This window comes from Opisthorchis viverrini (assembly GCF_000715545.1).
Source record: "Opisthorchis viverrini unplaced genomic scaffold opera_v5_13, whole genome shotgun sequence".
Classification (NCBI taxonomy): Eukaryota; Metazoa; Platyhelminthes; class Trematoda; order Opisthorchiida; family Opisthorchiidae; genus Opisthorchis; species Opisthorchis viverrini.
In genome coordinates, this window is record NW_008751669.1 from 1,527,250 (window position 1) to 1,599,338 (window position 72,089).

At 41.0% G+C, this 72,089-nt stretch overlaps 2 protein-coding genes across 2 annotated transcripts; both read right to left on the bottom strand.

Annotated features, from left to right (window-relative positions):
• Positions 1-9,421: 9,421 nt before the first annotated feature.
• On the bottom strand, positions 9,422-19,584 carry T265_01233 (hypothetical protein; the record flags this gene model as incomplete). Its single annotated transcript, XM_009165218.1, has 4 exons — positions 9,422-9,508; positions 11,009-11,182; positions 17,694-17,980; positions 19,497-19,584. 4 exons carry the CDS (start codon positions 19,582-19,584, stop codon positions 9,422-9,424), a joined length of 636 nt encoding a protein of 211 aa, XP_009163482.1.
• A 4,027-nt stretch (positions 19,585-23,611) lies between these two features.
• Positions 23,612-48,908, bottom strand: T265_01234 (hypothetical protein; the record flags this gene model as incomplete). Its single annotated transcript, XM_009165219.1, has 4 exons — positions 23,612-23,781; positions 26,998-27,130; positions 47,078-47,524; positions 48,477-48,908. 4 exons carry the CDS (start codon positions 48,906-48,908, stop codon positions 23,612-23,614), a joined length of 1,182 nt encoding a protein of 393 aa, XP_009163483.1.
• Positions 48,909-72,089: the final 23,181 nt, after the last annotated feature.

The following is a 72,089-nucleotide window of genomic DNA, read 5'->3' on the forward strand; positions in this document are numbered from 1 at the left end:
CTTATTTAATACATCTCGATAGACTTCCTAGAAGAATAGATGTTTTTCCCAGAGGACTTACCAAGATCTTTTCCGTCATCAATGGTTTGGCATGAAATTTCCTCCATGCAGGAGTTACTGCGCGAAGGATGCTGACGGGCCTCTCTCTCAGTTATTTTTTCTTCAAGGATATTACCAAAGCAATTAAATTCAGACTAACCGTACCTTATTTTCCTTCTAAGTTTGAAGTGGTTATGGTAGGCTGTGTGAAGTTTTAGTCAAAATTGGATCCTCCGTGAAATTACTCACATTTATACAAGGTGGTTTTTCAGGTGGAATATGGACAGTTCTGGGAACATTTAAGAAAACTGGACGGGTAATTTTTACTTAAGCTTGCATTCTCTTTTGTTCGACAACTGATACCGGTTCTTTTTCGAATAATTCCCCGTTTTCTCATACAGTAGCCGTCCAAGTGACTATTTTTATTCAAAGAATTACAGAAGTGTGTAAGCTCCCTCATCAGGATGTAAAGTGAGGAAAATTGACAGAATCTTGCTGGATAAAATAAAGCTTAGGTGTCATAGAGTTCATCTATCGTATACAATAGAAACAAACTGGGTTGTTATCCATTTGTTTTGCCAATATCTGTACTAAAGATGGATGGCTACTTTGAACGCATACGTCACTTAACCACAACCCACTTAACAATACCTTATTCCAGCCGGAATCCTTTAGCGCCACAGCCCAGATAGAGGAAACAACACGCATGTTTGCTGTTGGACAGCTTTTGAAAACCTGACTGTATTGATCATCGTTATTTTGACATCATTACTCCAACGCCGTCGGCAGTTCGTCACCTGTCAAAAGATAAGTCGACAGACACTTACAGAGCTTATTGAGTTTTCGTTGTGGAAAAATTGTAGGGTTACAAAATGGTCACCTTGAATTTGAAGCACGCACCACAAGCTTATGAACTCCTTTAGTCAGTGAACCAATTTCGTATACCAAGCGCTGAAATACTTTCTTCATACTTCAGGATAATTTCAAACCCAATGGCCAATAGTGTTCTACTGGATGTGCAACGAAGTTTTACAAGATGTAACGAAGAAGCAATCTAAGGTGAAAGCACTACTAAGTACACCAGCTTCTGTTCATTCTATGTACGTTTTATCGGACTTCTTATTCAGAAACCCGTCTACTAACTGCTAAATCGTCTTTTAGCCTCAACTTCGGGGTGAAGAGAACATGTAGATTATACACTAGAAAGCATCAGAATCAAAGAGTAACTTACAGACATTTGTGTAATTAAGGATTCTCAAACAGGGTAAAATTAAATATCAGTGGTCTCTTCTGGGGAAGGACAGAGTAAGCTTCCAGTAATCACTAGATTTATGTCCAATTTATCACAATGATAAAAATCACATGCATTTTTGATGTGACAGTTTTCAATTTCCAGTTGATACCTACCCCGGAGTTTACTAACGGCTTGGAGAATAATACGAGATCTATTTTGAAGCGCTTTTTTGTGGCACAATAACAAGTTGCAATGGTGTTACAGCAGTCAAGGGGGATTTTGAACCGGCTGTTCTTGTAGAGCGTGGTCAGTCTAAATTGTAACCACGAAAACCACTGGTGCAAAATTTACTTGTTTTCAGGTGTTTGTGAAATTTAGGATTTCACTCAGAAAAGTGTTTGAGGTCGGCGCACAAACCCAGCTATGAATCCTGTGCAGTCGGCTGAAAGTGTGTGCAACTTCAGGTGATTCTGTTTTTCTTGACTGAATTTACCAGGTTTATCTTTTGTCTGGACCAGTATTTCTCAAACTTTGTACTATCAGCAGGTTTCATGGCATAAACCAGGACTATAACCCGGTTCCGGTTTGCATGAAAATTTCGCTGTCGCTAATGATTGTGTGTGCTGATTGATGCGTAAAATCAACAAGAGGCAGTCTCACAAAGGAAAGAAAACTAATTTGAACACGTTTTTGTGTTTCTCACGTTCTCGAGTGTGGATAGTACACAGATTGCGAGCACTAAGACAGACCAATGAGCATTACAGTTCGAATGAAGCTTACCTCGATATTACCAACGAGCTGGTAAAAATGAAGTTACGTAGAAAATTGGAAGTTTTTCACCTGCTGTACATTTCTGAGAAAGTATAGTACCTTATATTGTACATCGTTATACCCCCAGGAAGACTTTCTGACAGTTTCACGGTGCATCAACCAAAACGCATTACATTTTGTACAACGCCCACGCTGCTTCGTACTAAACCAGAAATTCAGTGGCGATCAAAGTGAGAACAATGATAGATAGTAGTCCTTCCTCTTCTCATCAGTCAAGGCATAAATCTATCGCTTCCCAAGGCGAATGGGTTTCAAACCTAAATTGTTTTTTGTAGTCTTAAGTAAGTGCTTGCAAGGCCCACGATGTTTTGAGATTCGTTTTCGCATGGGAAGTCCCCTTATTTTTGGACAGTAGCCATCAATCATCTACCCAAACACGGTGAGGTTTATTTTATGATGGTTGAAGAGCAGATATCAGTGGTGTATTATTTGAAATTTAAACTGCAGTATCCCAATGTGGATGCGGTAATAGAGATTGACAGTGTTTTAATGTTTAGTAACATATTTCAAGTCGAGTTCCTCCTGTGTTTTGAATAATCTCCGACCATGATATTTGCTTGGGCCCATTTGAAATACAGAAATATGACAACATTCAGCAGGCACATGGGTGATTTTGATTTTGACTTGTTTTCACAAGCTGTTATCAGTAAAAGGATGTGGACTTCAATGTCAGGTCGACTAATGGGGTATATATGATGCAAGTGGGGGTGAACTTCCGACAGGCCTACGAGAAACTCTGTCGACATGCTGCCCCGAAATCGTTCAAAATCATTTAGTCCTAGATCACTTCGCTGTGGCCAACCAACGTTAAGCCATTTTGTTCTCTGAAGTTGTGGTGAATTTTTCAGCATTTTCACTATAAGGCGACTACTACCTCCCCAAGGTCTTGTGTAAGGAAATCATGACTTGACGCAATGGAATTTGAAAATTTCGTATCCTTTTTTCTATAATCACACAGTTGCAAACCTTAACCAGCAATCTTTGTACTCCACAAAATTCTTGTGAATCAATTGTCACTTTGACCTGTGAATTCTTGCTAGCCTTGCTTCTTACACAATCTGGTCGTTAGACAAAGACTTCGGTTAGCAAGTAGGCTGTAATTAAATGAATTCAAAAGATTGGAAAACATTTGATCTACCTTATTTCTCCAAAATTTGTTGTTCACTTTTGAAGGGAATGATTTTGCGCATTAGTCAATGCGCTTATTTAACAGTTTACATCAGCAAGGCTTCAGATATGAATTTCATCAGATAAAAACGATCTTTCACATACTAAAGCAGTTTGTCTGTGCCTACAGCATCATTCCTGTTAAATCTAATGGGTAGGCAAACTTACAAAAATGTTATTTTACCAAGCGGATGTGGTTGCAATTTGCCTTCTGTAAAAACTGTACCACATTTATCTCGATCATTTCGTATCATGGGCAACACACAATCACTGTTGGGTTGGTAGAATTAAAACATCGTAGCAAAGTTCATAGCCAATAGGTCCTGAATGTATTTGATTGGATGAAGTTCACCACATCAAAGGCTACCCATAAACAGGAGAATTCCTTCAGAGGTTTTTCACATAGTTCTTCCTAGCGTATAACGCTCTGACGTTTTGCGATAACGTAGATGATAGGAAATGACGCATTACAGTTACGCATCAAACTACTGCAGTGGCAAGTGTCTCACTAATGGATATGCACGACTAATGAGAATGTGGGATATCATATTCTGCCAGTAATGATGGAGTTCACTGCGCCCGGACGAGTTCTACTAAACAATTGGCGTACGCCTGAATATTAGTTTAAGAAGTACATAGGAACTGGCACAATGTTCACAGCTTCCCCATTGCAATGGTGGGACTTGTCTGATCATGGACTATTCTCTGTTATGTTTGTAATAAACTATTACAAAAACTTTCATAAAGATTGAAAACATAGTGGGTGCAACCGCAAAATTTTCAGAATAACAGGTTTTATCACATTGGCACCCAGGCTACTACAGAAATACAGATGTTCCAATTTCCGGAAACCTGTTATCACCCAAAATGAACACAAATTTCCAGACTTTACTCTCATGAACGCATTGACCTTTGCACGAACGAAGTACGCACGATGTACCTTCTTGTAAAGATCAGTATATCAACAGTTGTTGAAATTCATACTGGGCGGAACTATTTCTGCCTATGTTATCATACGTTGCAAAATGCTCCTTTTTATACACTTATTTGCATACCAAAATGGTTTTCACGGGAAACCAACCTGAAATGCAGCTAGTTTGAAATTTCCTAATTTGAATGTTATGAAGAATACCGCTACATGCAGCAGTTGGTGCGGCATTCGATATATCGCGGAACTTTTCGATGCTGGAATTTACCTACGTGGTTGCCGAAAAACCGATGGCAGCCCACAACCGATTTCGCACTGTTTGATGTGCAAATAAGTGATTTTGTCAAATTTCACGCAAATCGGGCTCCAGTAAAACATGAGGTTGACGAAAACTAGAATATCTAACCTCTAGAAGGGCAAAACCGAACGTGGGCTGTCGAGGAGTTTTGAAGAAATTTGTGGATAGTTTACTTCATGCTTTATCCTGTAGTTTGTTAGAGAAGAAGACAACTACCTAAGGCCTTCAATAATTCTACGAAGTATGAAGTTCGAATGGTCCTCGTCCTCGTCTGACTTGGTCATCCTATTGAGTCCACACCGAAATAGAAGAACACTGGACTTCATTGGACTTCATCATAGGCACATATCCTTGCCCGCGCTAGGGTTCGAACTTCAAAAATCTGACTGGCTGGGTTACCGTGTTGCTACTACTCCATCAGCAAACACACTGGTTGCACCAAAATTATCAAATCTGGAAGGAAGTGTTTTAGAAAATCTGAAACCGTCGCGTCTGATTTCATCAGATGAATATAGGCGGCAAAGTGGTAACCACTTTTAAGCGGTACCAGGGTTATTGGAAGCAAAAACAAAATATTAGTTTATAGACTAGTTACAAGCAGGGTAGATACTTATTCGCGGCCTGAATGGAATCACATAACTAGGCTTGCACGCTGGGGCCCCGTCTTTTCAGCTGCGGGTTGGTTCTTCAAATGCACGACAAGGTAGGGTAACGCTTTACTTTCTACAATGCTGCGCTAATTTAGCAGCACTCAAGAAAATCTTGAGCACTTTGGATGTCCCTGTTTCCTACAGGTTAACTGCTGTCCGAATTCACTCTGTCAGTTCTTGGTATGGGGCCCATACACTTTCTAGCTGTCGTGTAATGAACAACACAATATGTCCGCTTCCTGGAAATCTTTTCCACCTCAATTGGCGCTTTCATTCTGCCGGTAAACAACATTTCTATCCTGCTAAACGCTGATGGATCTCATCTTGGGACGGATAAGTGAGCATCTTCGGGCGGCACCCGTGTATTTTACTTGTGATAAACCGTCGTTTTTTTGTTTTTGTTCATCAGTTCAATAATTAATAATCATAATAATTAATAATATTATTTTAACTAGTTTTCTGTGCGTATTGCAGCCCGGGAATGTCATTGAGTCCAAGGTGATGCGGAGATCTAGGATGACACGATATTATTAAGGCTGTGTGACAATGTGGCACTGGTTTCACCGGGCGCACCATCTACGTAGCACCAGATGCACTCTCCATGACCACTCAAATCCGACAAACGCTTCCAGTTAAACTTTCTTCATATGAATATTTGCCAAAACCAGGCGAGTAATTCCCTGTTTAGTCCTTATTATTTCGAATAACTAAATAACTTAAGAATGGTGTTACGTCTGTCAGTAGCAGCTACCTTGTTAATAGTTGATAAATACCCCCTAATAACTTATTGACCCGACATGGAGAATTTTTCCCAGAGCAAAAGTTTGCCAAGTCACCTTCAAAACAAGTAACCTTCTCAAACATGTCGGATTACTTCACTAAAAATACGACAGCAACACTGAGAACAAACTGAAAACCGACGAAGTCCATAAAATTCCTGTCTTCATGTGATTACCTCCAAGCGAGAATAGGGAACATGTACGTAAACATGGTATAGTATACAAAAACTTGTCAATGAAGGTTGTCTTACCTTGCTATTTTTGACCGTCTTGCCGTGAATCAGTTCCACAAACGTATTCACTATCACTGTATGGCGATCGTAGTCTCTTTGATTTCACTAGCCTATGCATGTTTGTACACAAAAACTTGGGATGTTTTGTTCCAAAGGTGGATACAGTTTAAAGCATAGGTTTGAAACGAAGTTGAAGTACAAGGGGTGTTTGTTTTACTTACGTCAGTCGTTTCGATACACTTTTCGGAACCTACCATCAGCAGAAATAATTTTCCTGGGATTGTGGTGGAAGATATCGCCTCATGGGAGAGTCCCGAAATTTCACCAGACTCCGGCCTGTCTAGGAACTGGAAGCATGCAAAGGTGTTAGCCATTCCTCAAGTGTTCATTTAACATCAATTCTTTCTCACTGGATGGACATTACTTTGTCAGTAAGCGTACTTGATATTTTTAATGGCCTTGTGAAATAGGTTTTTGGGCGAAATTCTTCGTCTATTTAGAACGACTAGAATGTTTTTAATGAGACTTTACTAGAAACGTGTTTTCCTTTGCTGAAATGTAAAATATCCTTTTTAACTTGGACATCCGACGGAGTATTATGTCGACAGACGGGAATTTGAGCAAAAGAAGAAACAAGATAATGACGTTCAATGTTTGCTGTCATTTCGAAGCATTCCGTTGTTTTCTTATCAGTTGTGTTTTGTTGATCAAAGTAAAATAGTTACTCAATGGGACAATATTATTTAATAATCAACTATCATAAACCACACTGCAGTCTATCGTTTTCACGCCACTCTACCCAGTGCAAGCCCGTGGGGGGTTACCAGTGTGTGAACTCCACAATAAAATAGCTACACAAAAATAAATTTGTGCTTTGTATAATTAACGCCTACAGTAGAACTGTCTTTAGCTAATTTGAACTTCCTCCCCCCAAAATACACTACTGAGGCTGTTCAGACTACAACGTTCAACGATCCAAACTCCGTTAACACCACAGCTCCGCAGTGTTTTGTTCATTCTTTTCATGAATAAACTTTCGATAAAAATAACCACACTTAATTTTGGTAATTTTTTAAATTTGCTATTGTTTAGTAATTTTATATATTTTTTATTCTTCCCACGTGCTTTTTCCTCACTCTCACAGTGACTACAGTAGCATTACAAGACCAATATGGTTATCCTCCTATCGAATAAATACCTCCGGGTGTGGGATACGAAGATAACGCTGTAAATGTAGGCATTCTCTCATGGAAATAATCACTAATGAAATAAAACGCATTGCTTTTGTTTTAGTGTGACTAGAGTTCCGGTTTTGTTGAATATGTTTCAGCAAATATTTGTCAAACTATTCTAAATATGCGAGTTGCCTTTATGTAATGATTTACTGGAGCTTGAGTTGAATAGTATTACACTTAGAGTAATTCTAAGCCACTCGCGGCCATTACAGAAAGGCAGCCTGGGGTATGCGATATTATTTGTCTGGAAAAGGATTTATCGTCCAGAAGAGAGGAGATATTTCCAAGGTAGAAACTATCAGTAGGAACAGTAAATATTGACACACTATCTTGGTAACCCACAAATTTGTGTCACATGTAAATGAGTGTCATCAAAAAGAGTCTTAGCGCTAGAGAATTTAAACAGAATTTCGACGGTACTCATTCTTATGTCAGTATAAACTCCAAAACGTTCAATCTTGTCTTCGTCACACTGATCTGGCCAGTTATGTGCGTTTGACAGCAGAATGCAACAAACTGGGTAGTATAGTCGGTGGGCGAGTGTCTCACCAAGTATACTGATGTTTAAACTGACGTTTTATCATAGGCGTCTAGTGGTGTAAGTTTTCGTCTTGGCTCTTCGTGTTGTGTCCCGTTCCACCGTATAACCTGTAACCAACGACTGCGTGATCACGTTCTTAGTTCAGTCAGTTTTTAATGAACTGGCAACTTGAAGGTCATACAAAGCCACATTTAGAATCCTCACAAACCGTTTTACCGTCATCAAGCAGCCGTAATTTGCTGCGTGGATTAGTGCTGAAGTCAGAAGTTTTCTGGTAGTTAGAAAAAATGATATTTCCTCCATCGTTCTATAACAATTTCAGTGCTACCTACGTAATTGGGTCTTTACCAGGTAAGCCTGTCTTTTAGTGAGTTCTTTTTTCTAAACAGGAGTAGTGTGTGTCCTGAGCAGGAATTGTTGTTTTCTTGAGTTTAGGCCCCACAGAACCAAAACCCCATTCATACGAATGAGGCAATATTCACTAGTTAGGACATACCAATTTATATTCTAGGTATTTTGTACCAAAACTGAATGAAATTCATTGACGACTCATGGCATTTGCTGGTCGCTCGTGCGTGTTTCCTGTTTATTAATAAGCTCATAATGTGAAAACTCAAAGTGATGTAGGTTGCGTAGTTTTATTCAGATACCACTGGGTCTGGAATATGCGTTACCAGTAACGAGAAGAATCGTTTGGAGAAAGATTTAATAGTAACTTCGGAATGGAGGGGTTGCGTTGGATTCAACTCGGAAATTTTGTTGACACCGAAGAAATGAAATTGTTATGGGTGAATCTGAGTGTTGGTCCCAACGGTCGTCATTTCGCGATCTTTTCTGAGTAGTTTTTTGGAAATGGCATTTTTGAATGTACCTGTCATAATTCCGTAAACCAACGGATTTACGCAGCTTGCTGCAAAGGATAGAGTTTGTGAAACCAGTTTGGCCACTTTCATAGAAGGAGTGAAAGGAAAGCTGGCTTCATCAAAATAAAACCACGAATTGATTATGTGCGTTGGAAGCCAGCAGGAACACCACAGTGTTGTTACCAACACCACCAGTTTTGTTGCTTTACTTCGACGTCTGCGTTGTTTCTCTTCCTTTAGCATTCGAACCGATTCAATTGGCGATAAGGTGGATTGATGTGGATCCTGTCCAGTGGAGTTTTTGGCATTTAGCGCGCAAGAAGCTTCATCCTGCGAGTAGCTAACGGAACAGGCCATATTGTTTCTCCGGTTCAACGGAATGATTTCTCCTCCCCTTGAACACGAACTAGACGAGGATTTTGTGTTCGGATAACCGGCTTCTTTTCGCTGGACCCACTGATGTCGTTCCATAATGTTCTGAAACGGTGATGAAAGAATAGGTGCGCATTAGCACTCCAAAAAATAGGTTTAACGAAACTGAGTATGTTTCACTTCGGAAATCAGAAGCACAAGAATTCAAGTTAGCACGCTTATTAAGGCCATTTTATGACAAGCTGTTTTGCTTAGTGATCCATGAAAACTGAGGAGTGCCGAAGAAAGTCAAACGGTGAGGAGCCGAACATACTGGGCATTTCGATAAAATGCATATCCTAGAAGAAATGGGATTACTGAAGAACACCGTCCAAACTGACGACATGTGAAAAACAGATACCCAGACTCGAGAAGCACTTGAACGCATAATTACATTAGACGCTAAATCACATGAGCTGTCATAGTGTTTTGTGCTTTTGAATGTCGGCTTTAACATCGTGCAGTACCCTGGGAACGTGCCGTGTAGTATAGCGCTTCACGGTGCTTGGTTTCACTCATTCGCTATACAATGGTAATCTATTGTAAACTAAAAAACTGCAAGTTATATCTAATCATTCGCACATCATTGTCCTTCTTTTTACGGATATATTGTTGGCCCATTGGTGGAAAAGTTTTAAATGGCGGGTTGGCATTTTCCATGCTGAATTAGCAAGTATGCATTTTAATCATTCCACATCACAATCTAAAGAAGCGTTTTAGTTCATAACTTCACATCGCAGGGGTTTCTAATGTGATCTGCAGCAACAAATAGACACAGATGATTATGAATAACTGATTAACAGACAAGATTTCATGCATGACCGATAAGACGCATACAGAAATAAAAGGTGAGCTTCCGGATAATCATAGCCAGACTCTGAAATTGCTGTTACGATTAATATGATTTTCATAAAATCTCAGCCAGTAACATGCTCATCCAGAGTAAAAAGTGAACTATGACATGACTATTCGATTACCCCGTCAAGCTGATTGTATACCTGATTTGCTGCTCGGCATTCTTCTCAGCGAACTGAGACTAAGACTTGAGAGCTAGTCACTTTATGAATGCAAATTACTAGCTAGTCCCATGGAGAATAAAATAGGATGTCAGAAATCTGGAAAGTGAAACAAATACTGAATAAAAAATTTGGATATGCAAGATCCTTGCTCTTCCATCCTCCCATCCAAACTGAAATGTGCCAAACGGATCCAAAGAAGTGGAAGATAAAATTTTGATTGACGGTCAAAACTGTTGGATCCACAACCAGCCTATCTGCAGTTTTTATCTGCTTCGCAGAACAGATATAATCTCTCAATGTGGCACGCTCCCCGAATGATTACTCCCTTATCCTCTAATTAGAAGGTGTTTGTGGAAGGATCTCAGTTTGTTTCAAAGATGCTAAAGGCGCTTCAGCCACACTAGCGGAAAAATTCAACTCCGTGAGTCACTATGTAACTGACGGATGGCGAGCTCCCTGTGTGTTTCAATGGCATCCTGAAAAATGTTCTATTTTTGGTACTGAAACTTGTTTATGGAAAATTGTCAATCAGGTGCAAAATGGAACGAAAAACAACAGGACATTTCGAGAGATCGAAGGCAGTTTCAGATGTCCGCTGCATGGTAACTCTGATTGCCTGACAGTTTTATTCTCACGATTTTCGAAATGACGAGGACGTTTGAATTTCCCACACTTTATCCTATCTACAATGACAACTGAAACTTTATAGTTTGTCTCATTGGCTAGTATTTTTTTCAGACTGTTGATCCGACTAACCGGGCAAACACATCTACCCCTCACTGATGTGCTCAAACAGTAAGTTTCAAAATAATGTGCAGATTTTGGTTTGCTTGCAATTTCACTTATTGTTGTAAACTTGGACGGAGACTTCAAGAAATTAGGTTTAAAAAACTTGTCATATTCTGATGATCCAATCCAGTGATTCATTACCGTTAATATTCTGATTGTCCTTCCCTAAAATAATAACAGCATGATGAGTTTTTGCCTGAATCCATACCCACCAGTTTTCCGCACATAGGTGACTCACAATGTATAGTTGGAATGGAGTTTTCTCCGAAAAACGACTGCTTAAAATGAACTCGAGCTTTTAAAGAAACGAATGAGACCCTGCTTTGAAGGACGTCATCTATCATAACTTGCCTCAATTTAACCTGATGCTATCTGGAGCAAGGTAATTTGTGCATGTCAGACAAATCTAAAGCACTTCAGAAATGGTTGAAGTGTTTGTAGGCAAACGAACTGAACCGTCATTTGTTCACATTTAAGTGCGAATACGTTGACATGTCAGATTTTAAGGGCGTACTGAAGGTCTAAGTGACACAGCTGGTGAAAAGAGTGGAAATCTACCGGCCGCGTTTTGCCTCTGATTTTCTCTGCAGTGTTCACTTTTGTTAAACACTGAATCGTGCGCTCTGCAGCAGCACATCCACACTGTAACGTCAAGTCTACTGATATGAAATGATGGTGCGCGACGCCTACGCCTGCAAAAAATTTCGCCCCATTCTGTATTTAAAATTCTTCATAATGAGCTATGTAAACTATGTTTCCCGAAAAATGATAAGAGTATTTTCGACAAATACACTCGTCCGAAAATCATTCTGGTTTTCAGGAGACTCAAGTATGCCTCTCGTTCATGGTGTTCTTCAACTGAATGTGCTGCGCCAATGCCACCTCATGTTTCACTTGGTACAATATCTGAGATATCGCAGTGCATTTTCATAAAGAAAACTACTCGCAATATGGATCAAAACTCTTTGACGGCCCACGACCGGTTTGACATTTCTTGGGACTCTTCAGCAACTCTTTGACGGCCCACGACCGGTTTGACCTTTCTTGGGACTCTTTAGCTGGGTGCAGTTCCCGAGTTTCCGTCAACCTTACGTTTTGCCTGAACCCAAATTAAAATGATTTCAAAAATACGCTCATTTGCCGGCCAATTTGGTTTTCACGAGAGAGAAGCGAATCTTTTGTTTGTGATGTTTTTCAACTGAATGTACTGCACAAACGCCACCTCATCTTTCAGTGAGGACGACGTTTGAGTCATCTCAATGTAATTTCATAAGGGAAACTACTCACAAGGTTGCTGAAAATCAAGGAACTGCGCCTACCTGAACAGCAAAACCCGCCGTGGGCTTTCGAAGACTCTTCAGCAACCTAGTGAGCAGTTTACTTTACGATAAGATTGTTCTTCAAGGGACAACCTGGCATGCTTTTAACAGGACCTGCTAATAAATTTGAAAATAATGTCTCGGATTTTAAAAGTCGTGCAACGAAGTGACGTCCACTAGGCGTAGTGGGTTTTTGTTGATAAAAATCACATTCAGTTCCAAAATTACTGTTTTTAATGATAAACAAAACGCTTGAGATGAAGTCAGTCTGTTTTTTAATGACTATTTCATAATTCCCTAGACAGAAGATTCAGACTGAGTTTGACAAATAGTTTGGTGATGTTTACTTACCAAATAAATTTAGAAGTAAAAGGTTTACACTACAAAAATTATCTGCTATGGTGGATTCCGCTTCGTAACTTCGGCTTTGCTATTCACAGAAAGCAAAAGGGAAAGGGCGTTTTTTTCAAATTTGGGCACTTTCAATGTGAGTATATTTTACACTTTCATTTCGTAAGTGTTATCCCAATGCCATCCTGCTTGGTTCTATCGAAGAATATCCTATTGGTATTTACCGTGTTATTTGAAACAGCCTCAGAATAAATGTACAAAATAAAACAAACGAAGAATGACGAATTGCTTGAACCGATCGAGTTGTGTGTGAAACCTTGGAAGTACAAGATTAGTTTGGTGCCAGACTGGAAAATTATGGGTTGACCTATTCGACGTTTAGCTGGATGAGCGAAAAATTTAGCCTGTGGGGTTTACTGCCAAATAAACGTTACTGTACTCTGATTTAAACTTGACATCAAGGTCTGTAGCATTATTGAACCTAAGCTGAGTTTAAAACGGAAAAAAAGACGTACCCTCGGAAAATGATACGCGTCAAACATTTTTGTGAGGCGACACTTTTGTCTAGGAGAATCGACAGAATACAATAGGCTGAGAATCACCGGAGTGTTCCTTTGGTACCGCCTGTGTGATGCATCTTCGACGGCTGATTCATGCAAGGGCTACTCAAGCATAATGGTAGACCTGTAAGATGCATCTTTGGGTCCTTCTTCGTTATATTTGGGAGGACCAACTGTTTGCACCGTGGCAGCTGTCTGGTTTGACATGCTTCCAAATGGAACGAAAAACATCCTGTTTACGCTATTTGGAACGGTCTGACAAGTTTGACTCTATCGTTTTACACCCATCAACACTTGTCTTATTTTGAAATTTAAGTTTGTTGCTTCTTGGCTTCACGATATCTACAATACTCCATTGGGTTTACCATCTTCTACACAAGTTTGACCCATCTTCTATTGGGATAACCCAAATTGATCGTGGAAATTCGGGCGGATTTAGAAAAACCTTTTTGACCTAGGCAGGTCTTACAGATAAACGGGACATGATTTTAGTGGAACACCCTGTAACTGACTAGTGTTGCAAACATCTCTGGAAATGGAAGAGCTAGTCTACACTGGTGTATGGTGAGAAAACTAATGCGCTTGGCGCAAGCCTCCTTTGATTACCTGAAGAATTATCAATCTGTATAGTGTCTAGTTTGAAATGATAAAGAGCAAACAACCTTCCGAAACGTGAAGTCTACTTATTGTATTCGCATTACTGAGAAATATTCAGGCGTTGTATGGTAATTGTGGGTTTCGAACCGCCATCTTGCTGTCTCAGTGCGGTCCAATAGTGGGATTACGCTATTTGGTCAGCACCGATGACAGAGTGCACTAGACCAGAGTTTTTCGAACTAGAGTACATTGGCACGGTTGGCCGCACTTTGGTTTTGCCAGTGGAAGTCTAGGGAATCCGTTGGCACTAATCACCCAACTTATAATGAAATGCATAGACTGACAGGCCTGAAGAAGCAAGTTTGTTCACGGTTTTCTAATGTTTGTAGCTTTGTACAGCCGAGAACGACATACAAGTAACTACCCTTGTATCGCTCACCGTTGATTTGCTGGTTGAAACCTCATGATGCGGTAAGAATGAAATAGAGTCAGGCTGAAATACTGACAGCCCAGTGCTTAGTGTGACCCTTGTTCATTGCTTCGGTTACCTTAACACTGCAACTTAGAAACATTTTTCTAGAAATTGGAATTTTTAATAAATTCGAGAAAGACTACTCTAAATGCTGGCATTTTGGAGTTCTGTCTCCCTCTTAAAAACGACTATTTTTTGTGATAAAGATTAAAGTCACCAATGCTGTTGGATAGAGAAAGTGCTCTCAAAATGGCTTTCAAACACGACAATCCAGACTGCACACGTATACATATCGAATCAGTTAATTGCTTCAAAATCTAAACTGAAGACAGTGCAGATTAATCAAACTTTGGATTTGACGAAAACATTGTTGAACACTGTTGCCTGTTAAACAATAGGTGTATTAGATGGATGTATGAATGTGGATATGTTCGGTGTAACGAAATCACAAAGCATATTGAATAATGCAACCATAAATTGGACGATCAACTGACTAACATACCCTTCCACATGTGACCGAATGAAACGTCAAAAAGTTAGTAAAACCTCAATTGTAGAACATCAATTTGTAAAACCTCGTCACTATAATAAATAAAGCTGTCAGTGAGCTTTTACACACGATTATCTTTAATGCTTTTCGTATGTTTAAATCAAAAACAGTATTTTAATGTAAGACGGCACATCGGTTCGGCAGAACACAAAATCTCTCGCTGACACAGTATGGTCAAGTGTTCAAAACCGTAGTGATTTTCAAGTGTCTACCACTACATTTTCTAGACACTTTATTAAACACACACGTATATTGGAGTGCCGGTGCCAGGAGCTCGTGGAGAAATTTGGAAGCCTCAGCAAGGGAACCATAGAATCCTGAGCTACGTGAGTTTGGCTGAAGTTGGTTGAAACGGCTTGTATGAATCGTAAGCGTTTTGTGATGTCGTTTGCACGTAGGTGAACTAATTGAGCTCGCACCAATATAGGATCTGGAATATTTTCGGGTTAATTCCGGACAGCTGTGCTGCTGCGTGTTGCTGGTACCCTTGCGGTTTTCAGAAGAAAAGCGTCTTCTTATTTAATAAGGCATAAGAATATGTATACTAACGCAGTCAAATATGTCAAGCAAATTTTGTTTTATAACGTTTGTACATTTTAAAACACGCAGGTTGTAACTCTTGATATAAAATCTGCTTTTGCTGACAAATTCCAAAGCTGTACACACAGCATTTAAAATTTTAACTCTTAAATTTGAGATCAAATCTACGGATACCTGTCACTTTTGTTTGCTGTCATGTTTGCCTTACTGCGAGCAGCGAATTGTCAGTTGGTTGCAACCCATAATACTCCTACTTTTTATAAAGTAGCATTTTTCCCTGTGTGTAGGTAGAACAGTAAGCCAAAACTGCGCTATAATTTTCACGATGTCAGCATTTTATCACTGAACCTGTTTTCAGCAGCTTCTCTCTAAATTTCTTATCGCTAATACTGTTATCTTGATGAAAAAAGCTACACATTGTGGCAGCTCAGATGCAACCAAGAATTTAGAAAAATGTGCATCTGTCGTTCTTCGTACTGTAAGTTCAGCGTTGCACGCGTGCCAGTAATTCAACTGACCCAGTGCTGTGCCTGTTTGATTTATTCTTGTGATTCAATTTATGTTATTCAGTTTGCATTTGTCAAACAGAATGCACTGTACGTTTGTGACTTTGCACGTACAACGGCTATTTTCCCCACTGGAATCCAGATCCACATTACTTTTTGCCACTTGACCAAATAGTTCGATACTTTCTGTTGTATTTGGCACATGACAGCTAAAATTGTTGAGACTACCATGTACAAAGCAAGTGTTTTTTCACTTAATGTTGACGTAATACATTCTTAAATGTTTTGAATTTGTCAAACTATTTATTGGTCCTGAAACAGTTGGTAGGCAGTCGTGTAATAATTTTGAAGGCTATTCATACTGGCACGCGGTGACAATGTTGGAGGATATCTGAGATTCCGTCCATTGTTCCTTGTTTGTTCCCTGTTTTGTGATTTCTGTTCCATAGTAGTAAAATCAGATAGAAATGCGTCCGCTTTTGTGCACTTAAGGTGCGGCTTGATTCCATCGGTTTAAATGGACTCGCAGGTTCCGATGTCATATCGACTGCGTCTCGCTTGGCCATTAGAACGTGCGCGTTTTCATGAAGCGTTGTTAGAGTAGGCATACAGTTGTTTGTTTAAATACCCAACGTTATAGTTAAAAGCCTGATGCAAAGTGGGTGAAGCAAACCAAGTTCCACACATAAAGGCTTTTGCTAGGTACATCGCCCTTATCATTGAATATTGGGGTACACCTTAGTTGATGCGAGATTTCTTTGTAGACAAAAACTCTGCTCTATCCATTCCTTGGCTATGGGTGACCGGGGATTTTAACCAAGGGGATTATAACCAAGGCTCCGTTAATAAAACACCCAGTCGAACTTTTGGTGCAACCATTACGCTCTCAGGATCCAAAGTTCCCTTCCAGGTTCACATGTAACTTCTGATCCGGTTTGTGGACTGAACCGCAATATCTCGATGTATTTCATGGGCAATTGCATTCCCAAGTGGATCTAACAACTGCAAAAGCTTAAGTACTAAAATTCAGTCAGATACAAAATACTGAGTTGACGTAGTGGCATCTCGTGAAGTTGGTGTCAATTTCAGGTATGATTACCCTCACATTACAAAAGCTGTTACAAAACTAAATACAGCTAGTCACTAGTTTTAAGAGGAGTGACATCTGACCTACACTGATAAACTCTCCTAAAGCTGGATAGTCTGATCACTTGCGTCTCGAAAACACCCATTTTATGGTGCATCCTGTCTCTCAAATCGCCCGTTTTGGAAAAGAACAACATTCACAAACACTTAACCAGAGGTGGAAAAATGTTCCGACAACGCCGTCATTTGTGCATTTTTACCACTCGGTTACATATTTACCTTTCAGGTTGATATTACCAATGAATATTAATGATGGGTTTGGTGCGGCACTTTTTTAACGGCATCAGTCATTGAGCTTGAAAGAGTACGACTCCTTAGAATGAGGAGCATGTAGCAGATTTGCTAGTAGTAAAAAAAGCATATGATAGTGAAGAGTACATTATATAATTGGGAGTCATTATTATATAAACCAATCTGTTCACGCTTAGTCGGTGCTGGGCGGTATAGTTCTTCTGTATAATACCTCATATGACTTTTATTGAGTTGTTTTGTCTGTTCGACAAGTAGGCACTTTCCTCAGGATCAAAAACCATGACTTGGCGGACTTGCTATTTGAGGACACCTGCTAGTGGAGACGACAAAAGATTAATAGATGTCATAAACGCAGGTCTATTTGTGGACTTTGTTAGACTTACCCTCTGCTGCAGCTTGTAAACTATCATAGAATTCATGATTATGATCGCGACAAAAGGCAGCACGTAGGTTGACAGAAGAACAAACAATTGATAGCCCATTCGGCTTGCCTGGCTGGGAAATTGCTCACGACAGAATTGCTTGGGAGATGCTGTGGTTTCTCCTGACCCCCCATACGAGCTAGTAGTCTGGTTACTTGATAAACTGCTCGTGGAATTGGTGACGGTGGGCAGTTGTTCAGTCACAAGAACGTGCACAACAATGACGGGAAGCGCGAACAAAATGCCAACTGTAGAATGAGAACAATGCGAACAGATTCTAGTAAGTCACATTTGAATTAGCAGTGCTGCTACACATGTAGTTATTCCATAATCACACAAAGATTACCTAAATGAGTCATCTGTTTCCGTGTATTCTCAAATGGGATGTTGCCACGCGAGTGGTCGCTAACTGCAACTTTTTCTACGAGATTTTGCAGTAGATGCTTGATTGTCTTTTGAATTTTGAAATGTACTGTAAATAAAGGCAGTAAATCTTATTTTCTGCCTTTTTTTCGGACGTTTTTGTAATACGCCACGTACAAACGATTATCAACAGGTGTTCAGCCAATAGGGTCAGTTTCGACTGATGGTTCCGTATGCCGAGCCTCCGTGGTCTTTGTGCAACTGGAAGAGAGAATTCCTCGATGAGCTAGTTATTTAATGTACAGTCCTTGTGTCCTTGAATCTTGCTTTTGAGGGTGAACATACCCGAGTGGGTACGAAGACCTTTAGCTTATACTACTCGCCTCCGAGTGCGACGCGTGAAGAACGCTAAATTGATCGACGTATATGGTTAGGACTATTGCTGAAGACGGATACTCGGCAACCGCCGATGAAGTTCCCTGAAATTACACGTCTTTCATATTTGCCGATTACAAGTTTTGCCTTTTTTGGTGTTCACCAGCTTCCGTCAGCGTAATGTTCTCTCTTATTACACACATGTACGAAGATGGCGAAATGGACTTATTTTAAATAAACCTGATATCCATGTGGGGTTAAGTGGTCTCCCAGCTGAATCCCACGACTATGATGTTAGCCAGTTGCGTTCGAGTTGATGTACTGAGAAAATATAAGGTTGACGAAAACTCGGGGACTGCATATTCTTGCTAAGCCCTCCAGTGAACCGTTGCAGACTTTAGGCCAGCCTAATGAGTAGTATGTTCTTTCACACTAACACACTGCAATATCTTGAATATCGTGGCACACCCAAACGTTTAGTTGAAAATAATATAGCAAAATGTCGAAGCTGAAAACTTTCTGGGTCACTCAGCGAACCTAGCTTAGTTAGCTGGTGAACGCCGATTGCATTACAAACCCCTAGATCTTGTGTTTTTATGGCGGTGATGCGAGCCAGGTCATAGGTAGCTGAAAGTAGCAAACGAAATAATATGTTCAAACGTTGCCTATCATTGCATGCATCTAGTGAACGACGGAGTCGCGCGGTTACCAGTTTCAATGACAGCCAATTCTTTTCGGGGCGAGTCACGAGCACCGTTAAACGCAGGTCTAATCTGATCATGCTGTGAGCACATGCAGTGTCAATCGATTACACTCGGCGGTATAGAGCATTATCTATTTGCTCCCAGTCACTTCAATTCACCTCCACCAGTAACTATGCTTATGCAACATTACAGTGGATTTCAAACAATGGGCAGCATCCCGACCACCAAAAAACCCTTCCGCAATGGTTTGGTGATTACCTAATCTCTGCCGGTAATTATCGTAATGGGTACAACACCCAAAATTATAACAAACAAGACGTACGATGTTTGTAAATACACATTACAACAATGTAACCCAATGTGACGTCAACCTTGTAGGTTACATCTAATTTCTCCATTTCAAGCCTCATTTCATAGAAAGTATTTTTCAAGGAGTTTTTCCATGGTATTATGAGTACGTCTGTTACTGAAATCTTTGGTTAGCTGTTTGATATTTCGACGCCAATGAAAACGTTATATTACATGTTGGATCAGGATGTGGATGGCTGACATTTCAGGAGTGCTTAGATTACTTTCTTGACCAAATGATGGAGAAGAAAAGCGTTTGGAATATGAGCGCGCCTCCCATGGTGTCAGTCATTCTTGTGTTAATGTAAATAGTATTTGTTTGTACTGGTTGGTTCACGATAAGCTCTTTTTCGGCAATTTTTGCATCTACAGGAAGTGCATCAAGTTCTGCACAATGATCGATAAAAGCGTGAGGCATCACTCTTCAAAAATGGGTGGTTATGTAAACACATTTTTAAACATAGTCACAAGTTTTTATCAAATATATTATTTGCCCCATTCGGTACTTTGGTAGATGTTAAGATGACTGTGGATGGAGCTAGTTAAATGATGTTCTAGCTGGTGTCCTTTAAAACAACGAAAAAGCCTGCCGCGTAGCGAAGCCCTGTAAGTTTATCTAGTAGCAAGTTTATGTAGTGGGTAGATTTTAATGTGTTGTAAATTCCTGCAGTTGGGCGGCTCCTATACGCACCGACAACATCTCACTTTTGGTGGCGGATTTTGAAGGCTAGTTGCCACCATCTGAGTGCGGATTAACAGGCACCTCATTAACAACCAGGAAACGCATCCTAGCTACCAGTATTTCGACATATTACCAAACAAATGAGTAAACCACCGATGTTTGTCCGGTGCGAATGACAGACCATGGATCATCGAAAAAGGGGTGATCAGACTGTCCATTTAAGTAGAGACACTGAGTTTTTGTTGTGGGAGTTGAAATAGCACAAAATTATACAAAACACAAATTACACTGTAATATTAGGGGAGAAATGGTCAGGTGTGGATAATTCACGGCTACGATCTTTGAGAGGAAACTGCAAGGGACTGTTGAGTCTGAGTAGGTACAGTCAAGTTCAATTTTGACACAGTATCCTTCCTAGTTCAGGTTAATTTGCAGGTATCATTTTAAAATGGGTTCACGATATTTGCTGTTATAAATCCTGTTTCGGAATGCAATTGAATAGCATAAAAACGTTCGTTACTTGGATTCTTCAGCGGCTTGACTGTTTGTTCTTTTCAGTTGAAAAATACTATTCTGTGGAATGTTTGTGATAGGGCAAAATCATGCGCATCTCCTAAATTTTTATTCGGTCTGCATTATAAAAACCCTACGCTTGTGTCTGAATTCATACATCCAGTTCTGAATATCGACAAACGATTATCGTACATACAACTTCTTGGAACCTTAACTGATTTTCTCTGACGCCACCTTTCTGGGCGAAGAACGACTCACTCACAATCGTAGATGGCTTGATAAAAACAGAGCGTAGGAGGAAGTTAGGACATTCAATCGATTAAGCAAGGTTGGCGATTTCCCAGTTTCTTGCTAGTCGGGTTATTTTCGTATGCGGCTTATTATTATTTGGCCAACTTGCCCGTTTGGGCAAGGTCTCTGAACGTCTCGTCCTCCACAATGAAGTTCGAGTTCATATTGGTCTAACAACTCATCACACGTCTGAAAAATGCTCCAGCTGGTGTATGAAGGTGACCACATGATTGTATCTTGCTGTCTGTCTGCCACCAGCATCCAGCCATGTGCGCAAATGTTTAGCGCGTGTATCAGATAAACCCCGGAAACCCAGATTTCGTAAATCCAGCGGTGTAGCCGAAAGAAACATGGACGCGAGACCATCATACTCCAATCACAAGCCTAACTCATCATAATTTGGAACTCGAAATCACTTTCAAAAATCAACGCCAGTGAGACAGGCTAAATCAAAACCATCCTAACTAATTAAACCAAGCTTGCTGAGATAATTACATTTGCGCTGTCTTCACTGCCGGTCAGCAGCTTGGTCACTTGAATTTAGATGCGGTTGGATGTCCAGTGTTTACCTTCAATAATCCAGACCACCTCCACACCGGTTAGGACAATAGTTTCATCCTAAAATTCTTCAAAATTCTATAGCCTGAGGTTTCTCAATAGTCAAGGAGCGAACTTACTGGCGCAAACGTTCGTGGTTCAAACTCAACCTGTTCATTTCAAGTGCTGCTGTATAAGCTAAGGAAACCTCAGAACAGCTCAGCTCTCCTGTTTCCTTCAGGTAACATGGCAGCCAAGCGCCAAAAGTGTGTTACAGCCGATCAGGCATTACGGATTTTCGACCTTCTAGTGTCATCACCTATACAAGAACCCAGCTTGGTTAATAATATCATACCGCTCGGTAAGGAACCAGATTTCACATCTTTTATCCTTTGGGTGTCTGATGATCCTGATGCAATGGCTGGTAGTATCTGGCTTGTGAGAGTTGTACTTAGCCCCATGACTGAGTGCGTTTTACTGGGCTCCAGTAAACAGCCCGTTTTGCTATGTTACTTTGACGGGATTAATCAAAATCAGTGCATGTCAATGTGTTAGTTGGTGCTAGATTTATTATATCATCACACGCCGCATCAGAGTACAATCTTAGTGCTGAGAAAAACAGCCTCTTTGGAAATTTTCCACTTAGGTCAGTAAGACGCTATGACGTTATGATTCCTGAAAGTGATATGAATGCTAGGGTTTTCCCACAAATTCCCGGTAAACCTCATGTTGGTGGCTGATTCGGAGTTGACGCTCAAGGAAAAGTCATCGGGGAAAGACTCCTCCAGGTATATGCTGCACATCATTGTCGCCAGCACAGGCATTCAACACAAGCACGTACACCCTGTGACTTGGAGGCCACCCAATAAAAACCAGCAGTGAACTTAATCGGACCCGTGGATGGCCTTGGTACAAGATTGCCGTTCATTCCGGAGTACAGCCCTGGACTCTGTTTGTGTCATTGTACGAGCAAGCTTTCGGCCAGAAGTACGGCAAGTGATGCAAAGCCGTCTGTTTTATCAGTTGAAAATCGACTGTCGCAAATCGACAGTAAAGTAAAAAGCTCCTAGGACTCGACAGGAAAAATAGTGTTTTCGATGCCGATTCGGTAATGTGAAAGACGTAAGAATCACAGCTTTTGAAGTCATCTGCACAGCTCAGTGAATCGTGATGTCGTTTCAATCAGCAGCTCTGCTTAAAACTAGAAAATTTATACCGGCTAAAGACAACTGTTTTGACGCGCGCAAATACCTCAGACGCCAAATACTTAAGAGCCTAAGATCGGACAGAGAGCACCGACTGATCACGAAAGTCCGGGAATTCGCGAAAACTTTTGCAAAGGGAAACAATCGCATCCCTTCCACGTTTATTTTGTTATCTGTTTCGAGGACGTGGAATGTTGGTGGAACCATCTCCAAAAAGACAGCACCTCACTTTATTTATAGGAACGTCATCTTGAAAGATAGAGTGAACCCTCTGAAGAACAGGTTAGCTAGGTTTCAGCAACTCAGCCTCTGAAAAGAGTAGCTTGTACTCGAGTGGGAAGTCAACATCAGTCCGCAGAATTCCAGCGCAAATTTTCAATGCCTAAGCATAATAAAAGAATGAAGTGCATCAGCGGTTATCCCCACATTTAAAGCAACTGCAAGGATATCGTACGAATGGTACTGGAACATCAGCCAATTGGATAGAGCTCCCGGGATTATCCCACGCAAGTTGATCCTCCAACAGGAGAGTCAGGTTTGGCCGGGATTTCGTCGATCATATCTTTCTATTCCGGTAATTACTGGAACTTCAGTATTCATTCCGACGACCAACAGTGGCCACATTTCTCAATCTAAAGTCTATTTTGCCCGCGTTTGACGTCAGAAACATTATAAATGTCTGGCGATAAAAGGGCGTCTCTCTAATTTCTTGCCTCCTTTTAAAACTCCGTATGCACCTCCTGAGAACGCGTACGTGTCTATGGTAAATTATCTCCTGGGTTCGCTAAATTCACTGGCCGCAGACAAGGATGTTCTCTGTCGACCTTTCACTTCATCTTTACAACCTTCTTTATCTTTGTCTTATTTGCGTGCCACCAACATCCTGATGGTCAAAGCACCCACGAGACGATCGCTCACAGACTTTGTGTAGACCGACGACATTGCTTTTCTTCCATCAGACTTTTGAGACATGCAAACTATTTCAAATAACCCAAACAATTCTGCTACATGGTTCGGGGCGCGCTTCGCGGCTGTAAAGTCTAGCGTGCTGCTGCAGTTGAACTGACCAAAGTATCAGACAAGTTAATTTACCTGGAGAGCTGCTTAACTTCCCATGGTCTGGAGAAAGAGGAGCCACTTTCGGAAATGAGAGATTAGCGCATCGTTTGCTAAACTCCGATGTTTGTGTTGCCGAGGTGACGTCAGCTTGACGGTCGAGTGTAAAGTGTACAATGCTGCAATCCCCCACATGTTGTGGACCTTCAACTACTGTGTTTGACCTCAAGTCTCTCTGAAGCATTGGGGAAGTCTGGTGGGAACATCAGGTCAGTAATACCTAAGTATACCAGATGGGTCTGTGGGTGTTCAGTCTCCCTCGATAGATCAGCTGATTACACTCCATAAGTTACTTTGGTTGAGCGATGTACTTTGTATGCCAGAGGACCGCTCGTCCCGTGGAGATCGCTTCTCTCGGTCTTGTGTCGCGTGCTGACGACTCAGGACATGCAATGCAGCATGTAAGTCCTTATCTGCCAACTGAGCTGTTTTGGTAGACGTCGTCTTTCAGGATTGGGATCTCAGGACAAAACAAATTAATGGTTTGCGGCACTGGCAAACATCCCTGTGTCATGCGGCCAATCGTGGTCTTGAATTAAAGCTATCGTCTTTACTGCGTGGCCGCCAATTTCTCCCATAGCGAATGAACAGAACAATTCGATGCCAGTAAACTGACTAGGATATCATGTCATTATTCTTCTTATCCTCGGTGAACGAAGCTTTAGCATTGCATTTTGATGCACAGTTTGTGAGCTGAGAAAGTGAAATGAACTACTTGATGGATTGTATGAACACGACCGTATACAATATATGTATATATATATATATATGTATATATCACTCCTGTTCTACACCCCCAGTCACACACCAACTGGCTATGATAGAGTTTTCCTTTATCCAGGATCTTGGCCGTAACCTTGGATAATTCGCTGACGATAGTGAGCCAACGGACGTCTCTTTTAGCAACGCTAAAACATAACTTTCCACTTTATTATCACTAAACAAACACATGCAAAAATTCAACGGCCATTTTTTTTCAAGGGGCAACAATTCGAATACTGTTCTCAAAACCTCCATATCTGTTCTGCTGAACGATTTCAAATCATTCCGTTACACAATGAATTTTTAGAAAGTAGATTCTGCTCTGTTTGCCAACTGGGAATTCTCGACATCTTTCACTGTGCTATGTGCCTCATTAAGTCATCCATCGTCGCCTTAATCGGCAACCGTCCTGAGCTTGACATGATCCCCTACAAACGTCTGTTTCAAAATTTTAAACGCATTGATAGCTCCGACACATACACCTGTTGAGCCCAAGGCCGTAATCAAATAGCTAGATTGAACGAAAGCCTCAAGAATCTCCAGCATGCAACATGATTGCAAGGCAGTAGAACACTAGTTTTCTCTGCTACTCTGTCCTCGAATGATGATCATGACGGGGATGGTGACGAATGTGTTCCAAAGTAGCTAGTTTCGCGTCACCACTTTCGAGCATCCTATATGGAAAGACTGCCTTCTCGACCTCCAATCTTAATTTCTACTCATCACTAGGTGTAAAAAAGATCGTGCCGGTCTGTAGGTTACTTCCCAAAAGATTACAACTGCCCAGTTGATCACCACCGTGATTGTTCCAACTTCAAAAAGTCAAAATATCTTTTGACCATCTTTACCAACCATGTCTAAAAGTTCTCAGACCCATCTGTTACACTGATTCTCTAGCACGAGACAGGCACCATTACACCGTTGCGAATCCTAAGTGAAACCGTTACTGCTTCGAATCCACTCTTTAAATGAGGCCTTCAGATTATCACCCCACCAGATGCAACCCCGTGACATATCACGACACTGAGAGAGGTAACCACCATAAACCATCATGAACAACACACCCATCAATTCCGTGCATGTTCCTTAGTTCTTGTGTCGAAACGCAATGAAGGAAAATACACAATAATGTGTGTTTCGTATAACCTTTCCAATACCCTATTCGCTACCATAATGCCGCTTCAATAGCCAAGCCCTTCGGTTAGCTTTGCCTAACCATTTTAAGTATGCAGCCCAAAACAATAAGTGTCCCTCAGTCAAACATTTTACCGTACCAGGTTCTTTTTGCACTTTTAAAATCTGTATTGACAAAGAATCTTTACATGGGGAGTTATACAGTTGTTATTATCTTGTTTTTTAAACATGATGTGTTTTAGTTTTAGCTCACCGGTATTCCGTTTATCTAACAAGTAATATATTGGAAATCGATCTTTGGTAGTCCATTACCTAGGGCAGTTGGCAACAACCATCATTCGGATAGGTTCTGTGCCGGCATATTGTCAGAACAGTAACTTTCAGAGACGAAATGAAATTGTGAGTTACTTGTGCGAAACCCATTCTCTAAGACAAATCGGGGAAGTGGACTCGCAGATCATAGAGATATTTTTTATTTATCCACCGTACATGAACTCACTTTCTAATTTCTAACACGGTCAAAATGTCAGTTTCCGTAGGACCGTGTCTTAATACACTTTGGCTTAAGCAATGCTATTTCATTGGTTATGTCATCGTATCCTACAAAAGGGAATGTGTTTTGAACTACTGTCCTACCATAGTACAGACATGGTAAATTAATGAGTCACCATGTGCTTCAAACTTCGCTTTTAGCTGTCATTAGTCAAACAGAACCTTCTGATGTGGAAATTGTCTTCAGAATACTTAACTAGCAGATGTTCTCGCACATGTTATGCTCGCCAGAAAAACAAAAATCGGACTCATTCAGGCGTGATTTCAGCTCGTTAGTCAAAGTGGATGGAACTTCTCGCCCTGCTTTGAGTTGTTTACAATATCCTAAAAATTGACCCTCTCACGAATTTGTTTGAATGAATAGAATGGATGCGTCCCACTCGTTTGGCTCGCCAGAGGGCACCGTTTGACACTAGTGGTTCTCAAAACCCTGTACGTATATTACAGCTAACGAAATAGCTTTAGACTCAACTACTACAAGGCCACCAGATCTACGGTGAGGCCAGTCCTGGACGCACTGAGCAAAAATATACCACAGACACTGCATGCTCACATTTGATTTGGCAGAAGTCCCTATCGGACTTTATACTGTCAGTGTTTGAAAGTCCTTTTTTCACCCATTTTCAAGCTCAGATTTGATTTCCATGTTAAAGTAGAATGTCATAACAGCGAAAGCAGCTTACCACACCAAGCAGCAAGGCAAGCCAAACGAGCTTGCAGTTCGGTCATTTTCAGATTTTGCCATGGCAGCACAACGGAAAGAAATCGGCTAGTCGTCAGCCCCAGTAACATGAATGCGGTGGAGAACACAGTGACCTGAAAAAAAGGGAGACAAACAGAGGAGTTTACTTACCCTTTGAAATACGCTCCGTTTCATGAAACTGCTGCACAATCTGGTGTAAGGTAATCCCAACATGTAATATAAATAAAGGTGCGAACTGAGTGTAAAGCGTCAACAGAAAAACAAGGACCAATTATTAATATTTGATGGCAACGTGTGATTACCTGGCAAATTTTTAAACGAAACGAACCAGGAATTTATGTAAGAGCCACTTTGGGCCACTTGATGAAACCTAGCCATAACGTAGGAAAAATGCGAGTTTCTCTAACGAGGCGTTTGATCCCATTGTTTGATAGAATGCAAACCTTCCACAGTGATCTAAATGTACTTTTCGGCTTTAGAGGATGACAGAAAAGTTGCCACTTGCGGTAAGCACTAATTTCCTATTCTACCGTTATCACAATCATGACTGAACTCCTAATAATAGTCCTCGTTACCGTCTTCACAATCACTCAAAACGCACTACCCTCATATTAAAACCATGATAAACATCGTCCCCCGTCTTTCTAACGCTTTCATCACAGGCACCATTGGTATTGTTTCTACTGTTGTTATTACTATCCTTAACATGAACACTATCACTGTCTTCATTCTCAGTTGTATCCTCATTCGCATTATCCGCTACTGGCAATCTATATCACCCTCACCGCCAATGTCGTTAAAATGCGTGGTGACATATTCAAAGACAACAAGTCATTTATCATCTGAGCCTGTTTGCACAAACATGGACCACACAAAAGTAAAACATAACGTTTGCGGAGAGTCACGAAAACTTCCTAGGACACAGAGTATCTCTCCAGAGTGATGTTAGTGAACAATCTAAGCAAGTCATATTCTGTACCCCGCGCCCAACTACTTCAGTTTAAGGTAAAAGTCAAAATTTGAACTACAGAAGCAGTTTTTACTCTGACACAGACTGCGGAAAGTAAGCTGTCTAAAGCAGGTGGTTGGTCAGTGTGATGGTTGTTGGTGGCTACCAAATTCTTATGAATACTGGGTATGTAGGACTAGGTTTCTGCATAAGAACAAGAGTGGAATATTCTTACATTACCATTATACACTCGCTTATAATCTTATCCACCCAACTGTTAATGAGCTATCGCTTCTAAGTGTCACTCAGTCGATTCTTTTATGATGACGTCATAACCACCCCATTCTTTGTGCCAGGAATATGCCCATCATACTTGGACGCACGAAGTACGTTGGAATCAAATCAAATTTAGGCTAATACTGTAAGCGAAATAAACGCAGGAACTCCTGTAATGGCAAAATCTACAGAAAAATTTGAATGGATGGCGAAAACAGTCTCTCAACTGTTTTCTGCCGAAGGATCACTTCTTCAAACTGGCTGAAATGATATTGAATTAAAGAAGCTGATATGACGGGTGATTGTCCAACGCCTTGTCCAAAAACCGATTTATGAGACTGTCGAAACTTGGCGATCCTTAGATTGGAACTTCTAATCCCCAAGAATACTGAACCGCCACCTAACACTGATTTGATTTTCGCCAAAATGGATTTCGATGACGGTTTCTCAATTTGCAGAAGCTCTTGTCTAGGAGAACAAGGTTTCGCAGAAATGAATCCAAAGTTTGTTGACCAAGTTGTTTCAAATGATAGCTCATAGGTCCAAACCTTGCCCCACTAATAATGGAATTTTACATTTTTTGCAATCGCTTTTCGATGGCATCATAACGATATGGCAGTTGATGGAAACAAAATAACCGTTCTAGGGAAGTCTGGAAAACAAACTGTGGCGTAAACGCCTAGGATACACCTGCCGCACCCTGTGCGGCCGTATGTGTATCATCTTTTCGAATGACTGAACAGTATCTCGTGGGAAAAACCGTTAAACCGACAAATGTTCACCAACGCTAATATCTATGGCGCTCAAGCTTTGATCACAACTGCCGAAGATAGAATGACCAGTGCAAGTGGTTTAGGTAATTTCATCAGTTGACAATCAGGTTAGTTTTAAGCATTCGGGCAGAATAAGTTGATCGTGACATTGAAGATTTCTTGGAGCTCATAATATGGTAGGTGTTCATCACATTCACTGTAGTTTGAAGTCTTCACGTGCAATGATAATAGTAGCGTAATTGAAGAATGGATTACGACTTGGAGGCGATGACTGCTTAGGTTGGTTGAATGTCAATCTTCGTGTTTTTCTAACCTGGCTGCAACCAATGTACACATCCTTAGCTTGGACGTGGTCAGCCCTTAAGAAAGGTCAACAAGATTACGCTGAAAACAAACCCCAAGATTTTTGGTGCCACTCCATACGATGCTTTGACCGAACAGTTGGGGGAGATGTGACTGCAAGTGAATCAAATAAACCCCATTGCTGTCCAACAAGCAGATCACTTTCGTGTTTGGTTTTCCGATTTCTACTGCAGGCTTGGGATTACTGCGTCCGATAGCAAAGCTATTGACAGTCGTCCAGAGGGCAGATAATCCAGTAAGGTGGCTTCACCCAGCAAATACCCACATTTTTATGGCCGTTTCTCTGAACGTACGTTGGAAAAATACCTAGAACACCATAGTCCGTAAGGAACTGCTTTAAGAACTAATGAAAGTGGAGCGTCAAAGAGCAAACATTTCAAGAAATCAGCCACACCATTTTCATTAGTTTTACAAGACTAGGGAGACTCACAACGTTGTGTGAAAAAAAACTATGGTCATTGCTACAAAGTTTGGATTTAGATGGTTTTAGACATTAAACGGATGTTGTCCACGCTAAACAAATGGAAGCGTGCCTGAGAATCTACAAAGCGAGCGTATTCATTATCGACGTCTACAGTGCAATCCGTATTCAGATACAGAGAGGGTCAAAATTTGGTGATAGAGATTGCAGAACCATTACAGTGATATTATTGATTGATGATGAAAACGCAGCATACAACTTTTATTTTCCTGATAGGACGCTAGAAGGAGAACATAGGGCAGCCAGTGAGAATAAAATATCTAGAAAACAAGTTGCTTTGTTACTCTGTGGATGTATAGAGGACGAAAAAATGACCCGTAATTTATAGACAAACACAAATCTTCAAGCTATTTAGCTGATGGTGACGCAACATATCTTCTTGTTCACAAGTGTTCCCTGTGATTCAAAAGTTCATAATGTGCTTAGATGTCAAATTTCTTGTCCTGAAGTTGGTTAACAGAAAGATAGCTACTCATAAATGACAGGTACTCATATTCGTTGACAATGCTGCCTCGCAGTTGGTGAAGGATGAATTTTCCGAAGTCCGGGTAATATAGTTGCCCACAAAGTACACGTCGTTCATGCAACCCACAAATCAGAGTGTAATTTGGTTCTGCAACTATTACTTTCGACAAGTTATTGTCGCCTTTGTAATGATTTACACATAAAACAGGTCTACTGCTATGAACAATATGGTTAATTCGACAAAATTGAACTGCAGTTCATCTGGACGCACGCCATCCACGTCCTCAGAAAATTAGGATTTATGTCACACGGGAACAGGCCGGAAAGATCCTCTAGAAATAGAAGGTTCACAACATATTGGAATTGGCGATATCTTACTTTATCAGGAGATGCAAAGGATGGGATTCGACCCAAATGAAGTGCATCCGAGCTGAGTACGTGAATTATTGTCTGTATCTCAGAATTTGGCGGCAAAGCAAATAACACTATTTAATACGGAAGAACAAGTATCTCCCTCGATGCAAAGACGAGGAGTAATGGCGCAAACAAAATCCTGGGAGGTTTTTCATTTCAGCACGGTTTGGTATTTTTTACTGAACTTCATTTTGCTATCAGGGCCTACGCTGACTAGTTAAAAGGGAACAAGACCGCTGGAAATCTGTGACTATTCCGGCAAATAAATGGCTGTCCACAATGAATACTCCGTTACATGTTCCCTTAAAATGGCTGGCTGTTCCACTGCATCTGCCATATTTACCGAGAATAGGAAGGGCATGCTTTCACACTGAATTCGTTTATTTGTCAATAATCCGCCTTTCAGCTTGAAAGTCTCTGCTAGACACGCACAGCATTAACGATCATAGTCTTGACATTGAATGGGCTACTGAGCTAGCCCTCAACATAACCTATAACGGTCAGTTATATCGTTGTTTCTTCTTACTCAGTCAACCGGTACTGAGCTTACAAACCCAGACGTTCGACAAAAGCATTTGCTTTTCACCAGATGTATTGAATTTCGAGAGGTGTGGCTGGCAGAAACAAAGGTTTTTTTTTACTATTTCCCATAGATAATAGCAGCGCTTATTATACTCTTGATTGGGCTTTCCTACTCAGAAACCTCTGGTGACTGAAATGCACATACTAAATAGGCCACAGCTACAAAATCACCTCAATGCGCGCTAACTTTATGTGTGGATTAACGAAAACTCAACAATAACTGCAAAGGGAATGGTATACCGTAAACCACCGACCTGTCGAATTTTTTGCGGCTTTGTACATGGAATCCACCACTAAAACGTCGCTGTAGAAAGGGCAAATTATACTGATCTTGGAAGAGCCTTCGCTGAAGTTTTGTATCCCGGACCTTTTTAACAGGATATTTATGCCAATTTTTCGTGGTCGAAGGGCATTTTTCTCACTCTGAATCCAATCGAATTTTTCGGGACTGTGTTTGCCAGTAGGCTTGGCAAACCCCAAGAGGGTTTACAACACCTACACTCTCCAACACCCATCATAGTTGCCCATTGGCGCAAGCGGAGCCAAGATGAATTTTACTCCAAACTGGAATGCTCACGTAATAGACTGATTTTTAAAAACCAGCGGCGGACCACTTTATCAAACGGTTGACCGCTGTACGTGATTTCCCCTAACGATATATCCCATTTAGTCGATGCCTTTGCTCTTTCCATCCATTCTACACTTTGGAGAAAACTAAGTAACAGTGTTCCTCCTTACCTGTAATTCCCCGTTTTATCCCTCTCTGACTTTGTCCTCAATAACTTACTCCTGATGTCTCTGTCCTCTTCCGTGATTTGTCCTGTTCTTGGATAACCGCTTGCTTTTTCACCATCCCGGCAATTGAATTCTTTTCTACCCTAAACAGATACCACAACGATCTGTGTGCTCTATTTTGTAAATTTTGCGCACGAAAAATGTATTGGGCAAAGATGGGTCAGGTGGTGAACGTTCTCTCAGTTACTTTTTTAGTGCCCAGCTTTTGGGGGATTAAAATAAGTGTAACATAGCTCTAGTAGGATGACACTGTTTGTTTAGGTATTTTAGTCTATTGATGATATGTAAACCAATAAAGATCCCTACATTTGAGTGCATTTCACCATTTTGTTATTTCTTTAGCTCACTAATGTTGTAAACGCTTGCATTGTCCGCACATGAGGAGGTACACTACCTGAAAGCTGTATGCTATCGCGGCTGAGATTAATCTAAACTGTGTTTTAAGTGAGTTTGTTATATTTCTTTGTTTACATAAGAAACAGCGCTAAAGTTGCATTTTCCAAAAGAAGAATTCGTGCTTTTCCTCGATAACTAAGCTGAGAACCTGATCGCTTGAAGTTTGTATTAGTTTATTTCACTTTTTGAGCTGTACTCCAGGTCCGTTGGTCACAGCTGCTACAGGATCGATCGCATGAAAATTGAGGAGCGTAACAGAGAGCCATCGCTGAAGACGATGTCATGGTAAATTAGTTCGGGAAACTGGTGGGCGACGGACTGAAGGCGTTAGCCTTGATTCACGAGCGCAAATGACCGCGCGACTGAACCATTTGTGCCAATGTCATTAACCATTGGTGTGTTGAGTCCCTGGGTTCGCATCCAGGGAGGCGGTAGTTGTCGACCCGACCAAGTTTACTGGCTAATATTTACATAGTTCGTTGCCAGAACATACACCTTTCGGTCTGTTTTACTCACTGCAGGACTGGGTAAAGTAAACGGTCTTCCGGAACGCGTAACCTATGGAGCATGAGCAATTCATCATTTGTTGAGGGTTCCTTTTTCCCAGGACCATCAAAATTACTGATCCGATTTTTCAGCAGATCTGACCAATGCTTTGTAGACACCGATGGCCAATCAATGACACCTCTCTTACGTCACCTGCGCGCAGAAGCCATGTCTCTGATTCATAAGGCAGTATATATTGCGCCACCCCAATGTGAGTTCTGCCCGTCACATACGAACTGACGTCACGTCGGCCTCATAGTGTCGAATGTTGGCAAAAGCTACCCTGGCATTCCCCATTCCTGAAGTAATCCCATTTCCAGCCAGTCCACCGGAACTTCTACAATTAACCAGGTGAATAAATTTATGTACCATGTCGATTGGCTCGTCTGCATGCATGAGGTTTGAGTTTGATACAACCCAGTAATTTAGCAGCACTTACACTTTGTAGGTTCGAACTACACGCCAAACCATGCGGCAAAAAATGGCCCGCATCTTTGGGGGATGCGGAATAGGAACAGCAGTAATGTTCGCGTACTTAGTGTCCGTGAACAAACACCCTGTAAATATTTTGACTCCCGACGTTCCACAGGCAAGCAGAGAAAGGTCAAGCATCTCATCAATAAGACAATTGGGGAGGAATGGTGAGAGGACAGTTCTCTCTTTTAACAGTGATCATGATAACTTCAAGTGTTCAGCTCATCAGACGACAATCTCGCAGATAATTTGCCGTTCCTGCTTGTTCGCAGATTGTTTCACTTACACTTGCCTTCTTTTGCCTGGATGGTCTGATCAGCTAAAATACAATGCAGCTGTCACCCGCATTGAAATCTCCCTCCATCACCTGGGCCTTCACAGTCTGCCAGCGTTTTCTATCATTCTTTAGGGTCATGCTTGAGGAATCTGTGTGCTCCATCATAGTCATTAGTTGCTGTTACGGCCTTTCTGGCATCAGTCAAACCTTATCTCGAGATACTGATTGTCCATTTGTCGAGTTGAATGTCTTGGGCGGACAGTTTTGAAATCTATGAGTGAAGCTTCTTTAGCTCGATGCAGTCAAACCACCGATCAATTTCACTTATTCGTGTAGCTGTGATTCCAATCAGTCTCCCTACCGGATCGACTAGATACTGCTTAGCTGCTGAAACTCGGTGCATTGCTGACGGAAATTGATTTGATAACTCTATACTTAGAGTGGCATGAAGGGAGAACGAACGGAAATCCTTAACTAAATTCTCCATCACTTACTGGCATTCATATGATCCAGCTATGCACATGACTGGCTTGCGGTCGGTAACCAAAGCTGTCGCGGCAGCTATCGGTTGAACCCGCCCTTCCCAGATTTAGAACTGTACTCTGTCGGAGCGTATGATGATACGACAGATAAACATAATCTACTATACTGATCTATATTTTCATTAATTAGACGAGACGGTCGTACAACGCGACGACGATTGTCTACTTGAATCCAGTCCGGTAGAGTCCTTCCAGACTCAGGGCTGAATGCAACCCTCACACCGTTGTTATCACCACCTGTTGCGTCAAAATCACCAGATGATCCAAGAATGGAACGTTGAACATTGGAGCACATCCCAAGTGGCTTTAGAGTGCACAACAAAAGTGTGGTTTTGTATGCATCTTTCAGGGGAAGCATGGATCCCCAGAGAGTAGAAGCCTGGTTCCAGGAAAGTATATGTATTGCCTAATTTGACAGAGTATGGGCATTTAGGTGCGAAACATGTACCAAATCTTAAGAGATTAATAAGAGATTAATTTGTTTTAATTTACTAGACAATAGTTTAAACAAGGCACATGAGTTGTGGGACTACCAGATGCCCTGATTGCAGTGAATTGTGCGATTAATGGTACCCGTTGAACAAAGTGCAACAACGGCAAATGATACTTAGCGGTCGCCCAGACCAAGACAGGGTGTTAAGTTTAGGTACCCCAGGTTTAGCCTGTGACTCAAAAGTCTGACCCAAAAGGATGCGAGCTAATTCAAGGTTTTGTTGATGGACTCGACACCCGGTCTCTTATTCAGATCGAGGCAGCAGAAAATAGGGTTCTCCTTGAGGATCCTATTCCGGGCCGAGAGTCTATCCATCCTGCTGGGCTGTGGGATCCTGCCTGACCCGAGCGCACAGAGGGCCTAAGTCAACTGTGCATAGCTAGTATCTTCTGAGGGGCACCGGACCCGCAGATTTTGAGTCCATTTCGACCGTGATAATATTGCACCGGTAGTCACGTTTAACTTCTGGGCGATCCTAGTGAGCACCTCCTACGCCCCACACTTTCTAACCCGTCATTTAACACATAGTTGCTTCCATAAATATGCTATCGTGATCACCTGTAGGGAACAATTAACTCCCTTCACACTCACGTCACAGAGCGAGGGCCGCCTAACAACAAGGGCTATCGCTAGTCTTCGTTTGGTTGCCCCCCGTTAGCATTTCTGGCATCGTTGAGCCTCGAGGAACCGAGTTTGAGCCAGTGTGGCCACAAGATCATCACAGCACTGAGGATCGACCACCTTGCTTCCTTAGGTCAGGAAGCACGTCTAAAGCGTCAACAAAATTTTTGGACGAAAGTTTTATGCAGTGACAAACTCCACTCCACGATTAGGCACCAAGATAACTGTCGTGTTTTTTCACTCGGTGGCTCCCATTCAGGACACATTACGAGCTTTACTAATGGTGTTCGCTAATCTACGGGTAACAACTCAGGGTCATTTACTCAATAGAACATTTCAGCGCCCAAATTCCTCATCACTATTTTAACGCCGGCCAATCGCTACTACCAAAGTTCCTATTCAACGTCATTCTTTACTGAAAAAGCAGCACCCATCTTAGGGTTTTCTTAAGTAGACCTTTGCAAGAAGATTTATAAGAGTATTAGGTGAGCTAACTTATCTCAGTTACACCCAAAATGTGAAATACGAATTCATTTTTGTTCTCATGGTGTCTGATAAATGGTTATTTTTTCCACGGTAAACTAAATAATGGTCCATTAGTGGTAATAAATGATGAATTCGTTACTGGAATCCGAAACTGCCTTCCGTGCACACCGGTAGCTTATAGAGAAGTAATAAAACAGTTTCATATCCTGTTAGGTTTGATTTATGTTTAGCAAAATGGATACTAAAAAGAAGCTGACTTTGTATAAGAGGGGTTGTGCTTTTCTCTCTCTCTCTCTGAGGGAAAAGGTGCGTGCCAAAATCTGTACGCAAAGCTCCGCATGAGATCTTTTTGAGTGTGTATGAATTAGTGAATGATTCTTCGATTGAATACGCTATCAAGTGATCCTTGTGTTTCATGTTCCGTGTAAAGTTGGCTTCCGGTTCCAGGATATTTTATTATTTTTATCATAGACGGGATGGTAAATCAGGCGATCGGTGGCATGGCTACAAGTGGGCCGTCGCCCACAATCTTGACCGGTGTGTTCAGATCATTCTCGTCTGGACGTTAGCGCCCCTGTCTTCGCCATGTTTATATGGTTACGTACCATGGGTCAGAAACAACGAACCCGAGTACACTATAAAAGTTTTCATCCATAGATTCGGACCCTAGGTCTCTAATATGCAAGGAGAGCATTTCCCTCTTAGTCAACCAGTGCAAATTGGCCAAGCTGAAAAAACATCACAGGAACAAGGATAGCGAAACGCAAAGCGCAAACTTATTTAAGTGTCCATACATAAAGTCGCCCATCCAAATAGCTCCGTTCATTTTGTAAGCAGACACTTTGGCCTCAGTGACGCTTTGCTTTTGGAGTATTTGACTGACGAGCCATGCTGTTTATAGCTCCGTCATTTTTCACAATCTTTTTGCTATGTTCTCTTCCGAATGTTTTATAGGTCGTTCACATGGCGTATGTTCAAAAGGTCAGACGACCAAATTGGGGGTTGCAGACTTGCAATGAATACGGCTGGGCGATTCAACTGGAAATCTTATTTACCTCGTCTAAATACATGCTGCTGTAAAGTGACAAAATCAGTGGTCCAATTGTTTATCCACGTAAACAATTTCCCAGGTGGTTGACGGGAATCTCCCTAAAGAAACGGTTAATCCATCCTCGATAGGTGTCGTCCTTCCGGACATTCGTCAACGCATGCTGTACTTGAACAAGAGCTTGTATGCAAGTGACAGTATACGCCTGTTTGCAGATTTACTTGGTGTTATCGACAGAAGACTGTATCTCTTATCAATGAAGTCATTTAGTTGAGCAAGTTGTAAAAGCCTACCTCATGTTTCCCTTGGGGAAGAAATACACCATCAAACTTGAATATAGTGCCACCTGAAACATGGTAGGGCTTTTGCCCCACAATTTCAGTTGAAGGATATCATAGGGGGATAAAGTTGGGACGTTTGCTAACACAATGTAATTTTCAGATGAGTCTCTTTCATCACTTTCTTAAGGTGTGGTGCTCAATTAAGGCCCAAAGATTTTGGAGACTTTACTTCATCTATATGATGCGCTCCGAAAAGAAGAGACGAGTGGTGGGTTGCAAAATAGATTTTTACAGTCATATAAGAGACGCTTCACATCAGGGTTACCAGTGGTGACTTCTCTAAGACAAATGATTGCATTCGTGGTGTTTACTGCACGGACAATCGGTCACGCTTATTCTTGGTTCCACTCAAATGTAATCTGCGAAAGCATTACTGCTAGTAAACATTGCGTTATTTTTTCATCTTTCCGGGATACTAGCTGAAAGTTCATCGTATTTTCCACTCCCGTTTAATTTCCAACAGATCGCCATTCACGCAATCCCTTTTGTAGATTCATAAACCTTTGGTTCGCAAAGACTGTTCCCAAAAGGAATTGGGCGTATTGGAACCGTGGGTGTATTTCAACTGAAATTATTAAGTCACTGACAACCACAGCAAGGGAATTAACCTTATTCCGCAGCCAGTGGTTACTCCAATTTAAAGTTGAATATTCAAACACATGGTTACAACACAGCAAAAAGCCTCAATAAATCCAGTCATTCTTCATTGATATTTTCCAGAACCATAGCCACCTAATGTAGTGAAATATTATTTGCCTGAATTATTTCCCATGACATCTCAGCTAATAAAAGTTTTACCCCGTTATGCGTAGCGGAAAACGAGCGTTCCACGGAAACGTATGTGATAATCATTTCTAACAGCAAGTCATCTATGACTGCCAAGTAAGTAGATCGGTAGTCTCTCTGGTAGTTAGACGACATCTCTCTCCTCACCAAGTTGGATATCAACATTATGTAAGTTTCAATGGGAATACTAGCCTAAAGTTGCTCACATGTTTGTTTAGCAAATGTACGTTTAAATTTAAATCTCACAATCGGTGTCCGTTTACCAAAACTTTGACATACCACAAAACTTCGGTGAATCTCGGCCCCAACCACGAATTGGTTAAAATCATATATATTTTGAGTTTTTCAATAAAACAACAACCCACTTTTCGGAAACGGCGTCCAGGCATACTGGCAGATTGATCTTGATCGATTTAATTAAAATTTATTGCCACGACCAGCCATGACCATTGGGTTAAATCAAGACAAATTTACCCTGTAATGATAATTTACGTTAGTTTGCTGCCAGCCATGAGGGAAAATGGAAACACTAAACCTGAGAAAATGATTTCGATTAAAATGAAACCACAGACTGTGTTTGTAAACCGCGGCAAACAAAGGCAATTGCTGCTAAATTGGCACCATAAAACCAACGGAGAAAATTTTTGACCGACTATAATGAGGACCAGCTGAGCTGCTCTCACCTACCTGCAATAAGCTCCGCCAAGAAAGCCAAACAGTTGGATCGTGCTCGGGAACGTTGGTAATAAAATGTATTTGGATTTATTTTCCTGAATTCCTGAATTACCCCGGAAGAGACTCGTAGTAGCAAAACTCATGTCACCTGAAATCATTGGTAGAAATGGATCAACTATCTTATTGCAACCTGGTCGAAGAAGAGAAGAGTCGGGAGAGCGAAACATATAACCCTGCAGAAGGTTCTAAACTCACAATTTTTGATACGTACTTCATTAGCATCCTTCTGCTGAGGCATGTAACGGCCATGAGATCGCCATTGACAATGTTGGAAAAGTTCCTTTGATAAAGAGCTTCTTCAGGCTAAGTGACAAGATTACGGGGCTGGTCGATGTTGAAGGCGAAAGAAGAGCCAGTCAGCTAAATCACGCCAAATCGGTGTCAGGTATCAGCTAGAATGTTTTGTCTGTTAGGGTGCGTCAACAACTGTTAGAAACGATGGAGAGTCTACATGGATCTGAGTGCAGTTTATGGTCTAGTTCTTCCTGTTCGCTTCACAAGAATATCCTTTCTGAAGGTCTTTCACATTTTTTGTCAATTTGTTTGGTGGAGCTAGTTCTACGACAGTTGTGCAAAGGATGGGGATTCTGGGTTTGGTTTTTCACCCATTTTTTGCTAGCGAATTTAAGTATATTGACAAACATAGTCCCCCAATCGGTTCATCTAAGGCCGCTCTCTACACGCCCACTGGCTCAACTCTCTGATTTCTATTCGCACTGTGGGCTTGGAAAATTCAACTGCCTTAGTCATTAGCCACTCTCTTGTAAACGACAACCTCCGTCTTAAAAGTGCAACATATTCCATATGGGTTTCATGTCCTGTGTTTAGCGACCTTCCCTCCTCCATCGAGTATTTGGCTAGCGCTTCGTATTCGTCTGCATTTCTTGATGGCTTGTTGCTCCCTCTCTTACGCAGGCCAAATCTGGTGATTTTAAATGGTCATTTTTCCTACACAAACTTTAGTGCAATCATCGCACGTGATTTTGTGCATGCGGTCTCTATTCCTTCAACTGAAAAGAGATCCATCGACTTAAATCAAAAATGAACGTAACCACTTGCTTTTCTGGCATGTCGTTATAATATTGGATCTGATCGGTACACTTCCAGTAACCGCAGATGTTTTCGGATTTATATGTGGTAACTTCTGAGCCAAATCACTCCTTACTAGGTCTAGATAGCGGTGGTAATATCCTTAAATTTTTCTTGTTTAAAATGGCTGTGTATCCAATTCCTTCAGTTCCGTTGGAGTTGTCCGTCTGGTTTCTGTTCGACGACCCCTCTGAATCCAATAAACTTTAGTGAGACGATACTAAAGTACATGGATTTTGCATGAGTTCATATGTAGTTTAAAAGGGTCTTCGTGCCCGTTGCCTTCTGGCAGACGGTAGTTTCAATTTTATCTCCCTTGTACCTGCCATGAAATCCGGGACGGGTAGTGTGGTCGAAGTGGAATCTAGCTCCTTGCTAAACTTAATATGAGGATCTAAACTGTTTAGGCACTCGCCGAAGATGTCGGTATCGTCATTCTGCCCACAATATGGCTATCGTCAACCTGCCGTCAGCGGCAATGATACCTAGCCAAAGCCATTGTTTGAAATTTTTCCATTGATATTGAATAGAACTTAAATCGCATAATATAGATGGATGAAACCACAAACTGTACACTTGGAAATATGACTTTGACGTTATTCGGTGAGTTCTTAACCGGTCGGATGACAGGATGGTGATGTGGTGTCTTAGATAATGCGCTTTTCAGGTACGTGCAGTGATTGATAGTTTTGAAATGCCTGAGAAACGGGTCTGTGGACAATCCGAGACACTTTAGTCAGGTCAGGTGCCGGGTTCACCAAACGTAAGCAACCCAAAACGTACATCTTGATGTTTGATCGGCTGGTTGTTGATCTGCTCCAAAAACAACAACAGCTAATTGGTCAGCTAACAATAAGTACAGCCAAGCTGCCAATACCAGTTACATTTTAAAAGATGAATTCTTGGAATGTGTTATCGACCTTGCTGATTGCAGTTTCCTCTAATAGCTCCTTTATTATTGGCGTTTTCTCAGGTTAACATCATCTACTAACGTGAGATGTAGCACCGTACTATCGAAGCATACAGTCCAGAGCGGAATCTTACAATCACGCTGGGTTGTTCAACGTGTTAACAGTTAAACGCACAGTACCATACCACATCACAGTTAAAAGTACAGTATAACCCACTGCAGTTGTTTGATCAGGGCAGAAGGTTGCACTCTGTTGTGCTTCCCACATAGGTGTTATATGTAAATTTGGTTTTCGTTTCAACTTTATTTTTTTCAAAATAATCTCAGTGTGGCTCACAGTCAGAAAAAATCATCTGGGTTTGTATGCTCAAACTGGGAGCCTGAATTAACCTAAAATAGCCCCAGCAAGTCATAACAAAGCAGTGTCGTCAGCTTAGCCGCAGTAGTCAGCGCAGCAATATGGACAACGATGAAGGTTGCGCCATGAAAAATCACGTGGACTCAAGTTTATATTTTCATGCACTTCAAGACAATTTAACAAATTGTGATTAGCATCGGGTATACAAATCAAATGTTCAGAAGCAATTCATTCCAAGTATTCGGTGATTTTAGTAGATTTGATGATGTGATAGTCATTAAACGATTGCTCTCATCAAGTAAAGTGCGGTTATCCCTGATAGTTCTATACTGTGTGGCTTATGACTTAATATGGCACCTGCGTCTGCACTGTGTTGTACTACTTAACTGATTAAAAATATTTTGACGGATGCTGTTCACGCAGTGACGCTTCAAGTTCAAGTTCAAATCGAACAGCCGCCCCACTTAACGTATACACTACGTGAATCGGACAAATAGTTTGCTGAACTAGAATGGAGTTTGCATACTACTACCCAGGAACGACCTGTATATTCTGCCATGCAAATTAGTGAGGAATATTCATAAAACCATTGTAGCTATTCTACTTGGGGAAACAATGAGAGCTACACGTGGTAAGAGCGTGTAAGCAGTTCTGTTTGAACATTGGTGCCTTAAAATTCTACTGACTCCGCTTAAAACAGATATGAACTGATCTGATCAACAAGTTTTTATAGACACGAACCGATCAGCTGGCGCCCATAACTCAATGAACTTTTAATTTCGTTTTTTATACCAAGTTCCTTCACCATTATGAACTGTGGTTCATTTGGCATTTGATCTAGGTTGAAATACTGGGGCCAAATTTACCCTCGTTTATCACAATTTACACTTTTAGTTTCTTGAAGCATGTGAGCAGTTTGGCTAAGTCTCAAATATCAGTTAAGATAAGTTTCCATGGCACGGTCAACATTCGCCAAAATTTTTCACGCGTGCGAATGAATGCCTTTGGTATTTGTCCATTGTTTTTGCGCTTTCTGTGGTATGTTAGCCGGAGGCACAGCATGAATTTTGTCAAAAGTGCACCAAACATTAGATTTTTTGCATAATATTATGTCTTATGTGAATGACTTATTACATACCCAAAGTTCGCCGAAAGCAGGTTTGTTTCGCACATGTCTTTTGTGTTCACGTCATTCCTTTTTCCACTACCGTTCATAATGTCACGATATGAGGATACTGGTTCGCTTAAAACAATGGCGTTATACCATGAGTCCGCATTTATTAAATCCCATAAGCGGTGTTTGTTCTTGGCCGTATCACTCTGGGAAAATCGCCATCTGGAAATTTAAATGCGCTTAGACATAACATCTAGGTAGGCGCTGACATTCGCGCTTGAGCGATGCGATTTTCTTGCCCAACGCACTTAACAACGACTCAATGACTGTCTTGGGTGATTCACTCAGCTGGCACATCTGTCAGGACTTCCCAGTCAGTAGTGGCACGGGCGCTCAGGACCCGACAGACGGTTTTTAGCTAATTGTGGGCAGCTCGTTTTCTTGTAGCATTTTCATTCTTCAAGAAATCTCTCTTCAGACCATGTTGGGACATCAAAAGTGGTCAAATTGGAGTGATGTATATACGATATTCTCTCATCTTTATTTATTCGGCTCGTAGAGAAAAACCATAAGAACAAAAGCAAAAAATGACGGTGTGCCACAGCTATGATATCATTTAGGCGCAGTCGTTCTGTCACAATTCGCTGACTGATACACAATTTTGACTCTTTTGTTCGTTATGTAAACACACACTTACATCGTCGTTTTATTATTTATACTTAACTCAGGACGTGGCTTTTTATGGTGTTAATGATACGTGTTTTAAAAGTATAACAATAAAAGGCAAGTTTTTCTGCTGCTATATTCTTTGGTTATCTTCAGCCAACAGTGGATTCTAGGTTATCATCGTAGGAAAAGAATCAATAGACAGTCGTCGGGGGTACACATCAAAGCGTTTTCAACCCAGTATTTTTTCGGTTGTTATCTCATTTGAAAATTTCACTTAACCACCACCGGTGTGTCACATTTCTGTCAAAGTTGTTCCGATTTTGGGGAAGTTTGTTGTTGATCTCAAACCTCCTTTCACACTGTAAACATATGATATCCTAATCCGCAAATTTAGAGAAATATAGTAAACAACGACAAAAGCTAGTCAGTGACATACAATGATTCACTGCAACTCAAAAACGGTCCCCTTCAACAAAAGCATAGGAAATGTAACATGTCCTTTCATGGGATTATTTCCAATACATATTATTTGAATCACGTAAGTAGAGCATTCACTACAACTGAAACATGAAGGCAATTTTTTTAAATTGGTGACAACACTAATGCTGGGAGACGATTCTACGCCATAACGACAAGTACCGCCGAGCGGGTATAATAATTTTCTCAAATTATTAATGACATTGCAAGGCTGATTGAAGACCAGATTGTCCATCAACTGCCGTAAAATTAAATGAATTCAACATGAGATTAACCACCGAGATTGAATCACACTTCAAGAATGAACGTATTCTTGTTCCTGTGGGATGTTTATCTATTTATTCAGACGTCGACAAGCATGTTAGCTGACAGTTTCCAGCGGTTTGAAAACACTCGTGCGTGCAATTTAAATACAGGCTGAGCAAAAATAAGTTTTAATAATTGGGATCCGATACTTCCTGATTGAGAAACCTGACGCTGACCAACCGGATTGCGTACATGTTTCCACTAGTAAAGGCACATGACATGGAGCTAGTAAAGTGCAATGATTTTCTTTGTGGGAAAGTTCACGAGCGTTATTTGTTGCAGTGAAACGCTCAATAAGAAAACAAAATCATTCCAGGAATATACCTCCTATTTTTATAAAGCTCCGCAATAAACACAGGTTGACACCTAGAATCAGTGTCAGAGGCTTCAACCACCCTATGTGATGGTCGCAGATCTTGCTCGAGTTCAGAAGCAACGTGCCGAGTTAGGGTAGTATCGACAGAGTGAATACCCTCCCTCTTCGTTATGAAGCTGAAAGCAGACAGTGGTGAAGGGTACGAATGAAATATTACTCGCCTGTTTCCTTCTGCGTTAGTTACCGTCTCAGTAAATGAATAAGCACAAAAATTCCTGGATAATGATTGGTTCACAGTCACTCAAGTTCTACCTTTCGTTATGTTTTTTCGATGAGGAACATGAGTCATACCCTTTTTTCTTTGCAAAGTCTACCATAAAGTTCGCACCAAAATATATCAGAGTATATATCAATTATATCATTGCATATCAAAACCTTGACAGTAAATATTTGCATCACAAAGACTAAAGAGGTCGTATCTCATTTAGTGGGCTGGAAACCAATATATTTGTTCAGGGCCAGAAGTCCCGATTGTTCAGTATTTTATATTAGTCCATTTGTGTCCAGCATATTACTTTCGTTTTTGTCAGTCCCTCAGCCACGCAGATTTTCAGTCAGCCACACTCGAATTCTCCGGAAGTTAGTTGCTAGTTGCACAATATGTTGTAGAAGAGCACCGCCGGGTTAACCAAAGGTATGTATAGATCGACATACTTTAATTCAAACCAGTGTTGATTGCTGGTTGAACCAAGCTTTTTTCTTTAAGTAACGTCTACTTAAATGGGATAAAGTGAGGATCCAACGTCCATGGGTTTATAGAGGAATCTTTCTTTTAACTTGGTTTTGGGAGGGGAAGTATGTCCCCCGACAGATATCTGTGAGAATGGTAGCCATGCGTATGAGTAGTCAATTAGGTAGGACTAAATACAATTTTACAGCAAAAATACAGTAAAGTTGAGCAATGTCGATTCGGGTCTACAATACCGCAAGTGAACCTTGCGAGAGACGCATAGGTCGTTCAAGTTCATTTAGAACACAAAAAACTACAATTATTTTTAGCAAATGATTATCACGAAGGATGATACACCTCCTAGATAGATGTCGCGGGCTGATTCACAAAGATATTTCTCTGGTTAGCAATCTGTTAGTAATGTTGTAATTATCTGGGTTCTTGAAAGCCTTCGAAGTGAAACTTAACTACTACAGAGCCTGTCATACACATTAACAGTCGATCCCATATATAAAGTATCGTATGAAACTTAAGCCTGTAGTCAAAACTACGGAGAAAAACTTCATTCTTTCTAGGAATTTGTAGCATTATTATGGGGCAAAAGTAGAACCATTAGTCATTTTTGGTTGTCTTTTTTCTCTTTGAACCTTAGGGGAAGATAACTGAGTTAAATGATCATTTTAGAAATTATAAACAAAGAATGAATTCGGCTCTCCTTAGATGATTTTTTCTTGATTAATGTCAATCATTTTCCAATCAACCGAGCAAATTTACGTGCAAAACTAGTAATACGATTCTCTCAAACATTAATGATTTGCATATTTGGCAAACAGATCAGTGCATTAACGAAGGAATAGAAATAATGTGGTCGGCAACAGTCTGACGGCATGACTGATTTTGCCTGCCTATCAAATTTCAACTGCGATTTATTTTGCACGTAAGTGTTTCTCACGCTTGTGAGTTGTACGGGCGAATTTGTGCAAATAGTAGTGTTGCTCGGAAGAAACTTAGCAATAATTCAAAGAGATCTGTGCCGCAGGTTTATCCTCCAGAGATTACTCAAAAGTGAGGCTGTGAATCTTTAGGAACCTTCGGCTAGCAATTAGACATTCAGATCTTCATCTATGGGCACTTGGCAGTGTCCAATTTGCCCGGTAAGCCGCTAGTTAACCGTTTAAGTGGCAAATTCTGAGGAAAAAAGTGAGGCTGTGAATCTTTAGGAACCTTCGGCTAGCAATTAGACATTCAGATCTTCATCTATGGGCACTTGGCAGTGTCCAATTTGCCCGGTAAGCCGCTAGTTAACCGTTTAAGTGGCAAAGTTCTGAGGAATCCCATCGTCAATCTTGTGATGTCACTGTCTTTAGAAAAAGAATGGAGAAGGTTCGGAACCTCAAAACTATCGGTATCATCTAAACAAAATAGGCCATCCCTATCAAGCACTACTGAAATTTTTCCCATTATTCTTAGCTCTAAGTAGGGTTTATTTTGCAGCCAGAATGTCTCACGGAGCCAGGGCCACACAACTTGGTCGTCCTGCAAGAGGCGTGCCAATGTTTGACCGGTGAGCTTAAATATCTTTGAATCAGTCGTCAGTTGCATTGAAAAAAGTCCGAATCTTATAAATTTTCAAAACAAAATCCAAAGCTTAATCGCCTGTTTGTAGCTTTAGTGCAAACTAAGCATGTTGTTCAGCTCCCTGTTTGTTTCAACAATTGTACTACTTTAAGACAATATTAATATGGTTGGCTTTCAGTTGGTTTACCATGAACAACCTAAAAGCTCGGCATATCTTTCTAAATTAATCGATTCTATAGGGTGGATTGAACTCAAATACTTCAATCGTTCTGTTAAATCGCAACACACTATGAAACCGCTGAGTAATTATAGTGATAGAGTAATCACAGGAGATGGCGATTTTTACCAGAAAGGTGAGGGGCATACTTAGGTTAAATACAAAGTGAATTACGTGCAATTGATAACCAGGAAGACTGAGATGCATTTCAAGTCAGCGAAAGGAACCATGCGTGGAGCACGAATTGCCCGATTAATGCTGCTTCACGCTCTACAGTTTGCGTTGTTCCTGAACTAAGGCATATGTATTGGCTAGTTAGGCAGATTCTACAGTCGGCAATAGAAATTCAAGCTATATTTTTTGAAATTATCATTCCATTAGCTACAACGGAGTTAATCGTCAATGTAATGCATTCGGTTTGCACATAGTCCGAGTAGAAGACATTTAACTTACTTGTACGACAAAGTTGAATACCTTGCACCAGAACAGGCCAAAAATCCAGCTGTTCAGGTAGTATTGTGATACAGTGATCGGACTTGTTAGAATGAGGTAGGTAAAATCGGTGCAAGCCAGTCCTATGCAGAACGTCTCGTACACCAGCCGGTTGGAAGTGCTGGTCAGTACGCATATCACCAGCAAATTGCCCAACAACCCAACAGCGGCAATAATAACGAATAAACAGGATGTGATAAAAATAAAAATATCCATTAATCTCCATGCTTGAGTTAAGTTTGTTGTGGACGGTGTTGTGTTATGAAATCTGGAGGTGTTAAGTTTGTCTGAATAGTTCAACGAACTCATTCCTGCACAATATGTAAAATATAAAATAATAATCACCGACTGGGGTTGAACCCCAATAGCAATGCGTAAGTGTTTCACATTCATGTTTTGGCGTTTATGCTATTTAAAGACAAATTGGAAGTAAAACCGAAAATTCTGGTGAAATGGAACACGCCGGTATGATTCCACAAAATACTTGTACGGCGTCTTCTGAAATTTCAATTGTTGCCGCTTCTGTTATCCAAATTCACAATTAATTTTTATTGGGCAACTGGTAGTTTCACTCCGAGCGTTTCTGATTGGTGCATACAGTTTATTCCCAACCAACGAAACGCCATGCTTGGAATTCGACTAACTTAAAGCTGGGAAGTGCGTTACCCTTTTATTTCGGGGGATTACAGTCTTTAGCAGTGACAAACCCACAGATAGATACGTTAGTACTAATAGCCATATATAGTTGTGCGAACGTCTTGACATAAAAAACTCTGAAAACAAAGTGCGGTCATTCGCCTACCCATTTATTTAGGACGAGAGACACCTGGAACTCAGCTGAATCACTCGTTTACGATGTTTTTAAGCTCGGTTTTCTTTCGACCTCTCGTCAAAACAAGATTTGTTTGAAGATGAGTGCAGTTTGCCTATTTTATGCGAACTCAAATACTTCAATCGTTCTGTTAAATCGCAACACACTATGAAACCGCTGAGTAATTATAGTGATAGAGTAATCACAGGAGATGGCGATTTTTACCAGAAAGGTGAGGGGCATACTTAGGTTAAATACAAAGTGAATTACGTGCAATTGATAACCAGGAAGACTGAGATGCATTTCAAGTCAGCGAAAGGAACCATGCGTGGAGCACGAATTGCCCGATTAATGCTGCTTCACGCTCTACAGTTTGCGTTGTTCCTGAACTAAGGCATATGTATTGGCTAGTTAGGCAGATTCTACAGTCGGCAATAGAAATTCAAGCTATATTTTTTGAAATTATCATTCCATTAGCTACAACGGAGTTAATCGTCAATGTAATGCATTCGGTTTGCACATAGTCCGAGTAGAAGACATTTAACTTACTTGTACGACAAAGTTGAATACCTTGCACCAGAACAGGCCAAAAATCCAGCTGTTCAGGTAGTATTGTGATACAGTGATCGGACTTGTTAGAATGAGGTAGGTAAAATCGGTGCAAGCCAGTCCTATGCAGAACGTCTCGTACACCAGCCGGTTGGAAGTGCTGGTCAGTACGCATATCACCAGCAAATTGCCCAACAACCCAACAGCGGCAATAATAACGAATAAACAGGATGTGATAAAAATAAAAATATCCATTAATCTCCATGCTTGAGTTAAGTTTGTTGTGGACGGTGTTGTGTTATGAAATCTGGAGGTGTTAAGTTTGTCTGAATAGTTCAACGAACTCATTCCTGCACAATATGTAAAATATAAAATAATAATCACCGACTGGGGTTGAACCCCAATAGCAATGCGTAAGTGTTTCACATTCATGTTTTGGCGTTTATGCTATTTAAAGACAAATTGGAAGTAAAACCGAAAATTCTGGTGAAATGGAACACGCCGGTATGATTCCACAAAATACTTGTACGGCGTCTTCTGAAATTTCAATTGTTGCCGCTTCTGTTATCCAAATTCACAATTAATTTTTATTGGGCAACTGGTAGTTTCACTCCGAGCGTTTCTGATTGGTGCATACAGTTTATTCCCAACCAACGAAACGCCATGCTTGGAATTCGACTAACTTAAAGCTGGGAAGTGCGTTACCCTTTTATTTCGGGGGATTACAGTCTTTAGCAGTGACAAACCCACAGATAGATACGTTAGTACTAATAGCCATATATAGTTGTGCGAACGTCTTGACATAAAAAACTCTGAAAACAAAGTGCGGTCATTCGCCTACCCATTTATTTAGGACGAGAGACACCTGGAACTCAGCTGAATCACTCGTTTACGATGTTTTTAAGCTCGGTTTTCTTTCGACCTCTCGTCAAAACAAGATTTGTTTGAAGATGAGTGCAGTTTGCCTATTTTATGCGAAACCGGTGGTGGGCTGTTGAACAGTTTTCAATAAAATTGAGTGGTATGTTACGTTTATGAGATGATCTTCGCATGAGAACCTAGTTAAAACTTTGGCATCTGAATACGATAAACCTTTTTCACTCCGTACTGGCATGCCTTGATAGTCCATAAAAGTGAGGTGTCTTGTGACCGGGTTTCATAACGTCTAGTTCGCTGACGTCATTTTGTCTCGCATGTCGGATTATAAGCCTACTGTTCATTTGCTAATGCAGACTTCGTTAGATATAATCATCAGTGAACCGTTTCACGGGGGTAAAGGAAAGTGTAAGTTTCTCCTTGTTGCGTTTTTTAGTGGCAAACTTTAACCGTGGCTAACTTTTTCGATGAAAATTTTATCTCTGCTTTTAAGTGATGGGAAACCATTTACGACATTAGAAAGGATGAGGTCATATCTTCCCTTATTTTAAACAACTCCACCGAAGCCCACCTTCGAACCCCAGGAACCATACGCTGACAGAAGGGTCAGTTCAAAGCAGTGAAGTTATTTCGCCATATTTGCTCAAACATCAAATGATCGGGTTTCTTAAGCTCATAAAACGTTTCGAGCTTCGAATGTTTAGTGTCGAAATATTCGTATAGGATCCATTGACGATCGCCTGCGGCACACTGTTGTTGGCGACTGAGACACATGGACTGTCTGACATGTTAAAATTTAATTTGGGTCTGAGTGTGGCTAGGGGACAAAACAAACCGAAAAATTGAACATCTGAGACGTAAACCAATAGATTTTAGCTGAACACAGTTAAACAGTGATGCCGATAGTGCGGGCCTTGTGAACTCTATATCACGTCACATGGTCCGTTAAACTAACTCTAATTTCAAGTCCTGATTAGAATAAGCGCAAAATATATTTCAGGATATCTTCTCGAAATGCCATGTACGCAGTGGATTAAGAATCCGTGTGGGACGCCCACCGGCTATGACAGATCCTCCTGTCTCCTCTATATTTACCGGTAGTGTTATGCTAGTTCCTTTTTCCAAAAAAATGCTATCCTTATAAGTTTTGAATGCATTACTGACCAAAACCCGTCGAATACTTGTGTCGTCGAATTTTGTTCAACCTTATCAAACTCAACACTCAGAGTACAAATGCTTACCTCATCAGGCAGTAATAGTTCACTAATAATTTTGGGCGCTGCTTCCGGAATCACTTTACCTCTTCCACTTGCCACCGGCGTCTATTACCGATAAATACGCATGCCGTAGTGATTGAATGATGTTTGAATTATTAACTAGTAAAATTTCATTGAGGTTGTTGTAGTTTGATCGCGCACATCAGTGCTAGTTGTAAAACGGAAGACTTACAGCTAAGAATTCCGCCCTTGTGTACATTGTCGTAAGTTATTTTTGCAAGATTACGATAAAACGCAACTCACATGAAGTTTTAATTGTTATAATTTTCTACAGGAATCGGTTGATACATGAGTAGGGTTCATGCCTGGGATTCAACGTATTCCAGTTATTTTTTCCAGTACTCACTTTCAACCCATACGGTCTTGACATAAGTTAAAATAGCTGCTGCTATCTTCCTTCACTTGCCATTGCTTATGCTGTGGCAGAGTGTAAACTGTTCTGGAACCCAACAACTCAAGCCAACTCCTGTTGGTTTTCCGGTAAGAATGGTTGAAAATTCAAATAGAACTGTCAGACTATTTCATAGTGTATATACCCAAGTAGCCTATGGGTTACGCAGCTTTGGATTCACCGGTAGGGTAAACCTGTCGTGGGCCTATGGCCAACAAATTGAAAGAAATAGGCGAAATGGTGGGTACCTAACTGACGTAAAACTTGTTCTGTGGCCTCGGCAGTTTGACTGCCTGCTTGATTGGTTCTCCGACCATGATCGAATGGTTAGTTGTTCTCCTCGACGGAGGCGTATGGGTTCAAAACTTCCTGAACTTTCGTGCGTTAAGTACGGCTGACTATGTTCAAAAATGGTCTGCGCAGAGATTCTTGGCTTTTCGACGCTAGCGGGCTCCACTTAAAGGATATAACTCTATTGGCGAGCTGGACCTTCTACTGAGAAGATTCCCCTTGTTCAGATATCTACCTTTATGACCTCGTCGATTCCAAAGCAGCGGAAGGATTGTGGCAAGCTGTGGTTAAGCATGATGAACCTATGGTCTGTTCGTGGGTTTGTCATGGAGGACAACTTTGGAGATTCTTATTTGACCAACTGGCCTTGAAATTCTGCTCTCTTGAAGCTGCGGTTCAAAACATTCCCAAAGTTTGCTTAAGTACCTGCAGGAATTGGTTGAAAAAAGCGCAGTAACTCTGATGTTCACACGGGATATTCACAGATTACGCTATTCACACCGAACAGAGATCTCAACCATAAGGGAAGACTTGAGAATTTCTAGCCCCTGTGAAAATACCTCAGGCGATTCGGATAAGCTTCAGGTGAATACTTGTATCCCAACTCACTTTTATTCATTTTATTATTTGTTTTTATTTATTTGTTAATTATTTATTTATTTAATTCATTATTTAATTCATTCAGAAAGAGTTTTGTTGGGCTGTCTATACTTTGAGCGAACCCTATGCAACAAATACTGCTTACGAACTAGTCGTAAAAAGTGTCCCTGTGTGCTTAGAAATCTGCATTATTCGCCTATTTTCCCTTGGTTAGTAGATATATGCTCACATTTCTGACGTAAGAGAAGTTTTTGCGGAAATATCGCACACAGGGAAATAATTGTGGAAACCAACAAATGGTAATGGATGAAGCGCCACTAATCTCAGTAAAACTTACTGAGCAGCTTCTGTGAAATCACGTGGAAATAATAGACTATTGGACAATGTCGACAGCATTTAGTACGTAAGAGTAATTTTCCCCACTTTCAACTTGGGTGCTCAAATGACCCCTTTGAATACATATCCTTACATGGGAAGGTTTTAGTAGCAGGTTAATTTGGATTCAGCTAGACTGTCAGCAAGTGAGAAAACTGTGCACAGTTCACTGGTCTGCGTGTTAGAGTGCTAATTTAAGTCCTTTGAATTCGGTTAGAAGTCGTCGTATTCATTTCGTGCTGGGTGCGCAGTTATCTATTGTTTTGACCACTGTTGACCGTCAGATCCGTTTGAGACGCCCGCCAATTATTGGCCTTAGGAGGAAACAGCGTGTTTCAGAAGGTTGCTGCACTAAGTTGATATAAAGATTACTTTGTAAGACCAGTGAACACCAACAAACATGGTAGAGGCATAAAAACTTCCTGGAGATGATGCAGTTACTCTGGGCGGACTAGCCGCCAAAGTAACCATGGGGTGGCGGAAGTCTATCAGAATTGTTTTGTGTTCGCCTTTTCTCGTTGTCTTTTCCATTTTCGCTCCCCTGATTTTTCTATTACACCCTCCGATTGTCAATAAATGGCTTCGAACAGCTAAACATGCACCGGTAAGTATTATGGTCTGGCTAGTTTTAGGCACATGTCATCTTCGCTGATAACAACTACATGACCCGAAAACTTGGCATTACCTATGTGTATGCAATGACATAAGTTAGGTGATTCTTCGCTTTGGCTGTCTTACTTTCGTCACTGAAACTCTTGAATTTGTTCTTATCGTTTGTACTGATTTTTTCTCACAGCGTTTTAAAGATCACTCTGATTCAACGATATTACTACTTTCCCTCGTATGTCGTTAGAAGTGAGAATCGACTTTTTACTGACTCCGGATGAACCGTTAGGCCATTCGTGTCTCACTAAAGATTGGGTTCAGGTCACATGACCGCTGTCGAGGCTGTCATCTCTTGACATTGGTGACAAGAGGAAAGTCTGTGTGCAATATCTCTAGCAGTACTGAGGTAAAGTTCCAATCTCTATTTCCCAAGATTTAGCTGGCGGGGTACATTTGCATATGCAGAAATGGTCATTCCATGGCAGACACTAGAGTGAACAAAAGTGATGGTCAAACCTCCGGTCATTTTTATTCCAATGTGGTTTACCTTTTGGCAAAATGTAAAGAATCACGCCACATAATCATTCAAAACCTGATGAATACATTGTACTTGATTTCTGCCGGAAGGGTATAAAACTTCCCCACTAATAGCTTATCCAGTAACTTTACACGGAGTTGGTCAAAACACGACTAATTTAAACGAATATCATTGAACCCCGCAGCATATTTCTTTTAGGCTTTGGAGTCAGATTGTTTTACTCTGATGTGAGCTTTCGCTGTACTGTTCAGGGTGTTGTATTTGTGGTGTTAGATGATGTTGCTAGACCTGATTAAAATGCTGTTCATTCTGTGGCGATTTTATGCTTGCAGACGAACCAACTGGCTCTTCAAAGTAATAAATGGCGCGAACATAGTCAAAATGACACATCTGACAGCGTTTGACCGCTGTTTGCATTAGAGGGGCCAGTGGGCGTTCCAGACATATGAAATCAAAACTGACCAGAAAAGACCGCTCTGAATAAATGACCATTATTCAGGAGAGTGAAGCGAGTGAATGTTAACTGGTGACTGCTAAACTCAATGGAGGAAGGCTCACTAACATTTTGAACAGCGTAATATTCGACCGCGTGTGGCTGACATGAACCACACGGTCTAATGCTGGCCAGCTCTCCATGTAGGAACTTCTCAGTACTGTAGAAAATCCGAAGGTTTTGCTTTCTAGGTAGACTACTTGGGGCATGTAGCCTTGTTGTACAGGAGCTGATGCAAGTTGATCAGGTTCTACGATATAAGACGACGAAAAAATTACTTGAAAATCATCGGTTCTACTAGCTAACTCGTTTACATTCATCATACTGGAAAATCAACGGCATATAACTTTGGCCTAGTTATCAGCGAATTGCAGCCAACCATTGGGTGGTTCAATATTAAACTAAATCAATTTGGTGAGAAGCCGGTACAATTAAATTTGGGTGACTGAACTGTAAACAAGGATGTTGTTGATTACAAAAGCTTGCAAGCTGCTGTAACTGCTGAGTATTGGTAATCCCAGGGGCTTGTTAAATTGGTTTAACCCTAGGACTTACACTCGGGGTAGGAATGGAAAATTTAAAGTTTTGTAAACAACTGTACCAAAAGCATGAATTATTTCGAAAACCGTTGATACCAGTGTTTGCTGGGGAATGGATCACATTTTTACGCCTGCACTGAAAACTTTATGAACACACAGTTCATGACAACCGGCAGAAATGACGTCTTGTAAAGATGTTTTAGGTTTAACTTAGGCAAACAAATAGCTGGTGAGTGCTCGACAGACGTTACGATAGAAAATGTGAAAAAAGTGAATTTTGTCATCACTACCACAAGCTCGTCGAAAACAGGCCCCAAAATATCGCTTCATTAGGTAGAAGATGTAGGTAGGAGAAAAGGTGATAATCAAATTCAGAGGTACTCATTTGCCTGTCCGAAATCCGTTAGTATGTTCTCTGAACAGTCACAACATATTATTTTGCGTTTTCTGGCCTTCAGACCATGAGACCTTCCAGATAGTTGCATCAACCCATTTTTAATGGTATTCGTCTTATTCTACACAGTTGGCCTTCTTTATTCGCCACATACTTGAGTCATCGGTTATGCTCTTCAGTGATCTCAATCTAATTGCATGCCTGCAGTTGTCATGGTTTTACTAAAAATAAACTATGGTGCTTACCGGCAAGGAATAATTCAAACTTGGTAGATAATCTTTAGCCTAGTTGCACTGAGGAACACCTGAATTATGTCACTGAATCGGATATTAAGTTATACATAGTATTTGGGGTTGCGACGCAGGCACAATTTAGAGATAACCCTATCTGATCCTTGAATGCTGAGGGATTTTACTCAAATTGTGTAACAGCTGGAGATATTCATCCTGCCCCAATAGGAAGACTACAGATCAGAGGGTTTCAGACTCGTGTGGGACGGTGTGAATGTGTGCGGTATGGTCCTGTATTTTGCGTATGCATTGTGCGAGGAGATCTCTGCCACGATTTACGAAACGGCTTCTGTTAACAAGGTTCCCCAAGTACAACGATGTTTCAAGTTTACGCCCATGATTCCAACCCGTACATTTACAGTGTGACATGGCGCACGTGAGCAATATGGTGTAAAGTTCATCTCATTTCTTGCACGCTTTACCGCCATATAAAATAACAGGAGGAAGGACCTGAACACATTTGTCTCAAATATTCCTGTTTGAACCCAGCCAACATATCTTCCATGTGAGTTAGACAGTCATAATTTGTGTGGGCATTTTTGGCTTTCAGATACTGTTATTGCCCAAAAACCTGTCTCTGATCTGGGCTTTCTTTTGCTCAAAATAAGCTCCAATTAAAAAAGGGTTTCACTTAGACAGTCTTTAGACCGCAGCAGCTGCGTCCAAAGAGCTTTCACAAAATACGATTAAAGGGTGGAGGATGTTTGATGACGACTTATTTGGGTCACAGCTGGTGGCTCTTTTCGGGAAACCTATATTTTGTATAGGATGTTTGTTCGATAACGTGACCCACCTACTTAATGTGCTTCATCCTGTTTCTTCGGTATCCGGTATCTGGTACAAAATAGTTTGTTCCCATAACCTTTTCGGAAATGGTTAAACATATGCCCAAGGTAATCCTTGCTAAAAAATATTATTTATTTTATTAAACTACGAGTATCATAGTGTGGGATGCAACAGATGTTATCAGTTGGGGCTACACGAGGATGGCTTTAAACCAGGAGATCAGGACTACCGCCTCGAGTGTTTGATGTGATACTCTGCTTCATCTGTTTTCTCCTAATAACAGATGTGCGCTGTCCAAAATTTCAAATACTCACGTCTAAAATATGCTCTTCGACCCATTTGTAAACCGTTCATATTTGGTCGTATGTCTCCTAGTCTTTGATAGGAAGTGGACATGGGTTGTGCCAAACTACGAACAACAGTATCACCAAAAATCGGAAGTTCTTACAAATTGCCATGTTAAGAATGCATACCACTACTTCTCAGTAGTATCTGAAACCTGCCAAACTGGGTGGGACAGGTTACTGCTGATCCAAGCTAACTCGAAATATAGGTCTTTTCATATCGAGTGTACTTGTACGCTGGATCCGCCGTTTTAGGTTAACTAGGAGGATGCCAGTAGTTGTGGTCCCTAGTACTCATGAAATATGTTAAATGTTGCAATGTGTTGAATAGAAAATCACTAGCGACATAACAAGCCCAACTTTTGTTGATAGGCATCCGCATGAAGTCCAGCTATCGGCTGGTCGACACCAAGCCGTTGAGAATTGTGCATCACCTACGATACATCTTTACCGGACGATGGTATTACGTCGTCCCTTAGATTTACATAAATGGCATGCCCGAGTTTCACATCTCGACATTAGCAGTTTGTTCCAGAGTTAACCTAAACACCCATGGGTAATGAAGCTGCTTACCAGGCACATTTGGTAACTGGGCGAATAAAATTAGCAGGTATGTAAACCACGAGTGTGCCCTACTTAACCGATGTCTTAACAAATCTCAATGAATACGCGTTCTGATCTGACTCGAAATGGCAAAGACGGCCTGTATCCGTTTTGTGCAGCTGGTGAGACGGCAGTCTGGATATCAAATACTGCGGAAAGGAAGAAACATGTTACATCCGGATAATTCTTCAATTCGTCGCCTTAAGGGTGACAGTAGTAAGGTTTAGAGCGCAGAAAACGAAACCACCGAGAATTAATAAATACTTCGGGCAGGACAAATTAGCTACAGTGAATCCCAAAGTGAATAAATGACAGCAGTTAATCTAGTGCCTATGCAAGGAATTTAATTTTATTGTTTCAAGTATTTCACAAGATGAGCAAACTATCGCCATTGTCCACTGTTTTCTGAACCATGAGAGCCGGTTTAAACGTGTTTTGAAACCGTAAAACCGATGACTTTCACCACAAGGGCTTAGTCAAAGGAAGCAGGGATTTTTCACGAAGAAAACCCCTTACCAGGTTGCTGAAAACTCTTCGAAAGAGCACGACCAGTTTTGCCTTTCTTGGTAGGCGCCGTTCCCGAGTTTCCGTCAACCTTACATTCTGCATGGACCTTGTGAGTAGCTACCTACCATACTACGATATCTCGAATATTGTACCAATTGAAACATGGGGGGCTTGTGTGCGGCACGATCAGTTGAAAACATCATAAATGAGAGATTTGCTTGAGTCTCCCATGAAAACCAAATTGATTTGCAAATGAGTGTATTTGAGTGTATTTTTCACTCTTTCACACTTCAGTTTCTGTTTATATGATTAATACCGATATTCTTATTTCTAAAAAACGAAGAATTACGTTATCTTTTCAGCCTCATGCACGTTACCTTTAGTACGTCAATTTCACTGCACCTGTTTCATTTTATACCATTAGTTGTTGTTGGTGTTGTTGGAAAATATGCCAAGCAATTCTGACAACACAATTTCCTCTGCAGCTGCAAATGAACTTTTAGATGATACGTGATAAAATGCCATATTGCCCAATAACACAAACACGGGTTTATTTCAAAACGTAGTTGCTTGGGTTGCCGATACTGGGTGTAACTGAGATGCTCCATAATCAGACTGAACTTAGTGCTTCGTGTCGTGTGTGATATGATCAACCTCAATCTGCACACTCCTCTCCCTCTCCATCCTCCTACCTGTGGGTGCCAGATTAGGTATCCGTCTGCTATGTAAAGTAGTGGACTTTTCCAGCTAGCAGTTACTCACCAAAATCCTTTAGAGCAGACCTTTTGAGCGGTTATACAGATAAGTTTAGTTATGTAAACCAGGCTTTTGGCTAGCCTCTGCTATTACCGCACTGGAGACATGGACTGGTCCACCTAGCGTTCTGATGAGTAGTTCGTTGTGAACTTTTGTCCGAATTTGGGTAAACAGTGTGTCAAGTAATTCTTAACTCTCATTTGTTTTGGTTCTAGGGATAAAAACTTAATGGATCGAATATTATCTGAAATATCAAGAAGAAAGTCAAGGCAAATCAGAGGGTAAGGAAGAATATTGTCAACATATCGTCTGCATAAGATACTTTTGAAATGATGTCACATGCTTGTTTTTCTACCTTTGATAAAAAAATACCAGCTGGGACCATCAGATGGTGTCTTATCCATGGTAGCATTGTCTACATACCTAAAAGCGGTTCCTTTCAAACTCGAAACTAAAGATTTATGCGCACCAGAGACTTGATTTTTAGAAACGCCAGTAAGATACACATGTAGGTATTATTGGTAGTGATCTTGCCATAAAAGAAGCCAACTGTCTCACTTAATGATGTTGGAGTTAGCCCCATCCGGATGGAATCCAGAGTATTCAACAACCATCGAGCAAAGTGTTTTCGGTGGGCACAATACTGCAGGTTCACAACTGGTCTAGGTGACTTTCTGGGTTCTCACGATTTTGGAGAGCACCACATTCGGAGTTCATATGTTTAAATGTTTTTTTCTATCCTCTGTTATAACACCGGACACTTTCTAATTGGCTTGCTAGACAACGTCTGCAATATCTGCCGTCAGTCTGGCCTACAGATGTCCACAGAAGTCAATCTATATTCAGGAATCCATTCAAACGTTTTCTGAACCGAAGGCATACAACGGATTTGATATGCTGGGTAGGTTATGTCGGATCTTGATTTGTCAAAACATCACCGTTCAGTCCCTTTATTAAGTTATGCAAGCCTTGTGAATATTGACACTGTGAATGTTTTCCTCTTAAATTGTGTGAAAATGGATGAAGCAGTTTCCAATTGTTCTGTGTGGCATCAAAGTTAGAGATGTGGGCACTTTATGCATTGCACCATCGCGTGTATTCTGCCACTTGATAACTTTTCCAGAAATGCATGCATATCTACCGCGACATCAATTCGTCACTCTGATGATTCCTTACTTGCAAACTGTTTATGAATTATATTCTCGCAACTTCTTTGCTGAATGTAACAAGACCGAAGATAGATATGTCTTACTGCGACGTGGTTAGACATTTAACCTGAACCTTGTCAAATTGCTCGCATATAGCTGGAAAGCGAGATTACTAATGATATTGAGTGGTGATCACGAATTGTTTCGAAAAAACATTTGGAAACTGTAAAGCCTCCTAGGAAGATTTTCTGTATGCATTCATTAGACAATTTTGACCAGAGGTCTCGTAAATGGCCGACGAACACCAGCAGTCATAATAAAAGCATTCGCTTTAATTTCTAATCTTTTGAATGCAGCTGTACTTGTCACCGTATCTTGTTTTCATCCGGTGTTGCTAGTTCACCTGCTCATGATGGAACAGTGCATCATTTTATGATATGGTATCTTAATAAGAATCCCGACTATGAAACTCTATCGGTCGGAAAAGATCGTGACAATCCTGGAAGATGGCCAGTATTTTGTCGCCAACGCACTCAACAACCAGGATGTGAAGTTGGAGCCAAGTGAAACTTCTTTTGGACAGCGCTATCGACTTAAATTCACCTGTGGAAAAAGAACTTGGATGTGGATTTCCCAATATTTTTCTTTCAGGATTCAACCATGCTTCCCGCGTAGATTCAAACTTGCAGGCATAGCAAAATTTCAAAGGCTGTCTAAAGTTTGGATGTTGTGCTTCACTCTAAAGTGGAAGAGATATTCTGCATTCAGCCGTCAGCCAACCTTTCATCGAAATCCGCTAGCGATAATCTCCTTCCAAATAGGACTAGCATTCTATAGAGCAACCGACAGCCTTGACCGCCATCTTACCTGCACACATCTGTGTTTAAGCAAGGCAAATAAATGGCTCAATCCAGAGTTGCATAGAGTTTTCGGCTGGATTCACTCGAAAAATTATTCTTTTTGACCAGATAGTTTTCGTGCTGTGTTCTTCTCAATCTTGTATTGAATGAATCACGAATCGTGATTTGTTGAAAACCATGAGAAAACTAGTCTTAAAACCAAATACTGATTAGAGAAGCTGCATGTCTGGAAGTTAAAAGACTTGACAAATGAAACTTGCTCGACTTAAAAACAGCTGTTAATGAGATGAATTTCAGGATCAGTTGCACCGTGAACAATGAGCTACAAACAAAACGCAGATTCGGAAAACTTCCCAGCACAAGATGAATGATAGTCCAAGGATAAGCTCGCGACATAGAGAAGCACGCAAGGTTTAGATTTTTTTCAGTCAAGGATGATTCGTGATCACATATACCAGCTTCATGAATAGCCTGTTTAAGCTTAAGATTCAGAGATGAGACGAAGTGAAAAATGTTACTCGCGTACACATCTTAGCCTTCGCTGAGAGCAACAAAGCATATCCGTAGATACGAAGCTCAATCGATACTTAATCAGATACTTGAAAACGCGAGCCAAAAGTCGCATGGATAACCGGATTACATACACAGTCAAGGAACCCGTCGAGTGTCAGGTGGGATCATCTGCATCAATGGCCACAGCTGAAGAAAGTCATTATACCGTGCTGAGTTACGCAGAGATCATTTTCAATTCTGTCTCCGGACATGACAAACTGCAAGAAAGAATTCAGGACAACCTATAGTTTGCTATTCAATACATTCGATGTTCAAACTCTGATTCTCTCCCTGGGAACCAAAATATTGCCATTCCAGTATCCCTATTCGAAGCAAAAGGAAGGCAGCAAACATGTATGCAGGTATCAGTCTACGTTGTTGTACTTGTGGTGTGGTGATGATTTTTAAAGTGAATTTCTTGAAAGAGGATAATCAGGAAGTACACTGAATTCCGAAGTGGAAATAGCAAGTTTTTTCTAATTATCCAATCAAATTAACACATGTCCAGAGGAGGTTTGCACAATCGACTGCTGTTTGCACCAGCTAGTGCATTCACTAAGTTTTCGACCTGTTGAACATAAAAGCACTGAGTGTCGTTTTGCGAAAGACGGTCAAAACAGTTTTCACTGTTTTCAAACCTTTTTAGTCCACAATTAAGATTCTTGTTACTACTTGTTCCTATTCACATGGGGGTGATTTATCCCGCCCAATTTACTCGCTTATGGCTGACAACATATGCATGGAAGGTTTTTAAAATTCAACTATTAAGCAAACGATTGTTTATCTAATCAGTGCGAAACGTCATGTGGATAAAATAAGCTCGGTTTTCTGCTTTTCACCGATGGCTCTGCATTGTCATGTACCAAAACCAAGCAAACATGCAACGGAAAGCTCCTCACTTGACTGCCGTTGTTGCAGTAGCCACATAAACAACAGAACACTTTGAATTCACGAGCGCCAATGACGATTCCACCTTTGATAGACTTCGAGGATGCGTCTGAATCCAGCCCTGTCTGCAACCCGATAAAAAGTTATCTTGTATTGTTCAACGACGATGAAGACTGAATGGTATTCTGGTGCCACACCTAAATTTACCGATTTCAGTACGGATTTCCTGTTGATTTGCATGCACCATCGGATAGACCGGATTCCAAATACTTCATCAGGAATAAACTGATGAAACCTAAAGCTGATCCATCCGCTTTGATCGAGTCGTATGGAATCTACAGAATCATAGCACTCATTCTCAAAACCTTCAAACCCGCGTCATTTGGTAGATGTGAAGGAATCAGGCGTTGCGTCCACTTAACCGAATCTAGAGTAAAAGAAGGACAACAACATGCGCGGGATGAAATCATATCATTCATCTTCGTCACGCAACTCGTGTACACAGTATGGATGAAATGGGCATGTCACGCACATTTGTAGCTGAATATCACTAATTCACATAAATCAGAGTAACCTGACTATTCGCCTACTGCGGGCTAAGAGTAATACCCTAACGAACTTAACTGTTACCGTCGCAGTAGAATCCTGAACTTCTACGCAATATCAGTTTCCGGGAACGCGTCGAGTAATTATTGATGGCATACTTCGACTAATTCCCCAACTGATGACGATAGTCGATTTCTTACAGGGAGCCCACTGATATGTGAAGGCCAAAATAGGATTGATTCAGCAGATTCAAACTGGCAGACGGTCCATTGGGAGCAATTAAGTGGGACGTAAATAACAATACTAATCCAAGCACTCCCCTATTACTGTACGGAGACTATGGTAATCCTAGATGGACTGGGCAGGTTTTAGTTCGCCTTAAAGGCCTCAAAGACTCGGATAAAGCCCATCACCAGAAGGGAAAAAATTGCCACGCCATCTTGAAAGATTCAGATAAATGTTTATGTTTCCAAAGGATCCCGCAATAACCAGTCTGTGTTAAATCCCACAACATGGTTTCTAGAGCACTTTAAATAGCTTTTATGGAATAATCCCACGTCAGAAACACATGATATATGGAGAGCCAACTATCTAAGCTGTCCCGAATCTCTTGCACCATTATCCGGACTGATACACTACTTTTCTACACCGTTGTTTCTGTCAACGCCCGTGATGATTATAGCCACTAAGCAGATGATGCTGATCGTGATAATATTGACAGTGATAATAATAATAATAATAACAATAAAACAAATATGATGCATGACTACTTTTGACCAACGATCACTGGTAGCGCACGCCGAACTCCCTGACTTTTGTGCCGACATATCACCATTGCTATTGACTTTCGGAGATTATTCGTAAAACCGGATCTACCCAACTCGACCTCGGGGGCCCTAAACTTCCACTGAAGAGGTTGACATGCACTAACAACAGCAAAGCCGAAACCAACCATTAAGTAGTCAGTAAACTGATAGCCTATTTGTAGCACCGAAAATCCAACTACCCAATCCATCACCATGAATGCAGACCTGATTGAATGCAATTACATACAGCTGCTCTGTCAATCAGGAAGCCATTTATGCAGGCATAGCAAAAAATGAACGATACGGAAATTGACCTCAGCTGGCCTGGTGAAGTCGAGTTTGAGGCCTTCGGACCCAAAGTAACCCAGAACACACCCCCAATGCGGTGAGCAACATCCCGATGATAGCACCACGCCTCTATACGTACAGGAACGTTGGCACCTAACCGACTAAATATTCTGCACGTGAGCATAGCAGAAATGCATCTTTACGCCTCTGATGGCATAAGGCCTGGATAGCAGAAAAGCAGTCCCAGTGAATCTGCTTTCGGTTGGATGGTACATGATGACGGCCTCCAAGTGGGGTGGTTCACCTGTGGGAATGTTTTCGGTGCGTTGCAGTCCAGAAGCCGAAGGATATGCTCAAGTGTCATGGTATTGGAGTGCAACCCCAAGGAACGGCCGGAAGGTCGATAATGGTGAGCGAGTCGTGAAAGTTAAATTATAAGTGACACGGCGTAATCTGCGATCTATGTGAACCGGCTTCTATAAGCTTCAGACAGGACGAATGTGAAGCTGTTTGAAAAGTGGGTTGATCCGGAACCAGTGGAGAACGATTAATTCTGACGTAGTTCCCAGTTGAACAGATGTACTTTGGTCGGTAGTTCTAGCGAACAGCATGGTTGTGCGTCACTTGATGGACATAACTTGTCAATGAGGCTCAAGGGTGACTGTGACCATTGTTAAGACCAGTGGGTAGAAATATCTCTCAGCTAAGCTTATCCGTATTATGCTGAGTGGGGGCGCGTGAGTCGGTGGGGCTGACTAAGGGCAATCTTCATCGATGAGAAAATCAGCACAGGTCAGTTGGGCGATCATTTTCACACACCTGAAGTGAGTGATGGGAATCCAAGGCAGTGTTCAGTTTGCAGCACTCGCCGCAGTCCTCACTTGCAAACTCAATTATAATATCCTGCGTAATGGTTGCAACTGGTGCCGAGAAGACAGCAGGATTGTGATATTGTCTGTGGAAGCTAAACAGGGCAGCCTGTGCGATCTGCTATTTCTGAAGCCTTAGTTCACGTAGACCAATGTTCAAGTTAATGATTCAGTAGCACGAATGAGTGGTTTAGCAAGCCAATAGGCAAGTGACGTGGTGAGGTTTGAAGTGCATAGACGTGTGAATATTGTAAATAATTTGGCCTGCGAAATAAGCGTCGAAGGACGTTTTGCCCTCTTTTCTCAAAGTCTCATGGACGAAGTCAGAATAAATCAAATGAAATCTAAATGAGGACAGTTTAGTAACTCAAGGGGATGCATATATCATTCAACGTTAGCCTCAGCAACAATGAAATCTTCTAAAACGGTTTATTTTTTAATTGTGTTTGGATCAGTCCGTCGCCCTACAGCCATAAAACGCTAGAGCTTCGTCTGATGTTTCTTATGATTGTATTCCGTAAACATAATGGTTCATTCCACATAGACTGGCTATCCGAGATCTGGAGATAGTTAGGAAGGATGTCGTACAGCCTCCTTGAGTAGAATATCTGACAACTCCTTGATACAGCCGTAATTTAACCTTTGGGTTTTTGGATATCCATACCACATATTTGATTATAGACATTTCAAAGGAATATAGAGAGTTATTCTACTTCAGGTAATTTTGGCTTGAGCAGTATCTCTAGCGCAATCATTCTGGAGTGCTGACATCAAAAACAGGAAACATCTTATGCAAGGTTCCCCCTTATTAAAGCTCTGAAGCGGCCGATAGCACTGACAATCTGGGGCCCGATATGCTAGCACAGAGGGTTGCTAGCATTCAGACACGTGAAACATCACTGAACGCATTTGTTCAAGCATAAGTAACATGACTGGCTTCTTGAACAATGACAGTACCTGTTCTGATTGTGTCGATCAGTTGAACCACTACTCAGGACTTGCAATCAGATGGCGTCACTCACGATTGGAAACTGCTGGACGATTTATGATTATCAGTGTACTGTCAGTGCCTTATCCTTTCATTAACAATGAGAATAGATTTTCAATCTAATGGTAGTTATTAGAGACCATTAGAGAACCAATCACATAGCTCTTTGTGAGGGGCCATCTAGTTACGCATCTAAATACTCCAGGTCTTACTGAACTTTTGTACCAAAACCCTCTAACAGAACTGAGTGCTTCCCCGCGGCAAATTCACAAACACCGTATGCAGTGTATTTAAGCCACTTTCCAAATGGTGTTGCTTCTAATCACTTGATTTTGCGCGTTAAGGGAGTTTATCGTGTACACTAGAAATCAATTTCCAAACGGGCTTATTAATTCAGAGAGAAAAGCGCCAGAGCCGATGTATATTTTGACGCAAAAACCCACTAGTGGAACCGGAGTAAGACCCATAAAAACAGCTAAAATATACTCAACAATGTACAGCAATATCTTTCGGGTAAAATACAAAAATCCTTCTTTCCCGTGCATCCGTTTGTTTGTGGAACAAAGAAGGGTGTGCCGAATGGTCTTTTACAATTCGTTGAAATGGCACTTTAAGATGCGGTTCTCTTGTCCCATTTGCCGCATCCATGATCTTCGTTTGATCAGATAAATTGTGCGGACGGTTCAGCTGACTTTTTACACCCCTCCTTTATAGGAAGTTAAAAGAAATATTCATTGATTCTCATTTCAGCATATTCCGTTTTCCTATGACAGACTTACTTTTGCAACGGTCGGAACCGTTTTACGTACCTTCTCCTATAAGTAACTTTCAAGAGAACCATTCTGCCTTCAATGTTGATGAGCGTGGTTCTTCCGTTGGTGTACTTGAAAAATTACTGAATTGCCAAAAGTCGGTTGAAATTTGCGTTATTGCATTCAATAATCTCAAATATGTGCCCCCTCTTCTTCTCTCAGTTGCTACGGGATATTCTGTTTGTTTGAAATATTTACACAGCAGCCGACGGTCCATATGGTAACAAAATAAAAACAAGAAATTAGATTTGGGAGAGTAATCGAAATATCTAGTCACACCAAAATACAAACACTTTGATTGATAACAAAAGTCTATTTTGCCGAATGGATAATATTCAAATTATCTAGTTCGACTGATAGTTCCAGATGAGAGGACAACATACAATTGAATCGAATGATTGCACTTACGTGTAGTATTCAAATTTGGATGATGTAACCGTTATGTTTGCTAATCACATTTGGCAAACCATCTTCATATCACATGCTTGAAGCTCGGTTTTCTGAGTGCAATCCTGGACAGTGAACTCGGAACCTGCACCACTTCGGGAACAAGCGAATGCATTTTGTCCCTCAGTCGGCGTGTGAACCGCATCTTCACGCCCTGTCAACTACTAGGAGCAAAGACATGCATGTAGGTGCCCTTGAAACTTGGTCTTCTTTGACCTCAACATTGCGTATGATTCCGTCGGCCAAATTGGTTCTTTTCAATTTTTTTCCTGTGTAAAAAGGCATGCACCAAAGTACGTTTGTATTCACATATTTGTGTGCGCGTAAGAAGGTATGGGAAACTCTTCAAAAGCCTGCATTCAAGCAGTAGTGTGCGCTACCTCTAATTTTGTCCATTTTTGTTATCGATGAGACAGTAGAGAACACTAGAAGGCCTCCAAAATCCCGGTGTTTATATCGGCCTGAGTCACAAATTTATCGACTCGATATATGTGCACAAGCCCGGGCATTAATTAAAAAATCTGAACGATATCACCCCTCGGTATGTGCATTGCGCCCACAAAGTGAACAGTTATGCCCCAGGACGTACAGTCTTCAAAAACGCCTCTGAGAATCCTCACTGGTGGTTGTTGTAAAATATATGCAGTTGGAAGTTGTATTATCTGTGAGGTTAGTGCGACAGCCAAAGTAAACATACGAATCTCTGAGGTCAAAATTGCATTTGTGAATTGGCATAACTTGTGCAGTCAAAAAGGCGTCTCAGTGGGTCTCAAGATTCTGGCTCCTCTGCGCAGAGGATTTGAGGCATATTCAGGTCTCTGATCACCAACGTGTCAAGAGTATGACTGTCACTGACTGCAACCAGCGAACTTGGACTGAGTGATCAAGAGACTGAATTTGCTTTAGCGGAAGGTACTCAGCGTTACAGACTAAGTTGGCCGAGCCACGGGTTTTTCGTGCCGAGTTACCACCCAGCGATCCGAGGGCTGTGTCCTGTGCTTTACTTATGATGGTGGGAACTTGGAGGTGGACGGAAATTGACGTGACAGAGAGAGGTGAAAGATGTTTGCGTGCTATCCGAGCAGTTAGTCTTCCAGGGTTGTGTCGATCTAATCTTTCCTCTGTAGGGGCCCGATGCTTCTAGTATGTTGGGTCTAGATTTTTTCCCATCCTTTTCCTTTATTCCTTTCATTATAAGGCTTTGCTGAAATAAGTTGACCCGGTTTTATGGCAGTGAAGCGTCAGTGTTCTCATCTGCTGTTGCTGTCAATGATGCGGACGGTGAGCAAGTCGTATGGAGCTCAGCTTTCTGTACAATTAGTCATGTATAGTTAGTTAACATGTCCTCTATGCATTTAAACTTTTGGATCATTGACCTCAGCTGAGTGTCATTGGTTTCATTTTCAGTTTCCATCAACGTTAAACGGATTCCAGGATGTCAATTGGATCTTCATGCATGTTCACTCAGATTGACAGTGAAGGCAATGAATGTGTATGCAATGCATCTGATAACAATGACATGTCCCATCCTACTAGTTCTTACAAGAGCTGTTTTTTTGGTCCAGCTTATTTATAGCTCATATTAGTTGAATTCCATAGGTTACCCTCACCAAAGTAAATTTCGGCGTGAGGCAGCGTTTGCTGTCTCATATGACATTACTTATACAGTTAAATGAAACTCCGAAAAGCTCAAACTCAGTTACGCCCTAGATTTGAGATAACCAGTTAGATCCGGTTTCCAATTTTTCATCTACGTTTTTCTTAACTGAACATCGTAGGCAAGAGATTCACCAGAGTTTCATTTGAGCGGCTCCTTAGAGTAAGTTAAATTGCGAGTGGGTATACTGCAAAACTCTTTAAATTTTGGTATTCCATTTCGGATGATACGGCTTGAGACCTTGAGACCGTGTACATCTGATGCTGCACAGCGGATGGTATAGACTGCTGAAGAGTTTACAGCAAAGTAATGAGTAGTCTTGTATCAGGAAAAAGCACTTATTTCCATTCGGACCATGAACCGGCCCTTGTGGGTTGTCTTCAGTTACAGATCTACTTGAACCTCAGTTGAGTTTTCCGGTAAAACCAACTTACTTAATAAACCACTCTTCATTGCCCAATAAATATGCATGCATTCTTATGTTTAAGCATAAAGTTACCTCAGAAGAGTCTAAACAATGTCCATTACCAACCCATTATCTCTGTTGGACCAAAAGAACAATTCTTATGTTGCTCAGTTAGGCGTCGCTTGAGCTCCGAATTAATCACACAGTATTTAACAAAAAGTCTTAGAAGGATAAAACTGAGGCGCCAGAAACTAGCAGGTCCCTAGGAGGACGTTTCTATGCCTGCGCATGCAAATTCTCCGAAAATTTGTCGAACGGAATGCTTTGCGGCTTGAGATAAGGCAAAGACTCTTGGCGAATTTAGCCGTATTACAAACCGACTCTAGAAAGACGCACGTCCAATAGATTTCATCTATCCTTGCCTAAAACTTTTCCTAATCAAAATAGGTTTCGTTTGCTGGACCTAGGTCAAATTCGCTAGACTTTCTGCCTCTGTTAACTCCAGGTAAGTCATTCCCATTTTAAGGAAACATAAAACTGCCCTGTCCAGATTCATTCCAGATTATCAGAGAACATGAAGTGAAGTAAATTAAGGGTATGCCACAAACGGTTGTCGAATAAAGAAAACAGATCAAACTCAAGCAGCGTCCGTCGTAATGGGTCACATTAGAGTGCAGCCATAACAAGTTGTACAAAATGTCTGCACTTTTACGTGTAAAACTTTGGGTTTGTCTACTTTGGAGTGGTGGAGCAGTGGCGACGCCTGTCGTGTAAGATGTCCGGATTTTAAACCCATAGATATTCAAGGTTATGAGCTGTTGCTGTGCTATTAAAATTTGTGTCCAGTGCTGTCTCTGTTTGGCGTAAACAAGCCGGCATAGTTGCGCCAGAACATTAGGAGTACGGTTCAAACCAGAGTGATTTGGTTAAAAACGTGAGAGAATAATTTCGTTCATCACATTACTTATTAACTCGACCAGTCTTATCCCATGTAAAACCTAAATGTGTTTTATGCAGCCATTCATCCGATGGACACTTGCAGACCTGCAGTTTTTCTCTCGTTAGACAGACGGTTGTATGAGTCAAACAAGAGTAAACTAAACGTTATTTCTCCTACGCCGAGGTAAACAGTTGATCAAAGAAGCAATGAAAATTAGAGCGTATCATTATCAAGTAGTTTGACGTGTGTGCACCACAAGTCATATTCTCAGCGCGGCAAGTTTTTCATTGTCATTTGGCATGTATGCAGTCGGAAGGGCATGGATTATTTGTAGTTATTCTTTAATAACTGTAAAGGGCTACTTCTCATGTAAAAATCAGGAATCCACAATCTGTGTTGATGTTTAATAACTTGCGTCTACGGATGTGCCACACAAAAACAGATACTCGTCTGTCCACAAGTTTTGGGTTCATTACATCGTTGCAACATCTATCTTTGACAAGAGCGAACCACCTACAACCGAGAAGTAAAAAATGACTTTTTAGGATAATGTATCCTTCATAAGAAAGAGGGGATTTTTGGGTACCAAAAGTAGTTTATTTAAACGGAGGAGACCCTTGACTACCTTATTTCTAGGAGCAATTTTAGCACAGATTCTATTATTTAAAGGTCAGACCTAGCTGATGCTTGCTGCAGTTTCGCTTACCTTAGTGAACATATACGAAATCTCTTAAAAAGTTAAACAACATGCTCGTAAAATACCACACTGTAATTTGAAAATCTGAGAGCATTAATTGCTACATCTTCCTCACCTGAAGGAGAAATCACGATTGATATCCCTCGGATCTCTATTATTGTTTGCCTAAGACTGGTAGAAAGCCATTATCCATGGTCTACTTCCTGAACCCAATCCCGAAATATCCTGCATTTAATCTAAGGGTGCCTCACCCTGTGAGTCATTGGCCAAAAGCGCGTTGAATGTTCGAGGTTGTCGATTGTTAGTCTGTTTGCCCAGCTGGCAGCTGGAATATTTCACAGAGGACATGACTGCAGGTGGCGAGTTGTACCGAAAAGATCGAATGCCACTAAAGCCTCTACCTACTCGAATTTACACGTCAGTAGCCTGCTTCGTCACAATCAGTCCCAATAACCCGAATTGTCTAACTAGTTTCTTGCTGTTACCACTACATTGGCAGATGCTGTCAGGAAAGTTCAGTCGGTCATTAAATGTACCGTAGTCTCATTGACTTATCAGCCCACATAACAGTTTCATGGGACTTATGACTATATCATCGTACCCAGTCATTACCTTTAATATACGCAAACAGTTCAAAACTACACTTTGGAGAAATTCTCATTCGGCCGAAGAGACTAGAGAGTTTTGAAGAACGAGAGTTTTTCCTCGGACGGCTGCTGGATACTCAAGCAAAGTCTGGTAACAGTACGTAAACAAAGTAGATTAATTGGTACGTCAAAACTAAATTGGTTGATGCTATGAAAGTGAGCTTAGAGTCAGTTACATAGCTCAAACGTGCACGGAAAGTTTTGACCACGATTCTTTTAAGTGCGTCACACTAAGACCTACAAAATTACGGGGCTCTTGGACGCTACAGAAGTGAAGGTACATGAGTTCAATAGATCCCATAAAAAGCCAACAAGCGAGGGTAACCATAAACTCATCACTACTAATCAGAAATAATAAAGCTGGAAATCTCATTACAAAAACTCAGGAAGACTTCGAAAAAATTCCAAAAGGTAATCATAAAATTGGCGGGATATCCGAGAATTGATGGCCTAGCTTGGGAGGTCACCATCAAGTTAGTAAAAAACGAGATCTCCTGTACAGTAGAACTTCTTTGGGGGCAGTTCACACTATCCAACCAGCCAGGTTGCAGAAAAACTAAAAATACCCGTGTAAGCATTCAAACCTATTTTTCCAATGTCATATTGAGTGGATTGTCCTAAGTTTACTAACTTATATACGGCTGCTGATAATAAGTTCGTTTCACCTTCAGCTAAAGTCTTCCAGATGGCGCACTTAATATTAATCGGTTGTGAGAATATTGTCAGTCAGTGTGATTTGTATTCTTTCCCTTCTACCTCCCGCCGACTTAAGCACACCTGTCAAGCCTTCACTTGCCCCCACCTTCCGTCCTGTACAGGCAATATTTATGTTAAATTTTCAAGAACAACGAGAAAAATACTTAGGGTACCTTACACATCCATAAGAAATCATGCCTCATAAACATCTGTGAAACATTTGGTGGATCATTTCTTAGATTTTACTAATTGCGCATGCACACACCACACTATCCCAAAGAACTACCCACGTTAGACATCGCCCATAAAGTTAGGTGTGAGAAATCCATTGGAAATCAACGTTCACTTTGTCGATTACTTAATTTTTTCCTCCCAATATTATCAGCCCACAACGTACAAATATTTTACTGCGATTAATTTTTGAAAAGACAGTACTAATACTACTGAAATGGATGAGTCTAGTCAAGACGAAAGAAGATTAACACTTAACTGGGCTACTTAGGTCTCCATTAGCTTGGAAGCCGTAGGTCGACTATATACATACTGGTTCTGAAAAGCAAGGCATATCAGTATTACCGGTATAACATGAGATAGCTGACTTTCCATAAAATCCAAACTCAGTCTGAAGGATATCAAACCCCTCATTAACTAACAGACCGTCGAAATGTAATGGTGAGTACTGTGAACCGTCAATGATTTC